Below are 72,089 nucleotides of genomic sequence, written 5' to 3'. Positions count from 1 at the left end.
TGTACCTGTTTCACTGAACAGGTGTACAATATTTATCTCTGCCGGTCATATATCTTTTTCATGTACTGACTTTCAATTCATACTTTCTATTCATAAGTCTTACGTATTTTATGACTGGTTTCTCAGTAACTCTAAAATAGCGAGAGTAACTTTGTATAAGATATTTATTATTCTATTACAAATTTTGGCGAACAAATTAACAGTCCTCTTTCCTATTATTAAATTAAAATTTCTTTTTAATGACATCTAAGGCTCAGTTTCCATGTATCAAATCAAGTTGATGGTATAATTCTAGCCAATCAGTATAACGAGCAGTGTAGCCAATCAGTATAGCGAGCAGTATAGCCAATCAGTATAGCGAGTCATACAGTCGAATAGTGAGCGTAGAGTTGAACAGTAGCATTGAGCGAGTGACGATTACGACTGGCATACAGTATGTCTGTACTTGTACTCAAAGTGGTTTTAATATACATTGACTATTACAATTTTATCACTCGTTTCTTTAATAAACCAATCAACACGTTTAACAATAATATCCACTTCGCAATTTTTACTAGAAAACATTAATATGTACTATATGTACAATATTTACTACTGTGTTAATCAAATCATTAGTTACTCCGTAACTAAGTAAAGTTAGATTAACGAACATTATGTCTCATTTATTAGGCCACACAATAAGACGAAATTAACAAAAAGAAATAAAATTTGAATTAATGTTTTCGACATGATTATTAGTATCAGAATATCGTTAATTATTAAGGTTCTCTCTATTCTCTAGAATATATTATTATCACATGACAGAACAATTGAGCAATTTTAGATTGGCCTCCTATATTTTAATACTAACAAAGAATCGATTATTCGCTAATTTCGAAATACCTTAATGATTACACACATGCCTATCATCGTACACAATATTATAATTACTTGCGAATCTTATAAACGCGAAAGCATTTACCAAAGGGACCAAAACCGAGATGTTGCAATCATTTACTCTCAAAGAATCTCACCTTTATAAATACTACCATAATCACCAAAAAACGAGCAGCCATTGCACCTCCACCTATCGCTACTTACACTCATACACACTCATAATGCATGATTTATCCAACTACCTCAATATCCTCATCCTTATCCACGTCTCTTCCTTCATCTCGCATCAAGTTCCGAGATTCCGCTAGGAAGGACAATAAGGAGGAGCGTCGCTCCTACGCTCGATTCTTCGCTCGTTTCTCCGCGATCTTTCACATTATTTTCTACTCGAGACACGTAGGTCGAACAAAAGACGAAGAGAGCGTGCGGCGAGGGTGGCGCTCGAGAGAAACACCATACAGAGAAAGACGAAGAGCAAGGAGAGGCGGAGAATCGTAGGCAAGATCTCGCTGCTGTGTGAAAAGAGTGAAAGTCAGCGGGCGCGTTTCTTTGAAACGGGTATTAACGGGCCGATTCTATCGAATTTACCGCGTGGCGCGTTGCGCTCTCTTTCTTTCTCTCTCTCTCTCTCTCTCTCTCCCTCTCTTTCTTGCGAGTTCGATCATGGAATGTGATAGCTTGTATATTTGTAGAAGTAATAACGGGCGCAGAGAAGCGGAGAGTGGTCGTAGGAAGAGACCGTGGCTACGAAGCACGCGGGGCTGGGTTGTCGCGAGGAGGTAAAGGAGGTGGAGGGTAGCTTGGCGACACTCAAGACCTCTCTCTGCAAGCCGGTCCCACTTCCTCCTACGCTCATTCCATCTTGCTCGCTTGCTCTCGTGCTTGCCGAGCTGTACAAGGGTCCATCTCATAGCAACGCCCACGGAAACCCGAATCGATACGACGCACTGTTCTGGAAATTCGCTGGATTTTCGTGCTCGTTTTCGAATTTTCCCCGCGAAAAAATCTCGAATCACTTCGATGGCACTCTGCGCGTACAGAAAGACGTGGCTTCGGGGTTGATCGTGTCGCGCCGACTCGCTACGCCGCACTGTGCGTTAAAATAGTTGCCCGACCCAGAAAAAGTTATCAGTCTCTACTACCTAATTTTCAGTTTTGTTTTCTTGATTTTCTAAATTCGTAAGGATCTTTTAAATGGAACAGAATAAGGTACGGTTATTTGAACCAGAAGGACGTTTGTGATTTGCCCTGTAATTCGATAAAATTGGTGTTATTCAGTGTACCGACATCGACAGTTCGACAACCAAAGTTCTCCACGAAGATGTAACTTTCACCAGAAGGAAGGGCTAATGGTGTCTCGTGATATGCAAGTTTGATTAAATTTAAAAATATCGAAGCTTAGATGATTTAAACGATACTATCTTGGTCGAATTGTCGACGTATGTACACGCTATGTTTCACTAATAGTCTGTTTTCAAATGTAGATTAGAAATTATTCGTAACCGAATTTGTCGAATAACAAGGCAAATTACTTAACTTGATTCGAATATTTTTCCAACTCAAATAATCCTTGCTCTATTCGCAACGACCCATCGTAGTAGGGTCAACCGACTATAAATTCGAGAATCACGCTGCTGAAGGGGCAGGACTTGGACCGAAAATTTCAGCCCTGCTTTGACTACCTTGCAGCAAGGAAAACAGCGGTTGGAAGGAAGGGATTTTTGATAAAGGTATCCCTTATCAGCGGCGGACACACGGTACTCTCTCTGGTCTCTCTGGTTCTTGAAAAACTGCACGGAGAGATTGCCTGCCCTCCTAATGCGCGCGAATCCGCCACCACAAGTTTGCATCCCTCTGCGCCTTCGATTACCACCTCTCTTTACGAGAGTCGCTCCTATGGCTCGTTTTTCCTTCTTAAAGTTCGTAGGTGGTAGGAGCAAGAGGTTCCGGCGAGTGGAAAACAGAATTGAGATAAGAATCGTGATATGTCACGCGATATTTATTTCCAAAGAAGGAGGTTTTGTTCACGAGAGGAAGTTTTTATTTAGTTTTGGTGATTCTTGAATTGTTGTGGTTATACACATTTAAGGAGAATTGTTTTAATTATTATTAATCGAAGATTTTAATATGTATACCAATTGTATAATTAATCTACCAAATATTTCTAATTTCTTAATTCTAATAAGAGAAAAGTATATTCATGAAGATGAAGAATCAAGTAACAAGTACTCGAGTAATAATTTGAATATACGTACGACACCTATTGTTGAACAATTATCCATAAGAAACATTCAAAATATATTCAGATTGTTTAATACACAAACATTTAAGGGTTCCAAGAGTTATCTATTTCTTCGGCTCTCAAGAATCGAGTCTTTCAAAGTCCTTCGAATTCAGAATTATCTTGACATCGCGTTAAATCCTTTCCGTTTCTTACTCTTCTCCTTTAACTGGAACCTTCTTTCTTTCCCTCCTCCCCAGAAACTTTTCACGCGGCTATCAAGGATATTGCGCTTTTCATAACAATGGCCGACGTAGATTCTTCAACATCCAACCTTTTTCCATAAAAAAAAAAAGAAACGAAGAAGGAAGAGAAAGAAGATGAAGATCCAAGAGGAAGTCGACGGGGAAGAGAGTCTTGAAATGGCGCGAAAGGAACGAGGCGAGTTTGTATTCTCCGCGTTTTCCTCGTTTTTACTGGCGTGGCCAGTCAGGCGTCTTGTCATGCATGACCGATGTCGATATGTGTACAGCGTGGGATGTACACGCTCAGGAGCAAAGCATCGTTGGAAGAGTCCTCTTGCTTCTCTTCGATCCCCCTTTCCTCCTTCCTATATATCCCTCTTATATCAAGAGGATGGGAGCTAGGCTTCGTTTCACATTCGTTTCCAGATCTGTAGAGGTTCGTGCACGAGAAATCCAGAAAATTGGACAGAGCGATCGGTTCCCGAACCATCGCCAACGAACGTTCTTCAAATGAACGATCAGCTGGAATCCCGCACGACATTTTTCTCCGCGAGAGATCCATAGGACAAACGGTATCAAAATTTGAAAACCGAGCCAGCGAGCGAGCCACGTTTTCGCTGATCTACAGAATTTTCTTCTCTTAATTCAGATTTAAATCTTGCCACTTCGATCCAACAAATGATGTTCAGCACGTACTGGATTTAAATTTACGAAGAAAATATTCGGATATGTGATTTCAATTTTGGCTTCGAATGATCGACAAATCTTTTCAATCGCATAGCTATGAACAATAGGGTTGAAATTTTACTCAGTGCTTCGATCGATTCTTTGACAAAATTCCGAATTTCACTGTATTTAAATGATCCTTCTATACACGGGATGACGCAAAATCGATATAAAAATAGTTTTATTTAGGGCGGTTTAAAATTATCGTCCAATTGAAATTGCCATTAATCAAACAGACTTCCTCTGCGGATTGCCCATCCGTGCTAAAATAATTTCACATATCTAATATTTTATGAATTACGTTTTTTCTTTGCTCAAACTGAACCACGATTTTTTAAAGATAACCACAAGAAACTTCGTTCTTAATTGTAACTCGTCGTTCATACAGTTTTACGAGAAGCGTATTAGCTTTTAGATTTAAGCTATCGCGATGATTGAATATCCTGTTTTTGATTTGTAGAAAATAATCATGCGATAAGTTGTACCATCTGCACCGACGTTTTGTAAACGTTACAGTTCACTTTTTCACGGCAAATTTGAATTAATATAACAAGTAATTGTATTCAGATTAAATAGCCAAACGTATACAAACGAAAATCGAATTAATTAATTCAGTTAACCACTTGAGAAGTAGAAGGGAAAGACTCGTAGAATTAAATGCACGATACTTGGAGTATAGACACATAGAAAATAAATGATACTAAATTAGATGTTGAAAACACTTGTTATATTTTCATTAGTATTTAACAAAATCTATAAATTCAATACATCGTTAAATAAAGCTGACAGAACTTTGCATGTGCTTGATATAAACGCGTGAAGAGCATTTTCCACCCTCGAGTCGTTTCCCGATACTCGACAGAGCCGGCTGCTAAATATTAAAGCGACGCTATTGAATTAGGATGTAACGTCGACGAAACACGGGGGGGTTGATCACCACTGATACGAATTTGTCTACACGGGCGATTGTGGTCAGTCGATGCAGGATTGACAAGACTCGGCTACTCGTTTAGCCAGTTCCTGGTCCGGTTTCTACGGTGAACTTCGACCCCGAAACGGGGCCAGCCCTGTCAACACAGAGGCGCGCGTACAGAATGACAAATGTCGCTGCGACCGCTAATGTTGCTGCACAACAAATTATATTCGAGGTGATAAAATCTACCAGGAAGCTAGATAAACACGGTGCTCGAAAACGAGAGGCTGCTCTAGCGAGTCACGAGTCCAATTCAATTTCTTCTTTGATCTTTATCCCCGTGTTTTTGAAAGCGTCTTGAAAATTTTATACGAAAGAATGATGTTTGGCTTGGAGGATTAAAGCCTGGTTTTAAGAATTTTTGCGTCACGCTTTCAGCATTTTTTAGACGCTTTATTAATGGATGGTATTGTATGAGCTTCTTATTGTTTGTTGCAGGTGCCTCGTGGAAGATGAATCTGTGAATACAGCTACGTGGCGATCTTGGATTTATTTGGAGAATATTGTACAATGTACTTATTATGGTGTTATGGTGTTTTGAACGAAGAGTGTGTAATGTTGTGAAAACGAGTGAATTTAGACTTTAGACGCATTGATTCTGATACACGTTGATAGTCATGTGTGATAAATAGGCTGTGGATGTTTATGCAAATTCCTATTCTCGAGAATACAATTAAACAAAAGTTGTTTTAACTGTTAACAAGTAATATACTTTAGATGTCTTGTATATTTCTGCATATTATGCGCATTTTTGCACTTTGAAATTTCCCATAAGTACATACTTAATCATCCACAGTATAGTAACAAAATTTTATAAAATATATTTCTATATTTAGGGACCACTAATTACTATTACATTATATTGTTACGTAAAAAAAAGGAAAAATTAAAAATTAGCAACGGCAGAATCTAAGATATTCTTTATTGAATTTGTATTCTATAAAATACTGCTCGGTTTGGTTACAAATAAGAAGGCTTTTAATATCGTAAAATTATCTTAGAACAGTACCTTCAAATGACTATAAAACAATGCCCCGTAACTTCACATTTACGGTTCATGGAATTAAAATACACTATGTTCCTCGTACAGCACAAATTTACTTGCACCGTTCAAAATTTTAAAACCACTATGCACCTGCTTATTTTTACGCGAAAAAGTAAGTCGAAAATGTAGACTGATATTTTTTTAATACGAAGTTTAACTTATAGTTTCATTTAACGAACTATTAATTCAACAATTAGGTCAAAATTAGTTAGTAAAGAATATATAGTAGAATACAAACATTTTTCTAAAAGAACTTTTTCTATTAATGCGAAAGTTGCTAGAAAGACAACTACAATTTTGTTCGCTAAATTATTTCTGTTTTGGATATTAGACTTCTACTGTTTTATGTCACACTGTATATGAACGTTTCCGACAATATTCCATTGCCAAAAGATATTCGAATGTAAAGATGTAAGTATAATTTTCAGAGACCCTGAATTTTGTATTTTACATTTTTAACAATTACCAAAAAGTATGTTTCTATTTTTTTCAAAATACTTACGTACATAACTGTTGGCTGCCCAGTTGTTCGTGTTGTCCAACAATTGTGAAACATAAATAGTACAAAAATTGTATTCGAATAAAATTGAATAATTCTAATAAAATAAATCTAATAAATAATTCTATTAAAATTGAATATTAGTGGTCCCAGATAATAATAATCAATGCGTCGAAATCGGTATGTGTAATTATCGAAGTGGTTGGAAAGTGTGTGCGAAGAGAAATCGTAAAGACGAAATAAACGCAACATGGAAATGTCCCGACCCACGGTTCATCACGCTCCTGTCCTGCATTCCTGTCGCGCGTCCACCTTTTCCTCGTGTTCGACCATTAATTTTCTTTATCGGAGCCTCGAGGATACGGCGCATTGTAAGTACGTGCTACGTTATTGGCCAATATCGGGCAGGCACGAGGTTCGAAACGTTCTCGGCTACGCACGACCCCCATTAACCGCGCCATAAACAGATAATCGCGAATTTCCCGGCGATACCGCTCACCCAATCAGATAAATCCGAAGCAGCCGAGATATAGAATTATTGTCTACGTGTTTCTCAGTTCATTCGCGTGCGAGACTACGTAGCTACGAATTAGCAACAGATTCACGTCATTGACGGTAGGTTTGAAATTATCCAGGGAAAATCACGGTGCTGTTCGAAATTTGAAACGTTCCTGGTCACTTTAGTTTTACTAGTGTTAAAGAACAGTATAAAAAAGATTAGGTATAAAGTGGTAAATTAGGATTAGATTATAATCTAATAGTTCAATGATATTTTCACTTTACTTTACCTCCTGTTTTTGCAACATTAAATTGTCAGGATATACAATATACCATTTCTTAAAACATTCATACTACTTTTACGTTGAACTTCTGGATTCACATAGAAACAAAACTCATTTATCCTGCAAATAGTTACGTACAACACCGTATAAAAATACAGAACAACCCGATCACCAAACCAAATCTTTCTTCTTCCTCGTACCACGAATTCAAAGAAAGTATACAAATCCATCTTCTTGTCGCGTCGAAAGTTAACGCGGTACTTTCTCTACAACACGCATCCTCGTATCACAAAAAAAGTCCTTATCAATCGCATCGAAAGAGAAAACACATGGTGCTTTGTCCGAAACACGCGTTAATTCCTCGTAAGCGAAACCTTTGACCAAGAAACGTTTATTCCTTCGTAAGTCTGAAAAGCAGCTCAGCTCATTCGGTATAACACGCGTCTGGGCGATATCAAACGACCGGACTTCGCGTGCAGCGGAATAAAATTTCCGCGATGCTTCGCGTACTTATTACCAAGCGGAGTCAGCCGTGATCCGTGCTCTTTGTTTGTGTTGGCGAGGTGCGCGGAGGGTGAAGGAAACGCGGCTAAGGGTGAGAAAGAGGAGCACTCCGTTAATCATTATCCAAGGGTAAGTCGAGAGGCGAAGGAAGCCTCCTTTGAGGCCGGACCACGGTTGCTCTGCCCGGAATTCCAGGGCCTCGGATTACAATTTGGCGAGTCCAGGGCGAAGGGAGAGTAAAATGGCCGCCGGCGGTAGGGTAGTTTTGCCGGTCGTGGGGTGGCTACGAGGGTGGCTAACTGGGTGGTCGACAAGGACCAGTGGAAGGAGTAGGAAGAGAAGCAGCAGCGTGGAGGTCGGTAAAGGGGATAGCGGTGGTTGAGGACTGGGGCAAAGGGGGGCTGATGCTAGCCACAACCCCTTAAGGGTCGAACGAACCCTTGCACTACCACACGGAGTCCAAGAATTCTCTCTCTGCTCCTCGCTTCCCTTCCTCTCGGGTTTCTCTCTCTTTCAGTTTCTCCACATCTGTGTCCTCCTCTCTTTCCGTTTTGCCCGCAGTTCGCGATGCTTCTCTGTTGCTACCAGCGTCCCTCTTCCGCGTATTATCCGTCTCGTTCCTTTTCCACCGTCTCATCTCCCGCTCACCCCCCTCGTTGAACAACCTTTATATCTACAGCCACTATACCTACCACCACCACAACCACGTACTACCTAGCTACCTATACCTTGGTTACTCGTGTGTTCGAGGGGTAGAGAAGCTGCGAAAGAGCGAGAGAGAACGATCGAGACTAGAGGGTGAGTTCGAGAGTCGAAGAAGGATGGACGAACGTGCTGGTTACCGATAAAGAGAGACAGAATGGGAAAGGGACAAACGGAAACTGGCCATAGAGATGGAGAGAGACGAGGTGAGGGAGGTGGAATAGGGGAGGGAGTACATAGGAGAGAAACACGAAGCAGTATGGACGAGGGACGAGGAGAGTCGGCGCTGAATGAAGGACGGGGCGCAAAGAGGATGGGCGCACACGGGCAAGGGTGGAATTTTAGAGCCAGGGCTAGCCTTAAAATACACGCCACGCGAAATACCAGCCGTGAATTAGAGTCCGCGCGTATACACGCTTACTGCGGTGAGCGGCCAACGAACGGACGAACCTTTGGAATTTTCGTCAGCCGCAAACCGAGCGAAACCATCTTCCGACGTTTCTCTCGTTCCGTTTGCGTCCCAGCTCGCCTTTCGATGGACCTTGCATCGTGCGCGTGACTAACAGAATTCCAACGACACGAGTACCGTTGATTGTGAGACATTCCACGATTCGTCGTTGAGCGACGATTATTATGAGGTGGGTTGAACCGTTGTTGAACCGTCGACGTTTCTTTACCAAAGTAATAAACGTAATTTTTATATGGTTTGGTTAGGAATCTATTAAACGAACGGGAAAAAATTGAAACTTGAAGTTCTTTTTAAGAAATAAGGAGTATTAAGAACTGGAGTTTAGTTGAAACGAAATGCAATATGGTAATTAGTAGAATTAGAAATTGAAGTATGGTTAGGAATAAATGAAATACGATTACAAGGATTCGCTTGTGTCTATTATTTTATTTAGGTGTATGTTATTTAAGAGGTTTAATTAGAGTGTTGCTGCTTTGAATGGATCCTTAGATTGGCTTGATTCTCTAGGATAATCTCCAGCATGCTTCGAGCAGTGAATTAAAGATATCACGTTTTCCAGGAAATGAATTCATACACTTTTACCAGCATGCTTGTTACCTTTTTATCACAATATATAAGGAAACCACTGTTAAATAGCTATTTCATCACGAGATAGTTTGTGATCTTGATGAGACTGTAGAAATTGTAGACGCTATTAAGAGGCAATAAACACGGTCCATGGAAATGTATTAAACATCGGAAAATGTCAGGGTAGGTTCAGGTAGTTCGAAGAAGACGTTTTTAAATTTTTAGCGAAACGCTCGTTGGACATTGAATGGTGAACCCGCGCTAACTATGGAAAAAATAAAAATCGAAGATAGGCTTAGAAAAATGTAAATATTACAAAATATTGCAGCAAGGATGTACGTGATTTTTTCTTTACGTTAATTATGAGAATTGTTAGATTTATCTTGTCGTTAGTCACGTCTAAAATAGCCATGAATAAGTGAGCATAACTGAGAGTGGAAAGTAAAACAACTTCAGAGACAAATGCAAATGCGTGCCTTGAAATGGTCAAACTCGGAGAAAAAGTTAAGAGTAACTGTGCCGCGATGCTAGAAACATTGACTAAACGAGTTTTTAAATGACATTTTTTTTATTCGAATGAAATTCCATTTATTACTGTCCATATTTATATTAGTTTATATCCAAATTTCATAACAACAAGACAATCACCATAAATTCCCAAATCGCCTTTCACAATATTTATCCAATTTTCTTTTTTTTTCACCCATTTCCATTTCACGTTCCATTCTCCAATCAATTTGCGCGATTATCATTCATCATTCCAACATAAAGATCTAAAAATCCCCTATCTATTCTACATAAAACTCAGTTACTCAAACTTCATTTACTTGTTAGGAAACTTAAAAAAATTCTCTACATATACAGACACTTCAGATACTAGATACCCGCATTAATATTTGGATATTTCACAAAATTCGAGCGTTATTTATTTCTCGTCGAGAAAAGGTATGTGCATTAAATAAATGAGATACATGCTTATTTGTATATTTATATTAATACACTAAAAATAGTCAATTAATGAGCTGCTTTAAACAAATGTAGATACAACTGTATACAACAATAATAACACCTACATACCACGGTACCTGAATATTAATGCGAGTCACTGGAACTATTTACATAGTCCTCTCATTTTCCTTCGTACGGTCAAGTTATGCACGCGCTAATTACTCAAAATTAACCGCCAAAAGATCCCCAAAAATTTTGTGTACTACGTACATATGTAATTATTTCCTCAGTTTTCTTATTTTGCTCGACAGAGTCGAGTCGTGCACGCGATCTCGACGGAAGCGGAGGATTTTTTCCTCGTGGCGCGACACGATATAAGTTGGCGACGATACCGCACGGATTTAACTAATAAGAGCAATTAGCGCCGGGGGTAGTAACTAGAGGTGGTTTGCCCGCCATGGCATGTCTCTCGCCTGGCGGTCGCCTCGGTCAATACCCACCGGACAAGATGGCCGACGCCCACTCCAACACAAACTCAAAGTTACATACATTTATGTACTCAAATGTATAACCCACCCCCTCCGGACCGAGTTGCCTTTCTCCTTCCGCCGACTACAACCCTCCCGGTCTCGCCATCCACTCCGACTACACGGACACCGAACTTCATCATTATTATCTCGCTAGCCCGGTATCCAGCTTTCCGGCTGGTGCGTGAATTTTGCAAAAGCAAGGCGCCACTCGGACCCTGTCACGAGACGCTGATATACGCTGGGGGCTGTAGGTTTGATTCTGGAAAATTAAGCGATCGATCGATCGAACCAGAGAACCGGAGGCTCGATCGTCGGGGGAGAACGGAGACGAGATTGAAACGTCGCGTCATGCCGGTCGTAGATAAATGTTTAAACGTTTTATTCTCGCTCTTAGCGAATCTCCTCAATTTGGAAATCTAATCGATCGAATCGAGAGAAAATGGTGTAGTAAGGCGCGTGGTACAAGAAACTTGTGGAATCGGTCAGTAGTTGAAGAATTCGTAATAATTTAAAGTAGGTAATCGCGAAAATAGTACAAGTATACTCTTTAATAAGGATTACTATGATAAGTATAACAATAATAAATACAAGTAAAACAAGTGTAATGAAAGTACAAGCATTCGTTACGTTTTGACGATTTTGGTTTGAATTTTTTACTGTCCCCCTTTAGATTTTTCTGGGTAAGTATAACATTTTCAAAAATGAGGCAAATGTGAGGTATGTATATATATAATATTCGTGTCTATTATATATAGGGAATTTTATTTTGGATTTCCAAGTACTTTTAAGAAATTATAATAATATGTTTCAATATTTATAAACATAAAGGTTTGTTTACTTTCTCAATGTGAAAATCGAGCTTTTTTTTGAATAATAATTAATAAATATTCTTAATTATATATAAAATATTCTTTATTGTTTGTGACTATAAAAGGGAATACAATGTACTTTTCTAAGTAAGTTTACATTTTTAAAACGTTAGTCAGAGGGAGAGAGAGAGAGAGAGAAAGTATCCTCGAGAGTATCTTGGTCTACTTTATGACCTCTATATCTTGGTCCCATAAGATATAGCTTGATATTTAACGTTAGATGGATGGGTTAAGTTTTAGAGGAGGTAATCAATTTTTAATTGTGAATTTCTAATGGCTTATAAATAAATTTTTCGATCGTGATAAATAAAAGAAAAATCCTCCTGAGAAGTGAAATATCTTTCATTTTAGAATTTAGATTGATTTATTAATAAAAGATTGAATTGAGAATTTCGAATTGAATTGAGAACACAATGGGGATCGATTTACCTCAAATTAGAAAAAGAATTGTAACCAAGGCGCGAAGCTTACGAATTTAAAAACCTCTTTCAAATAGATAGAAATCTATTATTTATATTATATATTGTACATATATTGAGCCAGTGTATAAGTGCTTAAATCGGAGAACAATTACCCAATCAATATTTCATTATAAAATCACCTCCTATTTAAAAATGATTGCTTAAACTGCGAATTGGTATACATTTATTGGAAATCTGTAAAACTTATAAATTATCCAAATTATAACACTTGACATAATATTCAGTAAATAAAAGAATTGTCTGTCATAATTGATTTTCCGTAATTATATTCATAAAAATGTGAATTTGCATAAATATTCGCGGTTTGCCGATTATAAAATTACAGCTTGTTACATCCAATCTTAACCCTTATATGTACATGTCATATATCTAGAAATTTTGTTTTTAACAACTTCCACCAAGTAGTCGCTAAAATTTTCGTATCATCGCTAAAAAATTCACGTGTCAAGTGCCAGAAGAAGTATAAATTCGAGCGTATCCCAGGAAATTGCGACAAGTTAGCGGCGTAAAATTTTAACGAACAGCCAGCCGCACTAACCGGGTTCGTTAGGCTTCGGCATATCCCTAAAGGGACCAGTTTAGCCAGGACACGTCAAAACGGTCCTCGATTGGTCAGCAGAAAGGGGTGGCAAGCCCACGCATACGATTGGTCAAAGCTACCCTTGTAGTAAGCGAATACTGACCCTTCGGGGGAGGATTTCTCTCCCTTGAAAAATATCGCCGATCTTTCGCGCCCCTGGCAAACGAGCGGAAAGAAAACGCACAGGGAACTCGATGAAACGTATGCGGATAGTTTAGCGGCTTGCGGTGATTCGTTTCATGTCTTACGATTTCTTTCTCCCCTCCTTTTTTCCTGTACCTTTTTCATATCGTTTTCTGTGGATTTAAGTAGAGATGAAAAAATATTAAAGGGTATATTGATTATTATTGACAATCCTTGATAAGGAAGACTGTCAACAAAATATCTTACAAGTATTTCTAAACAGGCATATTGTTGATCTTATTGAAAAATATTATAATTATATAATACATTAAATCTGTACATCTTGTTCACGAGATATAAATGTAAATCCTGTAGATCACATACCTGCACGCATCACGTTACAGCGGCATTATATGTATTTGTCACTAGAATTCAAACGGCTTCAAGTACGAGCAAAGCATTGGCAAGGCGCTACTTGAATTTAACCCTGCCGCGATTCTCGAATCTTTATATTACGATCTTGCTCTTATCTCTGCAAATAAGAAGATTTGTAATGTCTTAAAAAATGCATCAACTACAATTCTCTCTCAACGTGCTCAAACTTGAGATAATTTTCAATATTAACAAAATGCAATGGGCGAAAAAATCAGCAAAAGAATACGGCAAGGTTACGAAACTTAAAAGTTGATTTGATTCGGAAGTGGCTTCATCCATCGACAGCTAAGGAAAGAAAAAGCGCGATAAGAGCAGCCGGTCTCGCAGTATCGGCCGCAAATTGAAAAATCGAAAAGCAAAGCGTGACATGGTGGCCCGTGCAAAGAAACGTTCCAGTAATTGATTTAGGAGTATCCATTTAATTAGGCGGACGTTGTAAAGGCCGAGAAGAGCTCGAGATCCGACAATACTTTCGCAGTTCTTTATCGGGAAACGGAGAAGGACAGCCGCGGGAACGACGAAGTATCGGCAATAATGAGATTGAAATTAATTCGACGTCGTGCCGGTCGACGAGATATTCGACGATAAGATAATTCAACAAATTTGCCCAACTAAGTCTCGGATTTTCGTTCCACACCGATGTTACTATTATTCGAGAGTATTACCCTCTTGGTCGCTATTTCTATTTTTTTCTTCTTCATCCTCTCGTTCCTTTTCTTTCTACTTTTTGTTGGTGATCCTTAACGCTTCTTCACCGTGAAACGATTCTCGAACGAAGGAGAAGCGAGACCTCTTGCCGCGAAGACAAACGAGCACCGTTTAATCTTTTAACCGGGAACGAGACAGTGGCGCGAACGCAGCCGAACTAATCCAGCGCAATTGTTTTCGTCCGTGTTGACTGCTTATCTGGCTTAACAGCCGACTAATTCCGCGATCTAACAAACTTCGAGGCCCCGGTGCCTCCTCAGCTAGTAGTTAACCTCCGGTTCCCGTAGTTTTTCACGGCGCTCCCTGTAACGCTGCAACTGAATACCGGACATTAAGATATACACGGCGAACAACGTAATCGCTTAAACGGCCGCGAGATCATACGTGTCTCTGACGAGATAGCGAAATGGCGGCCATTTAAAGGGAAATAAACGCGTTCTCGGGAGCAATCGCGAGGAATGAGAGAACGATGCTTGAGTGGTGTGATCGTTTGGTTTAGAAAATTAATTGTGCAATTGATCTTATATATACAGAAGGAAGGTCTAAGGTTTTAGGGTTAACTGTTATAAGCTTGAAAGGTTCATAGCGTGTAAAGAGAGGAATAAGAGGATGATTAATAATAGAATGTAATCGTGTATTATGTTGTAGGGATACTTGACGAGGTTAATTTATTTGTTCGTCGTAGATAATTTAGTTAAATTATAATAATGAAGAATTATATTGTATAGGAGGAACGTGTAATACGTCCGAAATTTTTATTTGAAGCGAAAAGTTTTACGAAAATTAGACTTTCAATTTTAGTTCTTGTTATAATTATTTTTATTAGAATAATAGTTTCTATTAAAATTAGAGTCTTATTAAGATTTTATTTTTTTTGTCAAAGACGTGTCAAAGAACGATATGGCTCTATTGGCATTCTTTAAACACAGCGATCCCTTCCTATGCAGGGTCTCTAACTCACCCTCGGATCGGTTCTGTGAGGGGTTGAAATTTTGTAAGGAAGTGTACCACCTATTAGTAGGCAACCGTGTGTTACGTCGCTGCTGTACTTCAGGTAACTCAGGTGTATGGAACGAAATAGGAAAACACTTCGAATCGATACTCGAATCTTAGTTTCGAAAGTATTCTTCTTGATATTATTTGCAAATTATATGCACAGAAATTTGTGTTAACAATGTAGCTCAAATTTTCGAGCGTTGAGATTATTCGCAGGTGAAAATCGATAGTTTAATTTTAACGGAGATTCGATTGGGCTAAGTTTAGCACGCGCAATTAATGGTTACATTCGTTGGAGAATACCCGAGTCAATATAATTCACGTAATAATCGCAAGACATTGTTACGTAGAATTTGAGAAAATTTCTATTTTGAATCGCGTTTGCTATTATGTTATTATTGTTGCATATTATTTCTGCTTTTAAAAAGCAATTTTTAATACAAGTTGTTATTAATTCGACTGAAACCATCGATATATTTTTTGTAATTATAAACAGGGGAAATCTGAAGTCAATTATTTTTATGAGCTTCGCATCTCTACTTAGAAATAAAGAAAATCCCAATCAGTTGACATGAATCAATTGAATAAGCCATTTACAAATCTTCTTTCCAAATTCATATAAAATGCCTGAAAGACAGAATGAAAATTGGTTGAAGGTAAACGTTGCTATCGACTCTGTTACCTGTCACATGAACGAACGAAAGTATACAAATATATCTCGATAAATCAGCAAGAATACAACTCGTTAACGGCAACGGAGAATCCTAAAATTTAGAAAAAAGAAAAAGACAAATGCGAAGGAAAAAGAAAATTTCTGTTCTTCGTGCTCGGTTGTCGAAACATCGCGATAAAAAAGACCTCGACTCTGTTTCCTAAAACGCATGTGCACCCGAAATCCCTAAAAATTCGACAAAACTAAACGTCAACGACGAACTCGGAATAGTTAACGAAACGTCACGATAAAAGGCTAAAATTATATGCGTCCTTCTCCATTTCTCTGCCTTCCTCTCCACTCTCCTCTTTTTCCCTTTTTTTTCTTTTATCATACTGACTGCTGGTGCGCTGTTTTCTACCCTCGCGACGAACGGATGCGGACGAAACGGCGACGCGACGCCGGAAACGCGGATGGGGTGGGAGTTGAGCGTTTGACATATTTTGTCCGGAAAACCGACAGATCAGGGACGATAGCGGCGTACGAGAAAGGGTTGGTGGTTGGGGTGAGCACAGGGGCACCTCTGCTTCTGACGTGGAGATTAGTGTCCGCCATTGTGGTGACGTCACCATAGTTAACACGCATTCAAACGACCGTGCAAACGGCTGGTGAAATTATTGACCAACGCCTCGCGAGTTTCGTCACCTCGTCCTCATTCGTTCTCTTGTCTTCCTCCTCTCTTCTCGTTTTCTTCTTCCCTTCTTTTCAAAAACTCATCACGAGTCATTTTACGTAAAAATAATCGAATAATGGAAGAGATAGGGTAAAAACTGATTTCATGGTGGACAGTAGGATAGAGGAAGGAGATGATCTACCGTTGAATCGTGTAACGTCGAGTCTGCAGGCAGAAGTCGGTACCGGTTGACAGATGAATTGTGCCCCGAGGAACAATGGGACCGACCAAAAATTAACGGCATTGTCTTAACTTTGAATTCGCATGGCGGCTGGTGTTTGCCTCATGCCGTAGTCGATTACCACGAAACAGGGAGGCGCGGCTGGGCGCGAACGCATTCAGAAGAGAGCTTTCCGGGCTTTCGATTACGCGCCCGACGACGGATTGTCCCTGGCGTTACTGCCGCATTTCGAACTTTATGACGTGTAATTTTGGCTTTGACATCTTCGGGAGATGTACGAGCGAGAAGGAAGGGGAAGTGTGCGTTTATAGCCATCACCTGTTCTATTGCGTAAAAAATCCGCGGAGTTAGCAAAGTAGATGTAAATATGAAATGTTGATCCATGTTGGATAGGATTTACCGTGATTTCTATCTTGAATCCTTTTGCTTTTTCAGGATGTGAATGCGATTATTGAATGTAGGAAAAAATTCGGTGATTTCATATATATTATGGCGAAAGCGTAGACGTTGATGGATGTATACGATAATGAAGTAAAGAGTTTAGGAAATGTTACCCGTGAAATTGAAATATAAAATTCTCCCCATTTCCATTTCCAACTTGACTTTCTTCGAACATTTAATAATTGGTTAAGATAATCGCGATAAGAAAAAGGAAAAATAGTATATATCAGCTTATATCTTTCCCAAAAGTAAACTAAGGACAGTAGAAACGATACGTAAAATTCAGATTAATATGTTTATATAGAACGTTTTATTACAAATTTCTAAACTTTTATGAATATGCATAATTTCTTTTTACATTTGGTAATATGCAAATTTTTTGTGAGAATTTATTATTATTCTGTTCATGTATTAAATGCCAAACTGTAATGCGATTTCATTAACTTTACTGCTACTTTACTATTTACGAATTTATTTCGTAATTTTACTAATTAATTTATTATTACTTAACTATCAGAAATCTATAACATAACGCAATTTTATCTAATTTTACCTGATGTTAAAACTGTGCTCAACCCCCGTGGTACTGCAACCAGATACGCGCAACAGTAGTACTCATGGCTTGACGTGCAGGCGAACTATTCTTACCTGAGCCTCGTCCATCGATACCTCTTTCAAACGTGAGATGGCGTACAGCTCATTTCCAACAAGCGTTCTCCCTCGTACTATGAATTTAACGATCGCTCAGAGAAATCGATTAAAAAGAAAAATAAGAAATAATAGCTCGATTATCTGATTCCGGACAGAGCAGAGGCGATGGGTTCACGCGACGCGGCGGTTTCGCACACGCGAGACACGTTGCGAAATGTATTATGCAATAAACGTAATAAGCGTCCAATAGTAATGGCTCGAGAGGAGTTAAACAATTTATGTAACGAGCTTTCTATAGCCAGCGGAGGTGTATCGAGATCTGGCGTGAGATCGATCAATTATTCTCGCATAAATTCGCTCTTGTAATCGAGGAAGACGATCGTTCGTCAAGATCGTATGAATTGAAATTTATCCTCGGCTGATACCTTTGGGTCGTGGATGACCAAAACACTTTGATTTAGATGTAGCGCCACAGGAATCAAAGGACGATGCGAATCGAAAGCGACTCATGTTGTTGTTTTGCCTCAGGACATTGACACAGCCTTGGCGCATAAAACATAATGATAAATAAACTCCAGGCAAAACAATGTCGCCGCTACATGCAACCGTCGAATAAAGACAAATTTGAATTCTCCGACTCTCCTCCTACCAGTACAAATAAACGGAAGTGATCGCGAGCGAGCAGTTATTGTTCGAGTTATTGTCTAAGTTATTATCTGAGTTACTTTCCGAGTTATCGTATGAGTTATCATCAAGTATTAACGGAGTTAATCTCGACAGTATTTATACTTATATTTATTTAATTTATTTAAATATATTTGACGGGTTGCAACAGCAATTCCTCGTTATTCTATATTATAATCCTCGACACTATCCACCATATAGATTTAAGATTGATTACTCAATCTTAACTTTTAAGATTTTATTTCTAAATTCTATTTAAAGTTTTTGTCATATAAAATAATGTTAAATAGTTTAATAGGTCATTTAACGATTATAAATTGAGGATATTCAAAAATATTTCTTGAATTGTATTGATATCGATTTATATGAATTATATTTGTGACTGTATTTTTGAGTTAAAGATTCTACTTAGTTAAAAAAAATTATTTAAATAAATTTTGTACATTGATATATACTTATCTTTCTCCCTTATCCATTTCAATCAAAAATAGGATTAATCTGGTACAATATCTTCTATTTATCGATCACGTGATATAAATTTAATCGTGAAAATAATTTACCTGAATAAAATAATTTACCTGAAAATAATTTACCTTATGTAAACATATTAAAAATAACATCTTTTTGGAATTGCTATAAGTCAATTAGTGAGTCAACGCCTTGTACTGTTACTGAAATCTTATTTTTTTCTCAACAACAATATACTCTTTTTACAAGGAATATTATTATACCTAGCTTCGTTAACAATCATTATTTGAGCGAGTTACTGTCAAAAATCAATCGATAACAATACCAAATAATTATTATTACGCAATATACATTTTAATGCTGAAAGACAAAAATCTAACCCAAACCAATATGTCAGTAATATTATTGAAACAATTGACGAGACGCAACGTATGCGTCAGTAACAGTGGAAGTCTTAGTGAATCTAATTACTTCAAAAACCAATCTGAAAAACATTAATTTATGGAAGAATTAATAGAGATAGTTTTTAATACAAAAACCAGAATGGGAGTATATTAATATAACACGAATTATTTAAAAACAATGTGGTTTATTTGAATCGCACAAGACATACACCGTATCTGCTATGTTTATAATTACGGACCTCCCCGTGGAAAATCTGGTCAAAGGATTCTGGCGAACTTTGGCCAGTCTTTGCCCGAAGACGCCTTGTTTTCTCGTATTGCCTTAATGTCGATCCTCGGTTTTTTCTGATTTTTCATTTTTCTTTATTTTTGTTTAAAGTGTTCGAAAGTGTTGCCAGGTCTTGAAAACCCAGTCGTACCGTGTCTAGAAACCGAGCTTCGGATTATTTTTACCCTGGATCAGAAGATTTCATGCTAAAAATCCAATTTCCCTGCTACCGACTGTTTTTGTTCGCCTCCGTTTCTGCGCATCCTGCCGCGTTCATCTTGCGTGTGGCTCATTTCCCATCCTGTCGCTTACTATATTATAGGAAATACCTCTTCATATTTTTTTTCTTGTTTATTTATTTTATTTAACTGTCTAGATACTTCAATTCGCTATACTTCTGACGTTTTGCTCTTCGCTTTATTTATTTATTTATTTATTTTTTTATTTCGTCTGGGATTATCTTTTACCATTTTACGTGGTTTACCCTGTGTAGAAACGTTAGAAATCGATCGACAGGACACGGCGAGGCGAAATAACACGATTTATTTCATCCACGTGAAAGAAACTTCAGGTTTCGTCGTCTGGAATTCGTTCTGGAAGATTCCACTTTCGCGGCGAATTTACTCATCGTCTCCTGTCGATCGAATCGCCCGCCGCGAGATTTGCGTGTGTGATTGTGTTCTTTTTCTTTTTTTTTTTTTTTCCTATGTTCGCTTCGTGAGGCAGGGAACTTGGTCCTATGTGGGATGAATTCGAATAAGAAAGACGAGAGAAACTTTTGGAAACGAAGCGCGCGTTTCGTCGCATCGTCTCACGGATTAAGGTGATTCTGTGAACTTATAATTCTTTTTCTTTCTTTTTACCGTTCCTTTGATTTAATTCTATCTTGCTGTTTTACAGAATTAAATTTTTCGAAAGCACTCAAGAAGGACGAAACATCCATCTTTTAGATAATTGCCCCATTTGTTTCTCTTTTATTATTCGTATTCTTATAATGTTCACGTGCCAATAAAATGGCCAACAAACATCCTCGAAGATAATGATGAACGAAACGACGCGTTCTCGTGTGCACGAAAAAGATTGATGCAATTAATATTATGATGATTTTTATTTATTTCTCACGTTTGAACGCCGACGATCATGTTCGTCTGCCTTATTCTCCGCCCGGTTCTCCACCTCCCTGTATTCGTTTCCCATTTTTGCTACGGGCAGTGCCATATATTTACAATATATCGTATAAACGGAGCCTGGCATGTACGTATTTCAGAATCAATCTAACAAACGCTTTTTTTTCTTTAACTAGATAACGAGATTTTCATTTTTTTATCATTTTGCCTTTTACCTAGGGCCGTACACGTCTAACACCGAGACAACTATCGTGATATGAGTTTTTTTCTCCTTTTATCCCTTTATTACTCACTCGTTATTGACATTCATACAATACACAACGCACGGAAAAATTGAAGAAACTAACGTTCGATCCTTTTTCCTTTAACGCGCAGACGCACAGTTTCAACGAACTCATACATACACAAAAATCGAGAAACGCACACACATACTATACTCCAGTTACTCTTTATCTTATTGCCTAGATCATCTTTTTTTTTTATTTAGGAACAGTCCCCTTCGAAAACGTTTACAACGAGGCGTTTTTCGGGAAAACGAAATGAACGAAGGAAAAATAACGAAAGGGGAAGAAACAGAACTATACAGTACGCAGTATAATGGAACGTAAGAGAAAAGGAAAGATAATTGAACGCTGGATGCATCGTTCGTGCGAATACAATATGTAAGTACCTCAGTCTTCGGTTTCTTCCAACGAAAAAAAACGGAGAAAGTAAAAAGATAATCAGTTAACCAACCATCGCATCGTTTGGACGCGCCACTTGGTGGACACGACGATTTTCGCAGGATCAACGATCCGCGGTCTCGATCCTGCGAAAGCCGCGCGATATCCGATCAGCCGCGACGGTAATAAATATAACCAACGAACAAACGCGCTATAATAATAGCGCCAGCGTGTTTTGCGACCGCAAAATGACCGTCGAAGATTTCTCGAACGCCCTTCACACGAGCCAACCACAAAACTGTCTTTTCAACGTCTATAGATCATACTTTTTCCAAATCATCGCCATTATTTTTCCTGAATTTAGTTTTATCACCTTTTTGTTATTTTTATTTTCTTCGTTATAATTCTTTTATTATCTGCATTAATTTCTTTTCATTTTTATTCGATTTTTTTCTGTGAACGTGAATAGACAAATTTTTATGACTAGCTATCGAACGTTAATTAGACGCGTTTTTTTAAAAAATCCGTTCAACATAGCGCCATCGCGAAAACAACAAAGAGAAGTTTCGATAGAGAGCCTTCGACGAACATCTTCGGCCGACGATCATCGCGCCGATAAACCTAAACAACTTTGGCATCTTCTTAACCATGTAAAACATCATCTTCGATAATAATTTAATAATAGCGGAGATAAAATAATGAAGACAGCGCTTACAGTCGCTTGTAACCGCGTTAATAATGGTGGCAATGAATAATAATAATAATAATAATAATAATAATAATAATAATAATAATCAGTATGACAATAATAATAATATAATAGTAATAATAATAAAGTCAATAATTAATGTTAATAATGACAATAATAATATTAATAATAAGCAATAATAGAAACATATATAATAATATTAGATAATATTAATAGACAATAAAAGTACTATGATATATTTTACATAGGATCGGGGGTGGAGCTTAAAATCTAGAAAAAACGCAGCGCACACTTCCGGTTCACGCTGTATACGATTAATCGTACATCAAATACTCTCTGTATTCCTAATCATCGATAGCTAAACGCTGTTGAATTATTATTTAAGGGTGGATTTGAGGTTTTTCGAATATCGATGTTTCGCGCTTATATACATACACAAAGGATAACTTCGAAATCGCTCACGTGATTATTCTTCTTCCCGATGGAGAAGAATAACCTGCCACTTTTATTTTCTGGCTTTTTTCGAGTTTTCTTTTTTTTTTCTTCTTAGAAAACAAAGAGAGACGCTCGATGTACCGGAGCGACGTCGTCGATGCAATGTACAAAAGGATTATTTTTCCCCCACCTAACCCTCTAAATCACTCCTCTCTCGCCCCCTCTTCACGATCTTTCACCCTAAACGCTATACGCACGAACTGGTTGCAGGTTTTTTCATATTATATAACGTAATGTACATACATATACACGCGAACACAGTTCTCCATTACACATATATACATATATTACGTTATACAGTATTAGTATGCGATAATATTCTCTATCATTATTAAATAAATAATCTTCAAATGCAATAATAAAGTTACTATGTTCATTATCCTATGTATAATATTTATATTTTGTATAATTCATCCTCTCGCGATTTTATATTTATGTATATATTTATACATTTATATATTTTTTTTATACTCTTTATGTATATAATATGTATATTTATATATATTCATATTTATAGTTTCTTTATTTATAATTATTTACTCTTTTAAATAGTTCTGCTGAGACTCGCAAACTGGTAACCATTCGTTCGTTTCTCTAGTTCAATGTTTAAAATCGTCTTCATTCATCGAACCAGTTTGAATTTTTCTTTATATTCGGTTTCCTCCAATTCGGAAACCTTTCTTTGTCATCTTGAAGTCCTCAAACGTGGCTTTTTCACTTTCGAGGCTGACATTTGTCGTTGTTCTTCGTTTATACAATGATATACATTCCTTGTGTTGCCGGGACCGTTTCCAGGTCATATCGATCGGCTGTTTCCTCGTTCACCGACCTACCGCCTCCCCCAACACTGAGAGGCGATCCTGGACATTTGACCAGAGAAGATTATTCGGAGTACACTGCAACCGTGTCTTCGTCTGAACATTTTAAGGTTCCTTGTCTTCGTCCAGGATTCGCCATTTTGCCCTCTGTTTCACTTCCAAGGAAGAAGATCCCCTCTTCAGTACACCGGGTATGGTGGTCTGTGTGGCCACAGTGGCGGGATCGGCGGTAGGCTTCCGTTCCAAGATCAAGTGTCCTTGGTACTCAACGAGGAGTCCTCGTCTTGGCTACCAGGATATGGCATGCCTAGTTTTGGACCTTGTTGCACCACAACCACGCACTTTCTCATGTGCTTCTCCAACGTGCTTGGCACCGAGAATGGCATCTCGCAGAAGCGACATTTGTACGTGTCTTTCCCGTGTCTACCGTGCGTCTTCATGTGCCTGGTCAGTTTCGAGCTCTGTGCACACGCGTACGAGCACAACTCGCACTTGTAAGGTTTTTCTCCCGTGTGAGATCGCCTGTGTACCGTTAGGTTCGAGCAATTCTTAAATACTTTGCCGCAATACTCGCACGTGTCGTTCCTGCCACTTCGTTCCTTTTTCAATAAGGGACTTGGTAAACCTTGAAGGGCTAAACTGGACGTGGTAGCCTTCGTTGCTTTTCGGAATTCATTGTTTTCTAGGTAATGAGGGCTCGGTAGCCAGAGGCCACCGAAGTCCGGCCCCGAAGATCTGGGAAAACCCTGACCAGAGAATATATTAGGTGTGGTTGAGGAATTGAAGTTCGTGGGCGATAACGCGCTGTCTTTCTCCTTGTTGTTGTTCAGAGAGTTGGTCATGTTAGACGGCGATTCTGTTTTAATGAAACCGCCCCGGTGGTTCTCCTGCAGAGCCTGCCTATAAGCCTCCGAGTACTGTGCGATGTTACTTAATCCGAACTTTTCCATCAAATCACCGACTAAACTGGCTGGTTTCTGCTCTATTCTACCACTACTTTCTTCTCCGCTTTGACCTTGAGTAGTACTCAAATCCTCTGGTGTATTCTCTTCGGTATCTTCCCTTTCTCCTTTCTGTTCGTTCTCGTCCGCTTCATCGAGATCCATATTCTCGTCGCAACTGGAACCATCGTCCGGAACAGTTTCGACGCTCCCTTGAGGACTAGCCGCGTTCAGATTCTCCTGGTGTTCTTTTCTCATATGTTTCCTCAACTCGGCAAAGCTTGGAATCTCAATTTCGCAAACTTCACACCTCGTCGGCGTCGTTTGTCCATCCTGCGTTCCATCCTGTCCATACTGTCTCTCCTTGTCCCTGTGACTTCTTCGATGCACGATGAGATTCGACTGGAAACGGAACTTCTTGTCACAGACCTCGCACGAGTAAATCGTTTCTGATACGGAGTCTGCGATGATGGGCGTCGAGGCGACAGGTGGACTGGTCTTTTCGCTATCGGTTGAATTATTATTGTTATGATGACCAACCGGGCTCTGACTGTAGCAGGGCGGCGAATTCTCCTTTTGGTGATTGTTATGTGTCAGTATTGTAGCGTTGTTCGACGCTGGACTGGGAGGTTCGACAGGTTGACTGTGGTTTTGTGCTGCTGGCGGCTGTTGTTGTTGCTGCTGGACGGTGCTCGGTACAGGTACAGGCGGTACCGGGGCAGGTGGGTTCGAATTCGTCGTCGAATTACCGCTACTAGGTGGAGCCGCGCCTAAGGACGGATTAGCGAGGCTCCTTAGGCGCGCCGAGTAAAAATCCAGATTGGCCTCGAGTGGAGGAGGATGCGCTTGTCCGGCGAGGCCACGGCCGTGCGACAGTTCGGCCAGGTTCGCCAGATTCCGGGCATTGTTCAAGGAGTCCAATGAACTACGGACCAAGGGATCTCCCAAATTTAAACCATCCATACCTCGAAGCGGATCGCCAAGATTTTGGAGGTTTCTCGTGGCAGTCTGTAGCTCCTGAAGGCCTCTATACCCGGCCAGAGGATTCAAGGCCAAAAAGTCTGGCCTAAACATGGGTGGGAAGCTTCGTTCGAGGTGCTGAGGTAACCTTAGAAAACTGTGAAGCGGATCGCCAACAAGGGACGCTGAGGATTGAAGTTGTTGTCGTCCACTGCTACTACCGCTGGAGCTGGTGCCGCCGGATGAGTTTCCCGTGGATGAGCTTCCGGTGGATTTACTGCTTAGGTTCAGGTGGTTGGGTGGGCTCAGGTGATGCGTGTGAGTGGGTGTGGGCGTTGGTGGACTTGGCGCGGGTGTATTCGACGAGGAGTTCGTCGATGACGACGGGGAAGTGTAAAGACGGGCGCCGTGGACGCTTTGTACGTGCTGGAGCAGCTCCCACGCTGAGGATAGTCTTCTGGAACACTGCGAGCACTGCAGCCATCGTGGTTCTGAAACAAGATAATGTAGATAGTCTCGGTTAAATACTTGAAAGTATAGATTTTTGGAAAAGAACTCATTGAAGGAAGATATATCGTTACTTTACAGTAAATTGACAAATCGAGTATTTTAGGAATATGTGGGGCTATGTTGGTACGAACAGCTACAAGGTACAAAGGTTTTTTAATTTTAAGGAATTAATTTTCTCGTCAGAAACAGTGCAACGGTACACGAATCTCCGAAAATTTCTACATTTCGAAGCTTGTGGACTGCTTTTATTTTATAAAACGAGAATATTTAATACTTAATGCGGAGGGGAACGACTTCGGTAAATTTTAGATTAAATTAAAATATAACATGTTCAGAGGGTCGTTGATGATTCTCCGGCAGTAATACGAAATGGGTCCCGAGCATTCCAGCTGAGCGTCGGGCGGTCCACCGTGGGGTTTTAGTCGGTATAGTCCGACACTACCCCGACGCTTTCAAGGGGAGAGGGGTGTCCATGAGGATTTCCCCACGTATAAAAAAAGAAAAAAGAACAGAGGTCGTTGATGATTAGTCTGTATGAATTCACTTGCACATATAAAGATACAGAAATGCATCAGCGATCGTCTATGTACAAGAAAACTGATTATTACCGTGACGTAAAAGATATGGTATTTACATTTCGAATAACGAAAAATGGTATAAAACCGAAAACTGTTCAAAAAGCCTTGATCACGCCTAAGATAAGAAAGGATCGAAAATCGCATAAAATATTTCACCCCCGAAGCAACACTCCTGCGAGCGATCACGCATGCGATAAGTTGCAACCGCATCAAACCAGTCCAGAAGATTACCGTGAACCACGATGATATATGGAAACACGGGGAAAAAATCTCTCGTCAAAATTGTAGAGGGGCAAGGCGACACCACCGCGAGAACATGTGTGTCTAACGTGTGTCCGACCCACGTATATAGCAAGTTCAACCGGCTATCAATTTTCGAGGCACCCTTAATTTCGCGGAATCGGGATAGAAATCGGGTCCGCCGATTGAATTCGGAATTCAAACGGCGCGGCTGTGTCAAATTGCGGCCACGCGGGGGCTTAAAAATAATATCCCCGACAACGATGCTCCATAGTCAGGGGGGTTGAAAAGGCTGGCTCGAGGCGAATAGGGATCGGTTCAGACTGAAACTGACCCTTAACGACTTCTCGACCCTGCCTCTCGCTCCGTCGACGACCACGGGAGGAACTGGTTTTGAATTTCAATGTTTTTAATCCGGAATATCAGATTTTCGGCCATTTTTCACGCTCCGGAGACGACGCTCTACGCGGTGCTAGGGTGTCCGTAAGATTTTATTAATTCGTGGCCACCCTCTCGTAAAAGAGGATGAAAGAATACGAGGAAAAAATGGAAGGAAAGCGGAACAGACGTTGTGATGGTCCCTTGTTTCGTACCGCGGAAATGCCATTGAACGGAGGATCAGGGACATATTCGGAGAACTCGTGATCCCGGACGTTAGGGTGACCGTGAATTAAATTTGTTTGGAAGAAACGTGGAGAGGCGATGTGGAGTTTGTAAGCAGAGGGATTTTTCGTTTGAGGTGTAACGATAGTTGAGATTACGAACGAGGAAAAATGCAATTTAAGTTATATGATCGAAGATTGTAAATAATTCATAATGTGTCTCAAGATACATGAAATTCAAGTTTATATTTGTGTTCCGTGACTTTGAATATTTGACGATTGTTTTAAATAATGACACGTGTTTTTAGCAAATTGTACTCCTTTCAAAGTATATTTTATGTCTTCAATATGCCACTTGCTTTCGTCTCATATGTTATAGAATCGTGAACTCATGCTTATCAGGAGTTAATATATTTATGAATTTCAATAAAATATCGGGGGAAAAGTTCTGTGATTAGTATAAACGAGTTAGTGTTAGAATACAATATAAGCAAAAAATTACACAGTTAGATCGAACGTGGAAGAGAAGCGTGTTAGAAAATTAAAAAGTTGAGGATCGGTTCACCTATTATACCGTTTCAGACTGATTTAACATCGGGAAGAAAAGTCAACCGGGGAGACAAAAGATCTGGGAAAAATAAAAGCGGTCCTAATTAAATGGCTGTTCGAGATAGGGGAAGATCTTTGTCGTCGAAGGAAGTCTGGAAGCGAGAGTCTTAAAGCCGAACCTCCTCTAAATAAGACCTTACATTTTACTTAAGTTTCTTATTCCATTCGAATTGAGTCGTTTGTTACACCAAACGGAACGTTCTCGTCGATCGTTTACTCTTCTGAATTCTCTTTAAATCGTATAAAAGCAGTACGACTTGCAACTAAAATGATCAGGTTCTATAGTTCCTGTACATTCTTCTATTTTCAGTGTTAGTTATACCTTGCGATGTTTCATATTGCTCTATCGTAAATATCTTTTAAATTAACTGTGAATTAATGGAAAAGAAAATCATGGATTATTTATAAAAAGAACAATAAAGAAACTAACTACTAGCAAGCATTTAGTGCCAAATACATATGAGCTTTTTCGAACTTAAATTGATCAATTCCGCTTTTTATAAAGTTATGAATGTCGCATTATCCAGATACGTAATTAGTACTCGACATCTCAACAAAGAAACCATATTTTCATAAATTTATTGATCACAGGAGAATGGCGCAAATAACTGTAAATTTCAAAAAAAGTTCTCACAAAGTAATGTTTGTTTAATTTATAAAGTCGATCCGCATAACTTCTGAACGATTCACATAGCCCGTCCAATCCATCAAAAAGTGTTGAAACCACGACGAATGCGTAGAATATTAAAAAAAAAGAAGAGATAAAAATTCCGAATACCAATGGAACAGGAAAACAACGAATTATACGATTTTTGGTCACACCTCGGTCTCGTTACTGAAATTATTCAAGAGAAACTGCTTGAGAGCCGCGTGGAACTCACAGAAGCGTGTATCAACGATGTCCAATAAATGAATCACGCTGGCGCGGATCCCGGCGACAATGGGACACGTAAACAATGAATCCTAAATTAAATTAGAAACAACTCGAGGGACGTCAGCTTCATAAGCGATAGGATATACCCCGCGACAATACACAATAGAACACATATCGCCGCGTGTAACAAGGTGCTAAGTAGAATAACGAGGCTGCCGGGTGGGCGACAGATTTTTCTTCCCCGCCTCGCTGACCTTTCACCACGATTACGTTTGCGTTTACGCGTCGTGGTAAGAAACGCTCGCGGAATGGAAGAGGGAAAATACCGTGATTCCTCGCAGATAACCTCGTTCCAACGTCTACCAACGTTGCGTCGGCTTCGAGGCTGAAGTCTGAAGTTCAAACGTGATCGTATATGCAGTCTACAGGGGAAAATGACGATAGATAGATTGGGAATTTTTATACAAATTTATATTGTATTTTTATGGACACAACTAAAGAAATAGTAATTAAATAGAGATTCGTTCTATCTATTACAAATTATTATAGTTACCTGTTATACATTTTTACCTGCAATATACTTAGAAACGCTTAAAAATGCTCCTGTTAATAATTACAAGTTCGTTACCTTGGACAATTTAAATATTCTCTTAAATACATAAACATCACGTTTCATTTATCGCAGAACGTATAATATTTAATATACTAATATCTCACACAGCTTACTACAAGATGTAGCTTATTTCATGATGCAATTTATATCTTCGATTTGTAGAAATCATTAAACGAACTCGTAATATACGATCCTGACAAATAGAACATCTCGACGAACATAGTAAAACTTTTCGAATTTGACCGCTTCGACTGCTCAACAGAATTTCCAAACAAAACTGAAACGGCTACACGGTTATCTCGACAAGCGGTAAAACAAAGGAACGCGATACCGCAGAAACAGGAAGAAAAACCACTTAATTTTCACCGCGTCATCGATTCGACGAACCTTTTCGAGTGCGAACTTGGCTGACCCCGGCGAGGAGAAAATTAGAAAGCGAAGAAAGGGACGAGTCACGTCACAAATGAGGGGTCATCGAGTGGCAAACCGTGAAAATTTGGCATATTGTTTCACGCGTCTGACCCTCGGGCGAGCTTTCGTCGACCGGAAGTCGATGATATTACCGAGTTCCCTCGAACTCGTTGAAGAGGGGACCCGACACCGAGGAAGATAAGCAAGTGCTCGAGCATAATAAAGGTGTATCGATTCACAGGCGGACGCTTTTCATATGCAAACGTCGCGGCCGGCCATCCGTTAGGATTATTTCTTTAGATTTTCCACCATCTTCTCTCTCCATGGATGCTTCTGCCCTTACTGAAGATGCGGCCGATAGAGAAGCGCATCGATCACGATTTATAGAGTTCCACTTTACAACGTGAATGGTGTTGTGAAAAAAGTACTGCGGCAATGGAAATCATTGGAAATTTGAAAGTTCTGTATGAAGCTGGCGTATAAAAATTATTAACAAAAAGAAAATGAGAATATTATCTATATATTAAAATTATAGTTAGCCCATCTTAGGTATTATTAAGTTTGCCAGAATTACATTTTCACATTATTACATAGAATGGATGATATATAACATACTAGAAAATGTTAAATATTTCTGCGATCACCTATGAGTCGATAACCTCAATTGAAAGTTAATTTTAAGAAGAATTTAATACAATTTAATTATTCAATTTACATATCGTATTGTGAGAACGTAAATGACCGAATCATCTAGTTCTAGACTAATTCTCTCTTTCTATTGTTAGTGTGTATGCCCTCGTGCGTGTATGCCGAGCCAATACACGTGACTTTGTCGAGCCGCCGAGCCGCCGCGGCTTTTCCGAAAAGGCCCGGCTTTTTCTTTTGTCTTTCAACCGTCGATGTCGATCACCGAGGCCGATCAAAGTGTGACGAACAGTTTATAACGAGCCGGTCGCCGGTGAAGATCTAATAACGAGCTTCTACATTCTATTGAGAAACAATTCTCCGTAACTTCAAAATTACAATGAATTAATATAAAAATTTAGTACAATATGTACATTTTAAGCTTTTTATTAAATTTTCTACATAAATAAGTATAAAGAACCGTTTTACAAAAAAACAGATAAACTGATTTATTATTATACTTGTCTGTCTATCATACAATAATCGTATCTTCGAACGAGAACTTGGTCAAGCAATATGCAACTAAATTTCTACTAAAGAATTTTGTTAATATATTAAATACTAAATATATGTGACATACGACTTGATGGCAAAAGCTAAATTCGTCAGGGGTATCGTAGGATCAAATAACGAACAATGTGGTCGCATACTAATACATGGTCTTCCGGTACTCGCGATAGTGACCGAACGATTTTCCTCAGAAATTGCCCGACAAATTGGCCCACGCGACGTTTACGGGCAAATCGTTCGGAATGCCATTGTTTAACGACCATCCAAACCCTGGTCATCCTACGAATACTTCCTTTCAACCCTTTCACGGAAGATTTCACACGAAACCTAGCTACCCTCAATCGGTGGGTATAGTTCCCGCGAAATAATTTTCCAAATATTCTTCGTCTCCTCAATACGATTTTTCAAACGCATTTCTCATAGACTTCTAACGTGTTCATTTTACAAACTTTTGGAAAAATTATGAAACTGGAAGTTATTCTTTCATAATATAATATTTTATATATTTTACTGTATGTGCTACATACTATATGAAGACAATAAGATGGAAATACAATAAGTTCATTTTTATTGATTTCGTAATTTTAGTATTCTTAATATACCATAGCTGAAAAATCGATTCACAAATCCAGAAAGTTTTTTAAAGGAAAATATTCACTGCATAATGAATAATATTCGATAATCACAAATGTTACGTTTATCGTAAGTCAGGGTCTATCGTAAATAGAGATTTGTCTGCTGAATATTTCAAAATCATATTTTCTACTTTGAATATTTCATATATTTTTACAGATGACACGAATTCTGCATATTCTCGGCTCTTTAAATCTTTCATAAGTGTATAAAAATTCTCAACCTGTTTACGATTAAAGGTCAACTACAACGTCAAGGAGTATGTTCAATTTGACACTTTGCACAAACTTGGCACGAAAGAAAGAAAATTAGACAATTCTACTTTCTATTAATTTCTTAATTTCATTGCATAAGTACACGAGGAATATTGAATTCTCAAGAAACGAATGATTCACTTTTGGAAGTTTATCCATCGCAAAAAGATGACGTAAATTTAAAAACCACTGTTTGTAACGTCATTATGTTCCTATGCTTTGTGCATGCGAAAGATTCTCACAAGAAGAATGTTACGAATGAAGAAAACTGCATACAGAAAGTGGAAAATATGAAACTATTAAATAAATTCATTTGATGTTCATATGAAACACCGTGAGGCAAAGTTTCAATCGGTCAATCTCTGTTGAACAAGCATAATCTGATCCCTGATTGCGATGCGACGCGCGTTGTCCCTTTTAAGTGCAACCCTTGTACGTAGGACAAAGTGCATACGCCGCATACGTTGGCTAATCGATATTTTAATATTGTCACACGCCATTCTGGATTAAAGGGCTTTCGGCGTATGCGTGTACACACACGTATCCACGCGTGTGCACGCGTGGTGACGTGACGAACAGCAGATGTGCCCGGTTTGAAAAGCGAGAAGATTTCCTCCGACGAAACTGTATCGTTTTAATAAATTTTCGTGCCGTCCACGGGACGTTCGTCGACCGAAAATTCCGAAAACAATCGCCTCTGGACGATCAATAGTCGTTGCCAGTAATTATCGTTTCATAATTAATAAATTCTGGAAATAGTTATCGCTCGATGATCACGACTGTTGTTAACGTACCTCTATTTGAGAATAGCTTTGGTAGAATTCGAAACGAACTGCTTTTTGGATCTATAGAGATCAGACTGAGATGCAAAGAAACTTGATTTTTGGAGACACGTAAAATTGAATGGGTCCTGCCGAGTCTTGCGTCTCGCCTGTCACGTTCAACCTCTCCCAGAGTTAATGTACGTGAGCGTAGTATTATTTGAAATATAGCGTTTGATCTGCGATTCTTCGTTTAGCATTCTGTTAATCGAGAGACCGATAGTTCTATCTTTTATTTTTTTTTATTTAAAGTTTCAGAAGTGTATTAACATTTTGGTACTTGTATGCGTTTGGTTATTTTCTTTGCTGAACTGTATTGTAATTTTATGGAAATATTTGTTGAATGAAATGTTCGATCAATGTTTGCATGTCTTATTTTCATATTTTTTGGATTAATCTCTTTTGCGAAATAAATTTCTGTTAGTGGATCTAAACAAGATGAGATATGTAGGTCATAAGAGAAAAAATTGATAAGCCACATTATGTGCCATGAGTTTTTGGATGAAATTTGCTATTGTATCCTACGGCTAAATATAATGCGAAAATGTTGCTCAAAGAAAACACTTTAAAAGCTTTATCAAAATGTTACAACAGAAATATGGAAATAATAGTGGCGTTATTTGCAATGCAATGCAAAGCATGTGCAGAATATTATAATTAGATAATTATAAAAACCTTCCATTTCTCGTATTAAGTACACGACAGTTATTATATCAAAATTAGTAAAATCGATAGAGTCTTATTATTTTTGACTAATGTGCTTCATCGAATAAAGTGATATACATATATTTTCTTTCGCATAAAGGCTTCTCTAAAATATATGATGAACCGATTTTTTTTTGAAATGCAACATATTCCAAGCACAATTTTATTAAAACATTAAATACGATCTATTGTCAAATGCGCTATATGTTATAAACGTCGCTGAAACTTTCGTGAATCGAAGCTCTCTCGCTTTAAATAAACCCACATACTGTTCGAAGCTTCCCGCGACTGTATTTCTCGTGGTCACTACAATGTTGCAACGCGACTGGCTAGCGTTTTCTCCGAGACTTTATGTCCCTTGTTCCCCTGTCCAACCGCAAACGTCAAGAATGGACCACGGTGCCCATTAACTCTCTCGTCTGGCAAACAAACGAAAGAAAAGAATCTCGAAGCGAGAACGTTGTGTTCTTCTGTTTGAAATAACAACATTTCCAAAGAGCGCGCGTGCCAAAAATATTGCTCTTCTTCGAATGTTTGCGCGTTATTGCGTTCAGCTTCATCTGCCAAACATGGTGCAGTTCAAGAAAGAAACGAAAAGAAAAGGCAAAGTGAGTACGCGTTTATCTTAGCAGTCTGAAACGTTGCTGCTGTTACTTTCTCGTCTTCGACTGTGACACTTTAATTGTCTTCGTTGAACCTTCGCCGCCAGGAAGAAGACAAATGAAGTTTGTAGTGAGCTTTTTAACGTGTCTTTGTTAAAGAAGATTGGCAAGGGCATGAGGATAAAGGGTTGAGAAAAAATTGAAAACCGAAAGAAGGTCGTGTAAAATGGAAACTTACTAACCCTTTATACTTTGATAACTCACGTGACAAGACCAACGATTTAAGTAGATTCTTCCAATCAAATTTTTTGCGACCAAGGATTTATTTCAAAACGAGAAAGATTACAAGTTAGTAGCCTTCTTCATTTTTCTGCTTCATATAGGTTGAAGCAATACGATACCGTACAGTGTAATGCGAAGGATTAGACAAACGTGACTTTGTAAAAATGTTCAGGGAGGTTTCTTCGAAAAATTGATGACCTTTTTACTGCAAGGAATAAAGACAATGTTTCTAAGATTCGCATGTTATGTAGAATATTAATTAACAACTTAACAACAACGACTACGATAACTTGATCAAATACGAGTTAATTTAATTTCGATCAACCAGTTAAAATTGTCATCTAATTAAGATTCAATCGAAAACCATCGCGCTATATCGATTGTTACCGTCAAAAAGATTCGAACACCTCGAAACTAAACGTTCGAGGAAGAAATCGTCGCGAACAACGATGATGAAAAGTAGAGGAAAAATTCCTAAAAAATCTGGTAGAAAAACACGAAGAGAGGGTAAAAAGTGAAGACTGTCGCGCGTATTGGCACTGCCGCTACAGTGTATCACTTTTATGTCGTCCTCGTTGACTTCCTTCCTTGCGGGGGTGAGAAAGCAGGGAAGAAAGAAGGGAACGGAAGGGCTGCAGGAGCTCGAAACCCTGAGATACAACCAATTCGCAAGCAATTCTCGTCGCGCCTCGGGCGGTCCACGAAGACGAGCTAGCACGAGGATAACAGAGAAAGAGAAACGAGTATAAAGCGAAATAGAAGGAGATGGAAGAGGTTCAAAAAGGGGACGCGCGAAGGAAGCATAAAGAACCACCGTTGGAAAAAGCTCGGCCACGAACGAGAATTAATATTCCAGACAAACGTGACAGATAGATCAAATCTGCATCTCACCGGGAACACCAGTGTCAATTTCGACGGATTATCGCTGCTTGTCTCGGTTCCTCCTCTTCATCCCCCATGCCAAACTTTCGTTTTTCCTTGTAACGTCAATCTCGATCTCCTTACGTCTTTGTTTCTCAAGAGACAATCGCGAGAAGATTTTTTTTTCGTTCTCTGTATTGGTTTCAAAGTCGCTGATCTTCTTCGTCGATAAAAAGTTTGTATTTATGAACATAATTTTATAATATATTTTTGTCAAGTTCGTGAAAGTGAATGAAAGTCCTTTAAAAAAAGTAGCTTTTGATAGCTTCTATCGTGAAGTTTGAACGATAAACGACGTAAATGCCATAAATGATGACAAATAGTATATGTTTGTTAGATTTTGTTATATTTCTTGCGTATCGCCAATTATCAGCATGAAATTGGCCAATTTTTTATTTTTTTCGTTAGAAGATCAGCGTTAAGCGAAAGTCTACAAGTTTTAAAACTCTCCGAGGTTTCATATTATAAAACACGTTTCCAAGATCATTCAAAGCTTCGATAAACGAAAAATTCAAAAATTCCTCATCTATATAATATTCTATAACACTATTAAATCATCATACCTACTTATACCGAGTTAACCAACCTCAACATCTTACTGCTTCGAGAACCAGACTACGTTAAACCCTTTCACCGCGAAGGGTTCAACACATATTCCACTTATTCCAGCTAAAATATTATGTCAAAAGACACAGTTGCCATTTTCACTCATGAACGAACTTCATCAAAAAACTAGATAAAAGGCAGATGATCTAGAGTGTAAAGTCTAGAGGGCTCCATTTCCGCTTCACTTCGTTTCTGTCGATCGTCTCCGATTCAGGTTACTTTACCTAGAGACAAACTACAAACTAGATATACCGTGATGTCGCAGATCAACCGGTTCGCTCACATTCACGCATATTATCCCACGAATTCACACATACGTATTCGCGTGCGTGCTCGTGCAGCATTGGCTCGTGCGGACCACGTGGCCAAACAATAGGACGATTCTAATTGGGCTTTTGGACGTGGCCGGTCGATGACAAAAAAACTGGGCAAAAAAGGCGACGAAAGGGGCTTATCCAGGAGAACAAGTCCAACGTGGACGCGGTGTTGGGGGATGAGCACCAGGATGGGGTTAACGCTCTTTCTCCGCGTACCTAGCAGAAAAGGGGGACCGGGGATGCTTCAGCGAGTTTCACGGACCGTGATGAAATTTTAAAGAGACACACCGGTGCGCTCGCGCCGGATCAACAAGCTGTTGCGTAATTATTATCGTTTGCATTAATCAAGCGGTGGCCGCGGTTTGCCCGCGATGGAGGATCAACCCTTCGAGTGTGAAAAATCTTCGAATATGAAGGGATGACAGCGAAACGGGGGTAAACACATATTTGGACGGCTGGGTTGAGATCTTCCAATGAGGTTTCATGATGTTCGGGCGAGTTTGATGATGTTTGATGATGTTTAATCACGTATTACTGCGGTTTGTATCAATTGGTTTAACGTGTAGCGAATGTTTAACTCTAGAAGAGCTAGTTGAGTCACTTTGGATTGCTATCAAATATAATTATTTCTAAATGTTTAATTTTTGAAAAAAAATAAGAGCGCTTTTATGTTTCGTTAGAAATTATAGCACATTATTATTATTTGTGATTATAGCGATTATTTTTGAAGTATAGCGAAATATATTGAAGATAAATATTGGGATAAAGAAACTGGTATTTCTATTTAAATATGTATACAGGTAGGATGAAAGTAATTTAATGTGGAATTGTGTTTGCATGAGTTAATTAGAATTATGTATCACTGGAATCTGAGTCTGAGGTAATAACGTATAATGTATTATACATCTGACTGTGAGTAGCTAATAACTGTTATATATTAATGATAATTAATAACGTTTTGCATTTTAATAAGCATAGATATGAAGGTATAGAAAGGATTCCTGAATGCAGTTAGCATTATTTGTTATTAGCTTTTTCGAACAAGTAAACTATTATAGGGTTACATTATTGATAACGCACATTGCTATTCATTTATTCTGTTATTCATATCATGGAAAAATAATCATTCGTTTTTAATTGGTATCGTTGGGTCATAGGTTACGATAATAATTTATGCTAGGTTCGTGTTAAATTACTTAATCTTACAGTATAAAGATTACTAATGATATTTATCGTGTAAAATGTGAAATTATATAAAGTAACCTATAAAATCTAAACCTATCATAAATTAAATTGTTTTAATTATTTGTAATAATTAATAATTTATAATTCAACGATGCTACTTCAAAAACGCAAAAGATCTAATTGTGATTCTTTCTATTAAATACAATACAGTCTATTGCACGAAACAGCAATCACATAAAAGCTTATCTCATTTTAAATAACTCGACTTCAGGCGTTTATATTGAATTAATTCCTTGCTTAATGATATTTTAATTGCTATAGAAACATGTCAGACGACAAATTATTCATCATTACTAATTAACAATTCTCAATTTGAAGAATGGAAACAGTGTTAGCGTTCGAATTAAATTGCACAATTTATATCACAAGTGACATTTGATCTTATTAAATCAGGGGTTAAATATTTCAATAAAGTACTTGGTTCGGAAAAGTGTAATAAGGTCAAAAATAATATAACAGATCTGTTTCTGCAACTTTTCGTAGCTTTAATGGAACGCCTAGTGATCTAAAACTTTTAATCAGTAGTGTACATATAAATCAACGTTGTTTCATCGATGGTAATCGTTCCAATCGAACGATTATTCCGCCAATATCCTCTCATCCACGACTTTCCTATAATCGTCGCTTTTCGAACGGGACACAATTAAGATGGAACGATTCTTAAGTCTTAAGGAATGGCCGGATCATTCCGGAGCGAGCGTGATAATATTTGCAAAAGCGAAAACACGCTAATTGTAAGAAAGAGAGCAGAGGAACGACCAGCGATTCTCATTGAATACCATTACCGGGATCCGTCTTTTCTCTCTTTCGTTTCCACCCTCTCTGTCTTTATTTCTGCGATGCAAAACAGCCGGCCGCGGCAATTTGCACAGGTAAGCACCGAGTTAAGAATCTCAAAGGCTGTGCTTTCAATTCATCAGGGGCGTCGGGCCGCATGAATTTCGTTCGAGGTCGTCGCCGTGTCTTTGAAGTTAATCGGAGTAAACCGTCGCGATCCTGGTGTCGATTCGTCCCTACGAGTGGGTGCGAAATTGAAACCCTCCCTTTCGTATCGTTGTCATTCAGTCATCGAACGTGCCTATTTTTGAAGCAAATTTCGAAGAAACTGACGGATCAAGATATTATGAATGGAAACTTGAAAATTGGCGAGATTGACTGGTAGCAAGAAAATCCTTGAGAATTATTAAATTACACAACATAATGACGATACTGTGGTAATAATAATCCTATGGAACGCTATGTAAGATGACGCTGAACTTTATGAAAATTGAACACAGTGGGGATATTTTTTATTCATCCTGTGAATATTTCAACTTTTACTCTCATGATTTATACAAAGTTTCACGAGAAATATTTATATTCCGTTTCTCAGATAAAATTATAGTTCACAACTATTCGTTAATATTTCTATCCTAAATACCAGTAATTCTGAATCGAATAAAAAATGAGATGAATTTACAAACACTGTATCTATATATAGAAACATGCTACGAAATTTTATTTCTTTATGTTCTAAACTTTTATACTACAACTTTTATAACCACGAGTGTTATTTGCATCGATTCGATAAAAGTTGCGTGGACTGTCGACCATCGAATAGTCGATCTGTCATCTGCGCAGTGAAATTCTGGTTTTGGATTCGCTGGTCGAGGGGGCGAGAAAGAAAGAAAGAGAAAAAGGGAGTTTTAAAGTACAGTTACGGGCTGCCATGTGATGTCGATCGTGGTTCAACGAGCATGGACAATACCGCGGTAGATTCGATTTTTGAATTTAAAGAGCCCGCTCGGGGATTGGGGTGAACCTGCCCCCATAGCCTCTCCCCTGCCCCTCATGGCCCTCTTTTTTATCGGTGGCCGCATTGTCGAAAAGTTCAACGTGCGAATGTCCACGCTGGTTTTCAATCATGGTCCACGATGAAAAGTCGTAATTAATTTTATTTTCGAAACTTGCCTAGTCTGATTTCGGTTTCGAGTGCCGTCAAGGGAATCATAGAACCGTCACGCTGCAGGGTAGGGCAAAGTTTGTAGACATCCATCTGGATGATCGACAAATCTCAATGGTTTATTAGATATTAAAGAATAAAGGACAGGAATCGTACGTAGTATCTTAGGATAGTTTCAAAAATTTATGACTTCACTCTTTTTTTTTAAGGACGAGCAGTTATGGAAATAGGTTTGTAATTAAAAACATGATAGAGAAGAGTCAGTAACTTATTGTTATCGAGTTAGCTATTGAATTGTTTGCAAATTAAATCATCAAAATTGCAAATTCGAGAAATGAAATTTCCAAGAATATCGATATCGTTTTTTAAATCGGAAAATAAGTAATAAATCGGAATTTTATTGTGTTGTTATATTAAACAGATTTCTGAATCGAATTTAACGTAATTTGTTACTTATTCTATCGGAAATGTCGGCTCGGGAGCTGTATAGAGTACGAAAAGCATTTGTTGCCGGAACACTCGCGTTTTATTTATAGAGGCTACCTTGACTCGGAAGACCCAACGCAGAACTGAAAGCGGAATATGTGAAAACATCGTGAGGCATCTTTAGTAACGCGTATATCGTTGAGATCTACTTGATACTGCGAGTTCAATATCGGCTCCACTTTTGTTCGAAGAATATTCCTGATAACTTTTATCGGGGTAGCATAAAGGTTTAAAGATCGTAAAAACGTCAGTATATACCTACGTATGATAAAAGTACTATTTAAAAATAACGTGCTTTATATATACAACCTTAAAACTCTTAAAATCTACCAATATATTCTTTCAATCCTACATTGCTCCAGGATACTATTCCGAATATAACTTTTCATTTTATCTCGTTTCATCCCCATTTCTTGGAACCTGCCTGGAACCTGCTTGGAATCTGGAACCTGTATTTCTATCTTTCTGAGCGAAATAATCAATCAAAAACCACTTTCTAATCATAACTTAACAATTTTCCGACGAATACTCCCTTTCCAATCTTCAATACTTTCTAATACGTCTTATTCTTACGTATTTTAAATTAGTATTTCAACTTTCTGTGTTAAAAGCACCCGATTCTCCTCATAATTCACCTAATACCGAACAAATGAGCAAATTCCAGGGACTGGAATTGACCGTATTATCTACTCACCAGAATTGACCGTATTGGTGTCCGCGTCCACAGATTCCGTCTTCGGTTTCTTCGGTAGATCCTCCTTATCTTCGTCGGAAACTTCTGTCCGTCTTTTAGGTGTCGAGCTAGCGCTTGCCTTCAGCTCGATCGGACTTCCAGCGTCCGGACCGGGCCCTTGAAGCGTCGGAGGACTCTCCAACCTTCCTCCGCCTCTTTTGTTGATGGGCGCCGAAATGCTGGGCACCGAGTTCAACTTCGAGTCCTGGTCGACCGTCTTCAAGGCGAGCGCATCCTCCGGATCGGAGTCTTCCGGCGCCGCAGTCGCCGGTGGACTGTGACAACCTTGAAGAGTGCTGCGACAGTGATTCACCTTGTGTTCGATGAACCGCACTATCTCGCCAAGGGGGTAGGACGCCCTGCATGCCCCACATTGGACGGTGTCTGGGGATGTGGTGCCTTGCGAGGTTTCCGCTGGAAAATTAAAAAATTAAACTTTCTTAATTTGTTTGTCGTCGGTTTCCAAAGCATATAGAGCAGTTAAAAATAGCGGTATAAGTTGTTAAGTGTTCGTAGATTTTTACTCTTCTTAATGAATAGTATAGAAATTTTAGAAAGTTATTTTTAAACCTGCAATGTTAGAGACAATAAAATTCGAAGTGTAATAATGAATGTATCGCCAGTTATTTTCATAATAAATGTCTTTGTATGGCATTGTTTATATGAATATGTAAAACAAAATTGTGATAAAATTGTCGAATAAAAAGCTTAGGTATTACGTAATGCGCGAAATAATTCTTCAAGATCTCAGTATTTTATTTTAAGTTGATTTTTCAAAGTTCGTGTTCCGTGTTTGACAACATTCTGTCCAGTTTTACGCGTCTTACAGAAAGTCGTTCACATGTTCCTATGAAACTAAACAGAAGACCCTCTTAAGAATTCGCCCAAAGCTGCAGACACTTTAGATAAAAGGATACTTCAAGTCCTTTCTCTTGAACCTGTGTTTCAGACCACCCAAGAAAATTTCACCATCTCGCAATATTTTATCGTGACGCTTTCACCGTCCACGTTCTGGATGAAAACTTCATTAAATTTGTTCCGTTACGTTTCCCTTAAAATACGGCTTCTAATCTCTCTCGAACATATTAAAGCGTGAAGAAATATTCTGATTGCGTTTTAGAATTAGAACTACGAAATGAGGTATCATCGATTACCAATCAAGTTAAAAAATCAATGAAAGTGTATATTTTATGACATATTTCCATATTTTATGACAATAATTGGATTGTAGGAAATATTCTTTTTTTTTTATATGTTATTATCTACAATACTTCGTTATCAAATTTTTACAACCGTTTTGAAAAATTGCTCTTTTTAGGATAGAACATATTAATTTTACGGCAACGAAAATTAATTTTACGATAATAAAAATAGCCTTATTACAATATGCATGAAGATTTTTAATACTCCTGAAAAATGTTAAAAAAGAAAAAAATCTCCTACACGATAGTTCAACCAATCGTTACCACAAAATCTCACGAAATTCCCACAATTACCGCATGCTTATGCATATAATTGAAGCGCGTTCAATTACAGCGCCAGTTACGCAGGCATCGCGAGCTCAATTTTCATGTAAGGGGTTGAGGGTTGAAATTTGGTTAGCTGAAGGAAAACGCGCGCCGCTGATATAGAGATCTAATTTCCTTCTGTGCGAGTCTTATAATTCACCGTGGTTCGAGGGGCTAAGGTCCCGGGGTCAGCCGCAGACGTAACAATTCACTTTTAAGTGTCCTCCAGCAGACCTCCTGGCAGCATTCCTCGCGGCTCTTCCCCTTGCCCACTGCTTATGCCGCGCTCCATTAACATAGAGATTGGCAGGAGTTTCATGCATCGATCTCTCCCTCGTCGGAGTCAAGTATCCATATCCATCCGAATGGGGCTGCCAGTACCGCGTAAAAATAAGAAAACCCTCTATCATTGTCTTTCTGACCATTTGTTCTTCTACTCTTTCTTCAAATTTAATAGGTGTTTTAATAGAGAAAACATTATAACATATAGTTTGATTTGGCTGTGTTGTACAAATATTTCGGATGAGCTTCTTAGCAAACTTCTTTTTATGGTAGGGATGAAAGTCCATATTTGGATAGCCTGTGGCTATTTGCCCGCTTTCGTAGGTGCGCGGACACCGTTCGATTCTTTCGGGGCGGAGCTCTGATTGACCACTGGCCAACGCGCAAACGCAGTTCGGATGACCCTGCGTATGTAAATCACCTTTCGTTTGATTGGGATTGTTAGGTAGTTGCATGGAAAGGTTTCAGCGATGCATTTGTATCACTTTTGCAGTATCTTGGTCAAAATTTATCACGCGGCACTCATTAATCATTTGGGCATCATGTAACTTCGTACTCAGTGGCATTGTTGGTCCTGATGGAAGTACTCGCATATCGATCTGTGTTTTAAATATTGAAATACTTACAGCGGGGGAATTTCTTAAATTGCACTTGTTCAGATCGTTTTTTATAATTTTCATTTCACGATTTCATTATTCTTGCCTGGCTTTAATCAATTCATCCTTGAAAATACTAATTTATATACTTACTTATTATAAAAGATAGAGGATATAAACAGATGAATTATTACTCACGAAGAGAACAAGGGAAAACAACGTCAGAATTCGAACAAGTAAATTTACTTCTAGGTCTTATCATATCTTGTACAGTAACACTATCGAGTTTTTCCTCTGGAGAGAAACGTTTTCAACACCCCTATATCCGGAAGAATCCATATCTGTTGCCAACAACTATATCCAAATCTTAACCAACATAACTGAATCTATACCCGCACACTTTCTACGAGGATACAATATTTTAACCATTCCTTCAACATCGCCGGCAAAAAGACGCGTCCTTAGAACCAACAAACCTAACTATCCACTCAAAAAGATACACCATATACACTTCGACACAGCAATTATTATGTATGAGGATGAAAAAAATGTTCAACGGTATGAAGCAGGCACAGGCTGAAGCAGAAAACACGATTCAACGAAGAGAGACAGAGAGAGAATCTTAAAAGAAACTTCGCGAGCAGGACGAGGAGGGCTGAGAGAGGTCCAGGATCGAAGGCAGAGAACACAGAGACAGAAGAAGAGAAACGGGACATAGAGAAAACGGGGCCTTGAATGGACTCGGTTCTGGGTCCGTTATTCGCCTACGATTGAAAAGCGCTCGCTTAGAAACAAGAGACGCGCGACCGGTCGTTAACGACAATGGGCTTTTGTTTTTTCGGGGGCAGATGTTGGACCGAAGCTCGGGAGCTGCGGCCGACGGGTAAACTCATGGTTGAAGAGGAAAAGAGAGGAAGAGACTCGTGGTTATGTTACCTACCCCTCTGTGGCGTTCCGACGAAGGTGATCGCGAAGGAGGACTTGGACGACACGTGTCCGCTCCGTCATTCTCTGGTGAATCTCCCTTCGTGCATACACGCACGCGTCACCCTTCTAACCTGTCCGCTAAACCGGTCCAAGAGATACAGCGTACGATACGTATGACGTACATACGCTGTCGTTGTGTATTTATTCATTTGACGGCACGACCCACGGAAATAAAAAATGAGAAATTACGCGAATGAGTGAAGTACTTGAGATTTTGAAGAGTTTATGGACGAGATAAAGAAGAGTCCTGTTGAGGATATATAAACACTGGAGATATCGCAGTTTCCTATTTCTAGAACTTCTTTCTAGTAAACTTTCCTTTTTAAAAGTATCGATGAATAGTAATTATTGTTTTAAACAAAACACGGAGTAATATTTGTGTTTAATTAAAAGCGAAAAGATTGGTGAGTAATTGTTCTTGTTAGTGGAGATGATAATTTTTGTTGATTAATTGCTCAATGGCTGAAAATGACCAGGCTGATTTTTCTCTTAAAGAATAATATTAAGTATAAATTAAAATAAAATCTTCTAAGTGCCAAACTAGTGTGATCGTTTGAACAAATTTTGGGAGTAAAGTATACATATACATACGTACATTACTAACATAAGGGATGTTTGGAGAATGTGGTGTGAAAAGATGGAGTCAGAATGGTTGACGCGTCGTCTTTCAATTCATATATATGCAAAGTACAACTCGACGTGTATATGTATATTTTATCGCTAATATAAAGAGATATCATAGTAAGGAGCAGCACTCTATTTCCTCTCTTGTAAAAATTTCGATTCTTCTTTCAATTTGTATACGTTTCATATATATAAATCATTGAATTAACATAGACATATTTTGTTATATTATTTAATATATATATATACAGTAAGACGAAATTTACTGTATCGTGGGAGTTATCAAGTATTTCCATAAAAAAGATACAAAATCACATTTAGATTTTTAAAAAATTGTTCAGAGCTTGATAAGCGTAAAATTAGGTTTCGAGATGGTAAGATTGGCGGATGGGAGATGAAAGTTTGGTTAACGGATGGAAGTAGGTGATTTCTCTTTTCCGTAAGATTGTAAGGGGAGGAAAAGAGTTTAAATTGATTTTGTGGGTAGCTTAATAAAAATATAGTCTGAATGTTTCCTGATCTTCAGCGGAATTTATTAAAACGGATAACGTTTAAAGTTACCGTAAACGATAAAAGCAATGTAAACGTTGAATTAACTTTGTTTGCTACATTTAATAAGAATCTCGGTCGAGTAATCCTCGATGTTATATAGAATTTATTAAAACATCGTGTTTCCTGTATTTCATTTCTCTTAATTATGACAAAATCTTTGTACAATATCTTTCGTATAAATTGTTGGCATAAAAATATTTCGATCGTCTTGTTAACAAATAACATTTATCTGTTAACATTCTGTCATCGTTCAATTTGCCAATTTTTTGAACTTTCATAACTTTCTATTGCAGACATACCAAATTAAACGCGTTTCTAAATAAAACTTTAACTACACACAGGTTTTTCAAAATATAATATCTTTCGTTATGTAAAACTAATTCTCACGTCGGTAATTAGCTAGATTCATTATTCCAAATCTATTGCAGTTATCAATTCTAAATTTAAAAAATTCCTGGAACGAAGTTTTTACACTTTCTATTAAAATATTTATAAATTCACGAATTAAAAAGATGCCCAGATGGAATAGACTTATTTCAATTCTTATTGATTCGAAAGTTATTTTGCCTCCAATATAGAGAAAAGCTTTTGTTTAAGTTCTTGATTCTCGATTCGATTCGATTCTTCCCGATGGCTGACATAAATACGCTAAGAGAAAGCAAGCTTACTGGCCACAAGAGTAAAAGTAACATCCTCCAATAAAAGGATGCCGCGAATTGCTAGGAAAAGATAACATAAAAATGCAATATTGCCCCGCGAATGTAAGTTGGATTGCTTACAAATTGGTCCATACATCCGTAATGCCTCGATCACTGTACCGCGTGTCTCCCTTATTGCGAAGAGACTTCGTAATTTCCATCGACGAATGGAGGGGCAAATGCGTATGGGAATCGCTGCAGGAAACGTCCTGGAGCTTATTAGTCCTTCACATTAATTTTCTTTCGTTTGCCGTTCGAGTTAGATGAAACGCTCGACCAAGGGAATCGACTCTACGCGTCGATTAGTCACGGCTATCTCCGATATTAAATTCTGAATCGTTTCCTTCGAATAATCTTTTTCCTTCTCGAAAAGTTAATCGCTCGATCAAATGTCTATCTTTTACGTTCGCTGATAGTTGAATTTTATGTGAATTTCAGATAAATAATAATGCCCGAGTGATATTAAATTTCACTATTTTTTGAACTGTTAATTGTTTCGCATTGAAAAATTAACATTAATGTTAGTTTTAATTATCAGGTTGATTCAAATATTCATTTCTCGATTCTTGGAACATTTTCTTTTATTTTAATAATATTATAAGTTCTCTTCATTCGCATTTCTCAAAATCGATCTCGATAAATGAAACAAGATGTGGAATAATAAACATTTTAATTAGAACATTTGATCCCCTTTTTCTCTACAAAAAAAAAGGGAGGAACGACAGCATTTTCCAATGAGCTTCATAAATGGACGCAGAAAATTTTAGAAACTTTAAGTTCTTTCCAGATCTGAAAGTATTGCTCGTATTACAGTCATATAATCAAGTAGACACAAGATCGTTCTTCATAAAACATTAAGAAACTTCTAATTCAAAACACAATCACAGGTCCCAACGCACTCAAAACTGCCCTTAACTATCTTCGAACATATCTATTCGTAACTATCGAGTGACGTTCCTTTATGAGCAATTTCCTGCAAGTTTAATTTCATAAAGAATTACTACACCAGTTCAATTATCTCCGTATTACACTTTCAAGGAACCAAAAACGGACAACATCCCATGTAAGAACATAAACTATTAATTCAATCTTCAATCAGTAAAACTGATGTTGATATAAGCACGATACAAGTACATACAAGATATAACACTCATGGAACTTACAAACTTATTCGCATATAACTAACATTTAATTGAACATCCTCCAACCTAACTCAATAACTATAAAAATGTGATTAATTGCGATCAACTATAAATTTAATAAAAATGTTCAAAATCTTAATATCAACACTAACAAGCTTGTCGACAAAACAAAACGTGCAAGGAGTTGTTCCTGCAATTCTTCTAATTCCAATAGTAAAAGTAGATTTCTGATGTAGTAGTATTCTAAATAAATACTAATCCAAAATCCTCCAAATCTTCAAAACCATTCGTTTCAACGTCAATAATACGACATCATTAATACTTACAGCCAATTTATTCCCAATGTATACACAATAGACATACACTTGACTAAATACTAATCCAAAAACCCACAACTCATTCAAATATCAACAGAACCTTCAAAAAACGCCACTTGGCCAATTAAAAACCAGCAGTCATCGCGACTGACCTCCACTCCACCAGTCGCGTATCAGAAATACCACGCGACATGTATACTCATCCAGACTTTCCAAAACTAATTCCGTCGTCACCGAATTTCAAGAACCAGACGGCTGCAGGTTGGAACATCTCGGAACGACGTCGATTTCATCGGGACGCGGTTCCATTATCAGCTATGCCTCGCGTCGTTCCGTGCGTGGCTCGATATTCCTGGCGACGTGTGCCAGGAATCCATCGGTTTCTTGATCCGTCTGTATATTTCGCGTTTCCCGATGGATCCTAGCTGCACACGTACGCGCGTCCGTTACCTCGGTCGTCGAAGGAAATTGCCGCGACCCAATACTAATGGATAATGGAATTATTGGTTACGGTCGGAGCTCGCCCTGGGGATGATCGTAATTCAATTGCTTCGATGTGTCCTGTGGACGTTTTGACAGGACGGATGTCCTAACAAGGAAACCGCCTCGGGATATCCTCGCGTATATATCTCTATTTCTTCATGTGTTGTGTCGACGTCGTTTGTATCCCGACATAACGTGGTGGAAAACCGTGACTGGGGGAAAAGTCGAACAACCGTGTTTCGAATTGGCCGTGGATAATGAGAAACTACAGTTCACCAGATTAAAAATAGAGAATTTTGAACGAGAGGTTGGGGGACGTTCATGAAAGTATTCGAATTTGTAGATACCTTTTACGAATATATTATGCGTGTTATGTGAAACATTCTGAATTCGATCTACATTTTTAGATTCCTTTCAAATTTTACCGATACAGTCATGATTATCTATCAGTCTTATTACAGAGTCTAATTAACCACTCGAATTTACGTACAATATCTTAGGCATCAAAATACCTGTACAATTTATTCAACAAGAGCCTCTTTACTTTCATTATCAACGTTGTTATCTAAATCACAAGCCCATAATTTCATGGTTAACAATCTGTGTCGAAACACTTGTAAATCAACTAAACGATCCTAAGTCTTCGCTCATCAAACATACAACGTGTATTCAGTTTTAATGCAAATTATATTCAACCTTCAATCTTAGACGAACCTTCACAATAAAAACGTTTGCAAATAAAATCCAATCCCAAATTATATCCCTTCAAGTAACAAAATTCTCCCTCAGAAAACCAGAACAATTTCTCCTTGCAAGTTAAGGTTTGTTTACCTTTATGCGCCATTACGCGTCGGTCCATGGCGATAGTTTCCATGGTGCAGCGTACCAATTCCCGAATCATCGTCCACTTAATCAGTAACTCACTCGTAAACTCGGTAACGATCAATGAACCAACTCATCCTCAATTTTACTGCAACCAATTAAATAATTAAGAAACGAATCGCGTTCGGTTAAGGCGGTGGAAGATCTGGTTTCTCGCATGCTCGGATGCTGACTGGAGAATTTGGCAGGGCACAGGGCTGGCCAAGGGCCCCGACAACAGGATATCAAAAGAATAGAAAGGACCTACCAGCGCGTTCTCCGATGGTGGGGGCAATTTTTATACGGAACCCCCACTTTTTCTCTTTTCTCTCTCTCTCTCTGTTGTCTCCCTTTTTCCTTTCTCCACACCCGGAAACCCCTTCGTCCTTTCGACTTTCTTCTAGGGGTGAAGAGTTTTTAACCCTGAACCTGGCATCGAAACGAACTTACCCCACAAAGGACTCAAAATGGCGGTGCCATACGTGTTTTTTTCGTTCTTCCATGTGGAAGACCCTTTCCCTTACGTACGTGGACCAGATGATGATGGGAAAAAAACGCTGGTCCATGGAGATAGAAGAAAAAATCGGACCTGGTTTGCGGATCATGCACGTCGAAGACTATATTCGAAATCTCGTTTTGTGTACCTTCGACCCGCCTATTTTTATGGAAGGAGGCTTTTCTTTTTATATCTTACTCGATGATCGTTTTCCCTTTTAAGGCTCCGGTTTTTCTTTAGGATACTCGAAATCGTTGGAAACGGGAGCGAACCTAACGGCCACTTGTTTTCGAATGGAAACGGGGTCATAGGTGTAGCAGAGGATTTATCGTAACACGGGACACAGGAAGTGGGAGGAATTCAGTATTATGCTGTAGGTTCGTGCTTGAAGCGATTTTCGAGTGTTCGTATGTTTGAATACCAAGAAATTGGGATTTAAGGAAAACAGTCACAGTTTTTTGTAAAGTAGATCAAGTTGTCTAGTCACATCGTATCATATTTTCTTCAGCTTAAAAAATATCCAATCTTCATATTATATTCATGTTAGAAATATTCAGAAATATCAAACTTTCAACATTAACATAACATTCGTAGAACGTACATCTTTTTCAAATATGAAATACATTGATGAGAGGATAAGATGACCTTACATTTCATATGCATAATACCCGCATAATATGATCGCGTAATAGTCATACCTATAGTAGTTTTGTAATACAACTCGCTAAACGATGCATATCTCCTTCCGTGTTTAAATAATCAATATCCAAAAAATCGACGTTACCCTCAAACAAGATTCAATTAATCAACATTCTATTCTATATTCGAAATTTCAAAACAGCAAATGCATTATCTCTGGATCAGGAATCCAAAGTGCACAGTATCCTGGCGAAACTTTCCATCTCGGTCCACCCACGCAGGTTCACCGTCTCTTATCGTCAACGTCTGCATTGTCCTCTGCTTGGCACGCTATCTAATCTCAGGGCATCGGCTCGAAAGCTCGAACGAGTCCTCCGGAAACGCGGCGTTTCTCACGTGTCACGGAACCGCTTTTCCTTCTGGCCGACGATCAGATATACGCACAAACGGGAGGTAGGGTTCTTATTCTTCTCACGACTGAGGAATCGCGTTCTAAGCAAGGTGGACCTGACCAAGGACGCGCGCATGAGCGAGAGGGAAAAGAAACGCCGTGTTTCAGAAATTTTAGACGGAACGAAATCCGTGAAAACGGGTTGACCAGTTTGGGAACAACATACGCTAGATTCACAGAAAATATACAGAGAAACAGCTAGAAAACTGCGAGCCACTCTCTGTCCCGCGGTCGGCCAGGCGGTTATGAGAAATATGAAATCTGGTTCTCACGGACTGTGAATGGGTACACCGCGGCGTATCTTTCTCTTTCTCGCCCGGTTTCCCACTCACGCACCGGGTTAGATCCTTCTCTCTGTATCGTCGCTCCACATGCGTATCGTGGGAGGATCTCCAGATCCCGGGGGTCCTTTGTACGCCTGGCCAGCAGGACATTGTCCATTGAGAAACGGCCAAACAGGTCCTAGAGAGCTGACCTGTACACCCGTCCCCTTTTCAACCGACCTCCTTCTTTCAAGAAAAACCCCTTTCCTTATTTTTTCATCAAAATAAATCATGTGAGTACAGTTATCCATGGTCCAGCTGGTCTTTCGAGTAGAGCGAATTGAAGCCATCGGATTAGGACCATATGCAGAAGTTTCATTTTTGTAACTGTCATGTGTTATATTCACTGACACAGTGTGTCAGATATTTTTCTTTTTCTTAAAGCAAATTGTACTTGGCTTTTTAGATTATTACGACGTCGCGGAGAATCATTTTCTTCTTAACTCTTCGCTAGCTCTTCTTTACGAATATTAGGACATTTAGAGAAAAAGGGTGAACCTGAGAAATTATTAGGAAATTATTAAACATTGAACTATAGAGAACGTATGTTTCAATCGTTTTAGTTAATTTTAATATTTGTATTATTAAGTTCTGTATGATATTTATATTAGATATTTTACGATGATATTCATATTAGCAATATTATTTAATACACTTACTGTAAATCATTCCATAAGTCAGATTTAAGTTTTTAACTGTTTAATTCATCCCGAATGTTTGCAATTAATTTTAGATGGTACATTTATGTAAGGATCGACGTATAATATAGCTCGTTCGTTATTTTGCTGTTGAAAAATGAAAAATATCGAAAGTTTCGAATAATTTTAATTCGACGTATTTTCTATCGTCGTATAAAGATCAGAATACACTTGACATATTTCTAAACATGGAATATATCCCAGCATTCTGTCACGTTTCTTCTCTCCCATGGAATCTCTGAATTCGCCCATGCGTGCCCTTTACCGCCAAGTTTTCACCTTTCGTGTGAGAATCGATGGCTTCTCGTCTCGTTTCGACACGGTGGCTCGAGAGTGCAATTACCAGGCTAGAAACAAGGGAAAAACGTGCTATGCAAGAAACGGCTTTCAGAGGAACGAGCTTTGTGCAACGTTTGCATAAAAAGCGTTTACAGTCGTTACCACCCTTTTGTATCGTATTTTTACAGGCAACCGAGGAACAAAAACGGATCGCGTTATTACAGGTGGAAAAAGGGAAACGATACCGAACAGTCGAAACGTGATGTACGATTGTCAGCTCCTTTTAGTGAATAGAAGTAACGAGCTCAGAAATTTTCTAACATTTTTATTACACCCTAAGTCTTTTACGCAATAATTAATCAACATATATATATATATATATTGTAGTATTGGTCAGTTGAAATATTACAGATTGTAGCTTATAAACCTCTCTTTTACAATTTTAGAATTTTAAGTAATATCGAATACTCAATGTGAAAACAGCATTTCTTTTTTAATATCATTTTCTTTGTTTACTATTTTCTAATGGGTAGATAACAGGACAAAAGTCTTGATTATCTTTTTTATTTTATATTTAATTTATAGTAAAACAATTTAAATTTTTCTCGCCTCTCTTATGTATTTACATATGTATCCTACATTCTCATTTACACGACGCGAAAACAGACGGTAAATAAAAAGAGTGTCATTTTTTAACAAACCACAGATAATCTAAAAATTAGTTTTCAATTAAAATGCTTTATCGCCTCTATTCTGTACAACAAGATATAGCATCACTCGTATTAGTATGGTATATTAACACCAGAAGTCTATAAATATTGCTCGAATTAACGAAAAAGCGATCACGAGATTATTCAATAAACAGTAAAACGAAATTTCTGTGCAATACAGTTTTCTTCGCTTAAGAATCATTATTTAAAATTTACTATTGGGAATTGCTATTTCTTCCGATTAAAATTACTACGTAAACTACGTCCTATGTACAACACATTACATTTGGCTGAAGACTTATTGCCAGGGGTAGTAGCAACTGGTTTGCCCGACGTGACGATCAGTTGGGAACAAACGGTGAGAAACGCGAAACGAGGAGATCGCCAACGCGACGAAATACCACGGATAGGTCTTTTGTATTGTCCGGTATCGTGACTGATTTTGCTGTCCCTTTCTTTCCTGGGCTCTGGTCGGTTCTCTTTCTTCGTTCTCCGGTGTTCCCCGGGTTTCTCCGGCTCTCTCGACGCTCCGCGGGGCCAGCGTCGGTTAATTAGAAAGTTCTGTGGTAAAGAGAGGAAAGAGGAGGCGGTCCGGGCGCCGCGGAGGTTTCGTTGTTACATTATTCAAAACGTCCCTCCCGCGAAACTCGCCGGGCGTGTGCCGCAAAACATCCAAATGCAAACTTTTGACAACGCGCGGACGCGGCAAGTGCCGAAGCATGTCACGCGAAATAATTAACGATCGCGCGAGGCGAATTTTCTCGAGCGAGAATTAACCAGCGAAGCTGGGATCGTTGGTTTTGGTGAGCGTGCGAAATGTTACGTTTCCGGGCCTCGTTGTCCTGTTGTTCGCCGAATTCGAACTGGTGGAACCCGAGTTTCCCAAAATGTTATCAGGTACTACATTCCTAACGCGAGTACGTGTATGTGCATGCTGTAACGCTTTCTGGTTGTTAACAGTTTACGTATCCCCTTGTGCTTTTGGGAGTTTAAAATAGTAAATGAGATTCTTGTAAGGATTTTTCGAGATAAAGTTACACAATGATGTACAAAAGTACAGATGAAACTTTGAACACGAGATTTTTTAATCAATTTGTAATTTGTAAATTATAACTTTCGAATTTTTGGAGTTTCAATATATACGTATATACAAACAACGGTAGAAAATTGTTCGTTGTTTTTAGATTTTTATAGGGAGTGAGGTAATTTTCTCTGTAAATTTTGTATTTAACCCTTGTGTAGATAGCCAAGATATAGCTCTTCCATAGTATTTCAAATTTTTCCATAAATTTCGTAAGAATAATTAATGAATGGTTATCCATGGTGGTTTTTGTGATATTTTTAAAAAATACAGTAGAAAAGTAAATAAAGAAATTAGTAAAAGAAACACAAAAGAACACATAGCAAAATATTATAGAAAATATCAAAAATGGTTGCTCGAGGTATAACGAAAGTATACTGAAGAGAAACGTTAGAGAAATTCTGATACTTTAGAATTAGAAATACGCTTGGTAGTCAGAACAGCGCGCAACAGCGAGGCCAGAGTTGAACTCGCCAGTGGTACAAAAAACCTGACCCCAGATTTCTTTTTTTCTCTACATCATCAGATCCAGTCTCTAACCCCCCGCGGATCGACCACGCAATTGGTCCAGCCCGGCGGCGGTCGATGAATTATCTCGAACCCGATCCCACTCTACCGGTTTGAACAGCGGGTTCGATTTTTTCGCGAGAAAAAAACCATCCCGCTGAGCAATTTTGTCGTGGCCGGCCAATTGGAAAGCAGCACGCGAAAACGGCCACGCCACTGGCGGATACCGGCCGACCGTTCCTCGTCTTCTTATTCGACTTCCGGATCGGCCGATGCAATGGCCGGACATGACTTCCAATGTCTGGTTCTTTAGCTCGTGTTGTTCCATTGTAAAGGGACGTTTCGTTTTGTCGTTTTCTAACTCTGCTACGGAACATTGAGTTTTTATGTCTAAGTTTTATTCTTCTTTCGAAATTCTTTAACTTGGAGTCAATTGTTACGATAAGAATTTTAATGTTTTGTAAAAAAAAAAATTTGTTGCAAAGTTGAAACGAGAAATTACCTACAGCAACACAACGATATTTTTATAATTTTTCTTCAGCTTAAGAATGTTTTTAGCGTGGAGAAACACGGTGATGATGATGACGACGAGGATATGATCTGGACGAAGATAATTCAAAGAACGTAATAGGATTAATGCTCCGTGCTTCGTAATAAAATTGACCGCAGAGATCTTTCAGCGCCTTCCAGGGCGTTCTTGACCTTTAAAATCCAAGTTTTCGTCCCTGGTCTGTGAACTATTTGCAAACAGTTCAATCAGATAAAATACTTTCTTCGTAAATACCACGTATCTACTCCGTTTACTATTCCCGTAGTATTTTTTCTTTCACTTTCTACAAATACCAAAAATATCGAATATTAAAAATTCACTTTATCCTAAAAATATTATAAATTCCGGAAAAATTAACTAATAATGAGGCAACTTTTTCCAAAAGGTACGTAAAAATTTGATTTTCTGAAATATTTATGTACCTATATTGTGACCAAAATATAATTTTTTAAACTCTGGTACATCCAAAATGTAACTTTCCAAACTGTATTATATACAAAATATATGCTTTCAACATATTCAAACACAATCTGCATCAATTTTCTCAATAATACAATGAATTCCAATAAACAAAAGGCGTATTACTCATTCTACGAATATAAGAACGTCCAGTTCTTGTAGAAAATTCCTTTACGGTCAGTCGTGTTTCGTTGAAGCAAATATCCTGCTATCCGGCCGAAAACAGCGTCTCGAATCGCCGTTTCCTCTTCCGGTGGACGCGCGACGAAGGACGTGAAATCGAGAGGTAAGATTTGCGTAAGCGGATGGGCGATCGTTAAGTGTTTCATCAGAATTCGGTTTAGACGTTTTTTGTACGGTTAATGGGTTGAATAGACGAGTTTACGTGTTTCAACATGGTCCATTTCTGGAGAGAAACATAATGAAGAAGAAAAGACTTATATAATAAAGCTATAATAGTCAGATTAGAGTATTGTTAAATTTTGAATAATTTTATTTTCTCTAATATTTACTTTGTTCAAGAATATAGAAAAGAATATCTTCATTCGATGACTCTTTTATTTTAGCAGACTATTATAGTTCTCTATATATTACTAACTTATGAAGTATGCAACATGTTAATTAAATCCAGTGACATTTTGAGTGAGCAGAAAAATTTCCCGAGGAAATTCACGATAAATTGTCAATGAAGAATATAATTACTATTTTTAAAAACTAAATTTGTTTCCAAATTATTTTAGATTGAAAGAAATCGAATTATGTTAAATATATTTTGAGGAAAATTTGTGTATTATAAAGATATCAAATAATGATTATAGAGTCGCATAATAAGTATATAATAGCCGGGATGTTTACAGCCATTACATATCAATAGCTAAGAATAAACGTTTAAATTGGGAACCGTTAGTTTCCCGAGTAAAATATTTATTACTCGGTCACTCGATAAGGGTTGAAACGTGTGTCTATCTTGATCTTCAACATCCACGTTGAACCTTCGAAATATATTGATATCCTAGAGTAATGTAGTCTCCCCGAAATAGGAAAGCTTATTACCTCGACAAGCCTATTTATAACAATAGATTTATTTTGGAAACAAAGCATTAATAGATTTATTTTCAATCCTCTTGAAATAACTGCCCTACACCGCGGAGATATTCGCACTCTCATAAGCGTTTCGGCAAATGTTTCTATACGTAAAGTATATTTAGAATATAAAATAGAATCAAATATTCGAACATTAAATATCCTAGCTCGAACTGTTCCACTCACTAACAAAACATTAATTCACAAATGAGCTTTATCTTATGCTTTATGAAGACTATTAATTATTTCTATCAGTAATATATAGAATTTAAAAATAATATCAATAATTGATTAAAACTTTTAAAAAAGAACTCATTTTATCGTCTACCTGTTTAATCAAAATATGCATTGCACTGTATATACATCGTAACGATTTCATGTATACCCAGTAAATGATACTGTATGATTCAATGACTTTATATCTCTAATGACGCAATGCATCTGATCGTACGATCCATCTGTTAGAAATATTACATAAACCTACTTTGTAAATTGTCACGTGAGATCGATCCCTCGTCTGCACCAAGCCTAACACAGCTCTCATTGTTGTCTATTTAATCACACGCTGTCAGGCTTTCAGTAAAGCGGCAGTCAAGTTATGTCCAAGTCTCGAAACGAGTAACTGACTCGCGACGTTCCAACCTTCTGACGATTCGAGTCATAACCGGCGGAAAATCTAAAAACGAGACTCCACTCTGTTCCCCTGAACTTGGCGTGTTCCTATTTATAGAAAGGCCCAGTCAGCGTGTGTACGCGCCACGTGGTTTACATACGCGTGCGTTCTTCTGGGATATTGGACTATAACGGGTGACCGACACTGGGGAAAACAGAAAATCGCCGCGGAAATGACTGGACTTTAATGCCGCCTGATTAGGTGATCCAAATCCTAATTAAAAACTTGGCTCTTTATTTTTCTCACTTTAAAGCATTCGATTCGTATAATAGATGGACATCGTCGTGATTGTCGGTTACAAGCTGATGGATAGTTGATTTACTGACGAGAAAATTCCTGGAGGAAAGCTGATCCCGAGAAACACTTTCTAAACATGAAAGTAATTATCTCGAGGACACGCATGATTAGTCAATCAAGCCCATCACCGCTTAATCTTCTCTTCCACAAGGTCAAGTATAGGAAAAAACAGAACTACTTGATCTTTAATATCTGTCGACGTTGTACCTATGAATTGGAAGGTTGCGTTTTGATCGTAAGAAGACAGATTGACCTTCGTTGCTCCCTGACAATTAAGTTGACACGGTCCAGGATGGTCCACGAGGGGTGAAACGCACCTTACTAGGTAAGGCGCTTCGAAGTGACCCTTGGTCAGGTAGGCGATCTTTCCCCCTTTTGGACAAGTGAACTAGCCGACAAAGCATGTAATAATACGAGTGGATTATCGCCCTGAAGGGTGTTCGCACCTTGGAAGGAGGGACTCGGACAATGCCGGACAATGGAGCAGGAAACCGACACCGCAAACAACATAAATTTTCTTTGGGCACCTCGCCATTATGCTCCACTCGGACATCTCCGTGTTCCATGGGTCAGACTGTCTTATTCTTTCCTGGATTCTCCCTTCTCTTTTTTACTGATGTGTACCGAAGGGACAAATAACAGGGTGATTTCTTCGAGAAGTAAGCAGGTTTTGAAAAAGCCTATTTCCAAGTGCTTGTAAGTCCATTATTGAAAGTCGAGCTGGATACCTCGGTATCCGTTACTCCGGTGTATAGGATGTTTAGGTACAGTGTAATGTATTGTGATTTGTTGTTGTGAGATGTACGTTTTCTTTTTGGAAGGTAAATGAGATTGATTTAGGAAATTATTTGTACAAATAAATACACTTGAATAATGAGAAATTCCCTAATAAAGAAATGTCAGACTTTACAAGTCAGTTTCACAAGCAAAGTGTTATTTCATTATCCTACTTGACAAAAATTTATGATATTACAAAAGGATAACTTATATAATATATAAATTATGAAATTTGTAAATTAATAAGTTGTTAGTTATATTATTAGCTAGTAAATTATCGTGCAAAGGAACCCTGGCTATTTAACTTTACTTTTATTACTACTAACTCTATAACCGTACTTTACTACTTACTAATTGTACTTTTCACCTCTTTTAAACAGCATCTGTATTCTTCATTATTGCACGAAAACTATTTGACAACACATCAAATATCCATGTATATACAACCGACCGACTCTCCAAATTGCCATTCTACTTCGTGTCAAAAGAAGACGAAGACACACGTTGCTCGAAACTCATCAAATAAAAATCATACATCCAATAAACTTTCCAATCTACACGACCGACCCAGTCATCTATCAATATTGCCCCAAACACTTCTTTCTTGAAACTTCACTCTGAAAAATCGATCGATAATTCAGACTCGATCAGAGCGACGAGGACGCGAAGCGATCTGTACACGGCTTCGCGGTCTTAACCCCGTTTTGAGGGATCCAGAGGCGGGGAGGCCAATAACCCAGGTCGTCGAGCTTCGCGAACGAACCCGACGACATCGTATTTCAGCCGAAATTGCCGAACGGCAGATTGGACGGACGATATACAGCCACGTTTCGGGAAAGATAGCGAGAAGTGGTATCGGCGTCGTTCTGTCCTGCTCCAGGAGGACAAGGATTTAAGGAAAGGATGGTTAATTAATTTCTTACTTCTTTTACTGGCCATTTCTTTCTCGTAGTCGATCTGATTAAAAATTACGGGAGAAAAACATAGTAAGTGACATTCTTCAAGTTTAATGGAGAGACAATTTCTTCGTCGATATGTTATCGATACAATTTTGTACTATCATTTCTGCTGTCTTTGTTCGATTTTACAATTAAATATATGTACGTATATCTGTTTTCCATTTTCTTGAATATGCTGAAAAATATTAAAAGTAATATAACATTGTGCTATTGGTTTATTACGTTAGTGGATTTATCAGATATTTCTAAAAGGCTTGTATTTTGGGATTTAACAAGTCTTCCTACCAACTATGTAAGTGAATTAAAATACTTCGTTTTAGCCATTAAGCTGGCCATCAAAATATGAAAATCAACATGGATAGACTTGTCACGTGTTTTCGTTGCGTTCGTCTCTTCAATTACATACATATTCTTCGAAGTAGTTTCACAGGATTGTCTTCAGGATGTACAAAAACCGTGAGCAGTGTTTAAACAATCGTGCGATCTGCAGTCGCTGTTAAGTGTATTTAGAAGTAAGAGTAACCGCGGGACGTTAATGTTCTGAGCTGTTATCTTATCAGTTGAACGTTTTCAGAAGACATCAGATACCTACTGGAAGCTTTTGATCGCTTAAGTGACTGTGATGTTATTTGTCCCATTCTTTCACGTTTCTTTTTGTTAAATTATGTGAAATAATTTGATTGTGACAGACTTGTACAACAGAGTTTTCCCTTGACGAACTTTAAATATACCTCGAACAAATTGTTATAGATAAAATTTTGGAAGAATGTTGTTGAAGTATTTCTGCAGTCTTCGTGTCTAAAGGGTTAATAATTCAGAGATAACAAAGCATAGTTGCACCTTGTCCAATAAAGATACGTAACCATCCTATTCACGTCCTCGATTCCAATTCGAAGATCTTTCCTCGAGGAACCAAGTTAACAGTTAACCAGACCATAGTCCCTCTCGACTATTACCTTAGGATTAAAACTTTCCGTGTAACGACGAGAACTCATTGACAACGAGAACCTTTGCTATCTAGTAGCGGACGTCAATGCGACATCGGACAGCGTCAGGTGGCGCCATCTATTCCACCCGCGTCTCTGATCGATTCCTCCATAAATATTCCACGAATTAAAACATATGAAAAAATCTCTCCACAATTAGCAAAAAGCTACTATACTACATTTATCCGTAGAAGCATCTAAAAACCTTGATTTACTGTCAATCGCCGTTATTTGTTATTCGCATTTGTTATAGCATTTATACACTAATTAATTAAGTTCAAATATATTAAGTTTCATATCATTTGTCGGTTACTTTCGTACAAAGAGAAAAATTTGACACTATGGAAACGGAACGTGGAAGCTAAAAGAAGAACTCTTCATTGGAAAAAAGATTATGCGCAAATACTTCTCGTAGCTGGTGTATAGTAAAAATTGAAAATTCTTGTGACAAGTTAACTTATCCTCTCCACTTAACAGATTTAAAATTCTCGTCTGAAACTTGCACGAGAAACGAACTCTTCTCTCGCAGCTGGAGCGGGATAGCGCGCGACAACTTTTCCTCACGGTCCATAAAAGATATCGCCATTAGCGAGACTCGTGTTACGGAGACTTTTTGCGTAGCTCGCGTGCTTCTGGGATCAAAAGTCGGGTTCCGCGTGGTCCCTGGCTGCACGACCGCGCGAGAGACTTCTTACCTGGCCACGTGCTGGGGCTCGGTGAGTAGATAGCGGTTCGTAGAACGACAAAGAGGGAACGTGAAGAAGAGAAACGGTAGGAGAGTCTCGACGAGGGAAAGGGTTCGCCACGCGCCCAAAGCACGAAAGGTTAATCTGAGAAATCAAATCAAAGTAGTTTTTTGTCGAGGCTCGAGGCGGTTGTTAGAAGAAGAAAGAAGGAGAAAGCGGCAGATTAGATTGGTTGATTTCTCGTGTTGAAGAAGGATAGGTGAAAGAAGCGATGTTGAAGGAAGAAGATCGAAGAAAGGGAAGGAGAAGGGCTTCCGACGGGCTGCATCAAAGACAATATTTAACGCGCTCGGCATAGAAAACGCCGCATATGCCGTGCACGTGCCGACAGGGGCGCGTAAAACTCACTTTGTTTGCTAAATAACATCCTCGAGAGTGCTTCGGACCCGATATCAAACTGAAACGACGCCCCAGCTTCGCAGGACGCCGCGCACCGAAGAGGTGTCCTGCTATGCGGGCGTAATTGCGTCAATTAGCGAGTCACGCTTTCCAACTACTGATAAAATTGCTTTCGCCGAGCGAAACGTCATTTCCTACCTGCGTCGTGATCAGTTTTTGCTCGCCGCGCCGAGTGAATTACTTTCGTATACTCAAGACGATAAGATATGAATGTATTTTATGGGCACATACGTGTGTGCCAATGATCAGAAATTTAATATCATTTTTGTATCTAACTAATTAGTACTGTACTTTTATATTCTTAATAATGTTAAGAACATAGCGATAAAAAGTCATTGAGCATAAAAATCTGAAAACTAAAAGTGCAAAATGGCGACAAGAAAGTAAGCAAATTGTAAAAGTGACCACGTCCATCATCTTAGTTTCAATGCTGATACAGCCTTCGAATTATTTACAATCTTGTTGCGCCTGCCATTCGTTAAAACGTTAAATTTCTCAACTTTGAGAAAAATACGGGAAGACTATCACATACTTCTTGCTCCTTTTAATTTCATACGAGAAATATTAATTTTCCTCGTAGTCAGGTTTTTTCCTAAACTTTAATGTGAATGGATTTAATAGGATTGATGAATTAACGATCGAATACGAGATTGAATTAAAAGAGTTTCGAAAATTGTTGCAAGGTTAAATCGTAAATTTGTTTATTAGTTGACTATTCTATTAACTTCTTCTTTTATTTGCAACTTCATTGTGGTTTCTGGAGAAAATATAATATTCGTATAATATAACACTAATATCACAGGTTTTAAGATGAGCAAACTAGAGAGGCATTTAATGTTGCCATCTAAGAACGCTAGATTCATTAAGCGTTATGTGTTAGAGCGTAGCTCGTTACTGTTTGTGCAGGTTTGTTAACAAGCAAGTTGCGTTGTAAGTACATACGGGATTATTGAATATATTTGTTGAGATCATAACTTAGAGATGATTAGAAGATTAGTTGGAACAATCTCAACTTCTACTCGTTTAGCTTCTACGTAGGAAACTTTATCCAAAAATTTAACTTGTGAATATAATTATTTATTTGACCTGTACCAAGAAATCAAATCCAAGCAAAATAGAACCGAAAATTTTCCTACTCAATTGTGGTATTAATTTTCCTATTAAATACATTGACCCTACGAAATCTACTTCCAATTCTACGTGTAAAGTTATATTGTCAAAAATGAATTCCTCTTAACATCTCTGCTCTCGCATCGATTATTTTTAAACTTCTGCTTAATATATTTCTTATCAAAGAAACCATTTACCCCGCCATGTACAAACTAAGAAGCTACGTTATCAGAAAATAATAAAACGAATATCTAAAACATTGACAACCTTTTCCTTTCTTTTTTTTATCGACTACCTGCACACGTAAGGCGATACAGTCCACAGGGAAGTGATAATTTACTGGCAATGCTGGCGATTCGTTCGTTACACGATTTTCCCCTGACTGTCGCCGATATTTCGCTCGATTCGACGTTGTTTTGTATTCAAACAACAGCTGCCTGTGCTCCTGTTCTTCGAACAGAAGCGTCACGGTCCCGTACAACGCCCGATATACGATTCCTATCTTAATTGGGAATTTGCTTATTCCGATAACGGGTCGCGCCATCGCGTTCACTTTAATCGTTGATCGCCGACCTGTGAAGAAATTTGTTCGAGGAAAGAAGAAAGAGAGAAAACGACCAGCGATTTCGAAAAACGATTTCCGTTCCCGAGATCGCAGCTGACAATTCCGCACGGCCGCTCCTGTTCGAAAATTTCCACTCGTCGCGTCGGGTACCGATAGTTGCGCAATTATTCATTTCAAGCATAAATCATACTGCATAAGCATAAATCATATTGACGCTTGAGAAAGAAACTTTTTAAGGAATCATAGTTTTAATTGACTGTGACTATAGTTGGGCAGCGAATAAGTAACTGTGAAGGTTCTTTTATTTAAAAAAAAGGAAAGAGAAAAAAGATCAGTCCGAATTTGAAGTTAAAATGTATTTTCGTAATGTTAACAAGTATCTGAAGATTTAGCAAAGCATAAAAGAATTGTCAGTCGATGAGAGATTACTTCTTTCTTGTTAAAATATTAAGAGGCTTCTTACTTATCGAAATAAAAATAGAACCGAGGCATAAAATTGGAAAAATTACAGCGGAGTTAAGACAGAAAATTCTCAACATTTTTCTCTTCTTCGCATCAAGAAAAATACGCGTACTTTAATCTCGCTACGTTCTTCCTTAATAATATTTTCCTACTAATAAATTTCCTTCAAGGAAAATATGACAGAATCGTTCTTCGGACGTGTGATTTCTTATTTCAATCCCTATGCTTTAATGCTTTCTTAAAACAAGAAAACATTCATGAAAACCTGTAGCAGAGTAAAAATAATCGAAAATTTATTTGTCAAGATTCGTAAAATACAAAATTATCGAAGCCGCTGTGGTAAATTGCAAAATAATTGTACAAGACGTTTACCGATCGAGGGCTGGGCGATCGCGTGATCTATTTACTTGATTACTCGTATGTAGGACAAGTTGGAAGGCGGATAATCGCGATGTAAACAGGAGTCGTAGATTCAAGCGCCGACAGGATAATCCGCATTTGCAAACAGAAATTTAAAGGTTGACCTCGCGATCGTCAAATCGAGCCCTCTCGAATCATCAGTCTCTAAGCTCTAAGACCGTTCGATCCTAAATTTCAATAACGCGAATTCACAAAATCAAGGTAGAAATTAAAAGAAACGTCGAGTGACGCGCGTTGAGACGAAATAGAACGGAAATTATCGCAATGGAAAGCGATCAGAGAAATTTTGACATTTCGACCAAGCAAACTGTCACGAAAGAAAATTATTTCGAGGTCTAATCGATCGGACTCACCTCTTGAAACGCACGCGATGCCGAAATCGTGTCGACCAATTCGCGAATTTCCTCGGATTCGGCATCACGCGACGCGTGCGTGTCCACGATCGACCACACACGTTATCGTCACCTTCGACAAACTCGTATCTCGCATAAAAGATATAGCGGATTCATTTCTCGAATAAAAACATGGTCGAGAACTGATCGAAAGCTTGTCATCCTCGTGCAGCTATTTCACAATTCCGATTCCATACATTCCAGACATGCGTACGTAGCTGATTTGCGAGCCATCCTCGCTCCACCTCTCACGCGCATATGTATACGTAGCGACCACTTTTCGACACTGACAGAAGCCCAGGTCACCGATGAAGGCACCAATCACGCTGACATTCTTCCTCCCCTCGAGAACTTAACATCTTCAACAGTATCAAACAACAAAACCACGATTCTACCTATAATACAAATGAATAAAACACACGGCGGCAGGTGTCCATGTCCAGCCATCCGTCTATCGTGACGATCCTGACTGACCGATCGAATTAGATACTCGATCGATCGATACTTTATAAGGTGGAACGAACGATTTCATAAGATGGAGCCGCGGGGTTAATCAGTGGAGAAATATTCCGGTATCTTTTCGCGGCGGCGTCATCGCGCGAACTAAAGAATATCGCAGTTGTAATTAAGAAAACGGAGCCGCCGCCGCCGCCACCGCCGCCGCTGCTGCTGCTCTCTCCGTGGGGGCGAGGGGGTGCAGAGAGCCGGTTCGAGGCGACGCGGGGTAGGGTGCGTTACCAACGGGGGTGCCGGCAGTGACGGGGGTGGAAAAGTCTGTGAAAAACGCGCGCATGACAATGCCGCCCCTCCTTATCCATCCCACCCCCTCGACTTGTTCTTTCTCCACCTCCGCCTTGGCCGACTCCTTCTTCTCCTCTCTTTCTCTGCAGCTCTTCTTTTTCCACCCTTGAAACTTACGAGGGTGGGGGTGTCGGGGACTAATTAAAAATTCAACCGGCGACGAGTTCTCCGAAGACGTTGGCCTGCTACCCCGCTTTTCCCGCCACCACCCCCGCCCGGTCTTCTCTCCATTCATTCATTCCTTCCCTTCCCTTTCTCCTTCTTTCGTCACGTTTCTTCGTAACGTCTCTCACTCTCTCTCTCTCTCTCTCTCTCTCTCGCGTCTTTCTAGACGTCCACGCCGCGCGTCTTTTATTTTTCTTAACCGTGGCCACGCGACCGCCACCGATTCTTCTTCCTTTTTCATCCCCCGTTGCTTCTTTTTTCTCTCCTCTTCTCGCAGCTGCTTTTAGTTTGCCCTTGCTACGAGAGGCGACAGGTTGCCCTTCTACCAGAGAGAGACGAGGAAGCAAATTGGACGAGATTCGAATAATTTCATGACTTTGAGTTTAGGAAATGTTTATAAAGATCGCGTCCCTAGCAGAAAGATGAAATCGGAATTATTTGGTGAATTCGAGATTGGAGAAGTGTGGATCGATTCAAGTGTTTGGGTTAAGGTTATCGTTAAGAATTAGGACAGCGGATTCGAGTTACACGATCGAGAACGATTTATGACCTCTCGGTCGGCAGGATTTCGAACACGTTTGGTTACATTGAGTCCTACAAACCGAGGATTTGTCGGCAAGAGGTTGTGACGGTGACAAGATCGCTTTTAAATTTCTTTTTCAATTTACTGGAAGGTGGAATGAACAGCCGAGCGATCTTTCAGTAATTCTATGAATCAGTTCAGAAATTGTTCGACTGTTTCGTCAATATTATCATTTAAAATTGATAATAGGAACCTTAAAATAGATTTCATAATACGTAGCTTTCAATGTAATTCTATAATAAGAGAAAAGACAGAACGTAAAAGCAAACTTAAACGCTACGGTTTATTCTAAATTACTTTAGGTTTAAAGATTTGCGAAATTGTATAAGACCGAATAGTGTTAGAGAACATAAACTTTTATACACTGTATTACCCTTTTCTACTTGCCAAATATAAAACACGAAGAATAAAGTAAAATATGTCAAATACAAAATAACTAAAGTTTTGATTTACTTTTACCGAATAGATACATTTTGCATATTTCGGTGCATGTTTTCGTCAAATTAAAGAAACGTCAATTTCTTGTAATTCACAAAGACAAGTTATATTCGCAAATTTTCCAGTAGCGAGCCAGCTATACACGTATCGAACACTAAACAGATGACAAATAGAGCATCTTCGATTTATAAGATTACGAGATCGACACCGAAAATCGCCAGAAAATTCAAACATTCTGCAATTAGAAATTAGAACGAATCTCACAAATGAAACTATTTAAAACTTTTAATTAGAGGAATCATGAATCATTGGAAAACCAATCATTCTTCTATTATTACAAATTAAAGGAAATTTCACATACGCGACACGGACAAATCGCAAATTATCGGAAACCCCAAATATTCTCCTGCGATCAAAGATTAAAACGAATCTCGCGAATCAAACCATATTGAATTCTCCGTTGACAAAACTACAAATCTTTTTTAAACGAAACTTCCAAATAAAGCTGGAAACGAAGCATGAAGGAGCGAAGAAGGTTCGTGGCAACGAGGAAAACTTCACACCAGGCTTTCAAGTTCAGGCGCGCGTCTTCGTCGCGCCGCGCAAAATCCAAAAATAATAACACGTTCGAAACGGAAACAATTACGGTTTCTGATCAAGCGACGGACGCTGACGAGTCTCGGCTTTCTAAATACAAATTGAATTTTGTTATTTTATTTCAAATCTACTCACCTTGCGCGATCCTGACCGCGGGCATTTTGATCCTCATGGTGACGTTCGTCGATTTTCGTGGCGCGTCGCACGATTTATGCCTCCGATCAACGGGTTTCCTTCGAACGTCCAGGACGGAAGGTAGTTCCGCGATCGAAATGCTCGTCCTTCGATCGTCTTGGCCGATATTCTACGCGATTCCAACGAATCTTCCACACACTTCTTATTTTCAAATTTGCTTGGTATTTTTTTTTTTTTTTAACTGTGAGTTGTTGAAGAAAAGGGGGAGGTGAGGACTACGCTGGAAGGAAGACGGTTCCTTCGAGCAGAATCAAAGTAAATTCGTCAACACCTTCTGTCCTCCTCCCCCTCACCTCCGCCCCGCGGTGTTGCTTCGTTGAAACGAGTCCATCCGACGTTTCACCTGTTTCCACCTTGAACAACTTTTCACTTCCTTCCTCTGTTCCTCGAGTCTTTCGATCCTGGTCGATCGACCCTCGCGATAAACCCCCCTTTTGAATCACTCTTTCTTTTTTTCCTCTTTTCCTCTCCGTTAAATTTATTCTCGATTATCTCGAATATATTCTCGTTGAAGATTTTCTGTTCTATTTACCGTCCGATCGTCTGGTGCACCTGGCCGCGACGACGACGGAACTGACAGTCGGCCGGGACGCACTTCTTCGTCAACTAATGTTCGTCCTCATCGTGTTCCTCGGCTGGCGTTCAGCGCGGCGCGTTCGCGAGAAACGACACACGTCGCGGCGCACATATATGCGATCACACAGACGTGGAACGAACAGAGCACGAACCAAGGTGTTTAATCGCGATCGACACTTCGGGGAAAACAGAAGCAAAAACCTGGAGACTTTCTGTCGCGCACAGGTGCTTCGCCGGCACCGTCGCGATTCACTGTCGATTCCAGTCAGCCGAATTTTTCCCAGAAAACTGGCACCGTCGCAGGAATTTCACCTCGTGGAAGTTATATCTCTGGTAAACAGAGTCACCGCAACAGTGTCGCGGCCAGCTGTGGCCCGTCGCGCGTTGTCCAATAGTCACACGCTATCACTAATTATACCAACAATCCCATCCTTCTTCTGTTGTCATTCACCTCTCTTTTCCTCTTCACCTTTCCTCTCACCGAAATATTATAAGAGTATCGGAACAATCAGAAGCAAAACCGATATGAAACAAACAAAACAAGTGCGCCTTAAGATCAACGTAACTGTCGCTCCTTCGACTGACGTAACACGCTTCACACACATTGGTCCTCCTCCTTCTCGGTCTCTTCTTTCTTATTCTTACAATGGGCTCTAAAAAGCGCGCCAGACGACACACGCGTATTTCAACTGAATTTTCATCGGCTTCGGTAACATCTTCCTGTAACTATCACGAAGATCGTAATACAAAACACTCTGCTGTTGCTGGTCTCACGTCCTTCCGGTTTGAAACATGTACAAGACGAACAACAACGTGCTATTCCTTTCTGGACGGTTCGTCAAACGCGTGTCCTTCTGGTCGGCGTACTTTTGGACGTTCTCGACGAGGTTCTTGCCGACGAGGTTGTCTCGGCGTGTGGGCTGACGCGCGGATGTCGAATGCCTGATGCCGGCGTGGACCAGAGCGACGATGGTCCAGCATGGGTCGTATCTCTGAGTGGACTGTGCCGGACGGTGCGCCTAGTCGTGCCGTGCGGGACCTGATGTCTCGGGCACTGTGCTCACTTCGGACGCGCTCGGTTCGCCTCGGCGCCGAGACCGGACACCCCACGCGCTCTCGGGGTAGTTTTCACCCCCGTGGTGGGGGTAACACGGCTCCCCCTCTTTGTCGTTCCTCACTGGCCGTGCACGAGGCTCTCGCTCGCCCGATCACTCTCTCTGTCTGGCGACCGGCATCTGTTCTCTCTCCACTCTGTACACTCTCTCGTGTGTTCTCCCTTCTCTCGCAAGCGTGCAAGTTACACGCGCGCGGACTAGACTGGTGTGTATACTCGTGCGCGTACCATAGCCTCGTCTCTGTCCGCTACGCGTCGCTCCTTCTCCAAGCTGCCGTTCCCCGTGTCCGCCTCGAAATCGTTCGTCTCTGTCCCGATCGAGACGACTGACTCGCGCGCGACCCGACTCGACAGTCTCGCGACGGGACGCGGGATCGCGCGGATACGCATCGTTTCGCAGGGTTGACTTTCTTTCTTTGTTTTTTTGCCCATTGGAACGTTGATTCTTAAAATACATTATTGACGGAAGATGTGTATCGATGTTTTAAATTTTTTATACGTTGACGACAGAACACGTGGATCGACGTTCTCCAGTTTATTTGATATGACATACGTATTTGCCAAAAATGTACGGGAACCGGGTTAACATTTACGTTGCGATATACCGTTAACAATATGTTGGAAGCTTTGCTTTCATTGGCCCTTTCTATTGGAAGTTTGGTTTGAGGTGAAAATTGCAAAAGCAAGTTGGAGGGTTTGCAGCAATAAGGACGTGCTTTTAATATGAAGATCATGGACAATAAACGTGATTGGCTCGTTTTTCTAGATTTTCATTGTTTTAGTACCGTTTAATTTTAATCGACCTCGAGTTGGTTTTTAGTTATTAACACGATTTACTGTCAAATGCAGCTGCTTCGTTATTGCAACCTGCTTTTTCAATTGATTTCAGACGTTTCTTCGCTAGCCACTAAACTATGGTTACCGTGGATGTGTGAACACTGTCGTACTGTCATTTTGAGAGATTGAAAACATTTGAACATGCAATGTAACGACCCTCGTAAAAATCTATATGAACAGAAAAATAACTTATAGAGAAGCAGTTCGGAAATTCAGTACATTGGCAACAATGTACTGAATGTTTTGAAGCTAAACGCGCGCTTCTTTCATAGTCTTCAAAATTCTCAGTATATTTGTCACAATGAAATTTTAAAATTTACAAAATTGTAGTTGATCGATTTGGCCTCTGAGAAACTCGTGTTTAAGCGTTTCAGAAACCGTATTGATTAACTCCATAGATTAAAAAATACAAAAAAGTAGAGATGTTGCAAATACTATTTTTTATATTTATCTTAGAATCGTTCACCATCATTATACCGTGATTTATTTCGTCCTGCTGCGACAAACGAACTTGTGCAGCTAAGTCGTTTTTTCCTTCGGAATTAAATATTAATTATATATGTACTTCTAATGAAATTAACTAAATGATAAAAATGTAGTTGATCAGAGTCTGGCTTCAGAAAAGCTCCTTTGATTGTTGCGACATATTCATTAAAATTTTAGTTCGTCAGAAAACGCGTGCACAGTGACCAAAGATTTAGTCGGTAAGAAACGATGCGATTAACACTGGCCAGGCGTTTAAATTACCAGAGTAATTTCCACGCGTGTTAATGCCGGCCTGGAGAGGTGCCAGGCTTTTGTTGACGGTTGGTGTCACATTTGTTATGCTCACGTTACCTGCGCTAAATTTCACAGCCACATTTTCACAGTAGGTATCCTTCTAACAGCATCCTTACCCTTAAGTTGTATCTTTTTGTTCAAGTTCCTCATTTTTCTTTTTTCCGTCTCTTTCTTTTAAGGTGGATGAAACGATTCGTTGACACGATTCAATCGCCGGCATTGTGCAACAGTTGGAGTTTGTAAGTTCGATACGACACGGAATACCAAACTGATTTCCACGCATGCATTATAAAGTGGGTAATAAAAGTTTCGAGGCGCGGTTGGTTTCGTTGGTTCGTCCGCAACTAGACGTTAAATACGAACGCGGTAACATGATTCTTCATATTTGATCGTTTCCACGGATAAGATACTTCTATCGATGGAAATTATCGAATAACAAATATACTGTTTTTGTATGTTGTTCAATTTGTAGAATATGATCTTGTATTCTGGGATATTTACATTCGTTTTAATATTATGTGATCAAATTAGTCGATGTGGTTATGGAAGTTAAAGAAACCTATTGGCTAAAACTCTATATAAAGACAATATGACGAGGAAAAACGTAATAGGTCCATTTTTATTACATTTCTGATTTCGAGATTATTTACCACCCGTTATCATCAATGATCTAAAAAATGAATTTCACAAGGGGCAAGTAATAAATATACATGATGCTTTATAAAAACACTAAGACACAAGAGGTAAGTAACATATAACGGTTATGACAATTGATATACTCAAGTAGGAGAATGGAATAGCTATATACATCATTTCAAACCTAAACAGACAAATGTCATATTTATAATATGAGTGTAGGAAAATATAGCGTTAGTAAGTTTGGTAACGGTATGATTTGTTTCAATATTGTTCACGTCAACACAAAATCAAGTAGGATGCTCCGTCAGTCTATATGCATACAGTCATCATTCGTCACTCGCTACTCTCGTTATAACGGTACGCTCTTTTTCACGCTGACCACGCTCCTTGACAATGCTGACAATACTCACCCCTCAACGCCTCACTGACGGCTACCGCTCATATCATGACTCCGGTATACCTGGCACGCCCATGTTCCACAGACCCGTGGTCGCACATATTCCAAAGACGTGGATGACCCATGGTCAACTGGACCTTAATTACCCAGGGTTAGCCACCTACCTCAGCAAGTAAGATGTTTTACAAATGTATTTAAGACATCTCAATGATCTTCTATTGTGGTCAAAATATCAACACTTTTATTTTGGTCATTTGAAATCCATAAAATTTATTACTCATATACTGACTAAATATCCGCAAAAATATCGAAAATACCATGCTCCGTTCGAATTGTAAAAATTCTTCCAGAATCCTGGAAGAAATTTAACGATCGGGCAATCGCTTCTACAGGCAATCGCGGGAACAATGTTCGAGTCGTATCCATCAGTCAGCCGCGAACGTTACAGATCCGCGTCGCGATTACCGATGCACGTTGGTCCCCTTCGAACTTCCCGTAAACACGTATACACAGCTTCAAGTCGCAGAGAAAGTGGAGTAGACGAGTGTACGCAAGGAGGTACCTGCTCTCTCACATTAATTATTCCGTGACTAAACCCTTCATCCGCGGTGGGATCGATACCAGCGACGCGGATCTTTCGACGGGATTATTCGTCCAAGGATCGAGATCCTTGCGATGGAAAGACAGTCTGGAAAAGGATAGAGTAACGGAACGATATTAAAGATAGAAGCAGATAGAACGAGATTGTCTGGATTTTAATGCTGAATTGATAATTGAAATGGGAAGATGTCCGATGAAATTGCGATTAACGTTATGATTTTATAGTTGCTCGCATATTAATATTAGAGGGATACGTTGTTATTATGAGTATGAAAGATTTGATCGAATGGGCTTTTTTCTTTTTAATTACGTTTAATTAGAAAAGCCTGAAACATCCATTTGCAAAAGGATACGTTCATCGCTTCGAATCAGTACCTATGGGTTATACTTTGGTGGCGCCCTTTAATTTGAAGCGGACGCTTTTTCTGCTTTCCTTCGGGTTAGAAACGAGGAAAGGGCAAGGAAATGTGCGTCGAAAATATTTCCCAGGCTTAGGGGCTGTCCTGGTCGGCGGAGGATCTGAAGTGACTTTTAACTAACCCGAGAAATTATCTGTTGCGGGCTTCTGCGACAGACTCCCGGGGTCCTGGACAGTGTCCCGGG

The 72,089-nt window shown here is 39.0% G+C and overlaps 1 protein-coding gene and 1 long non-coding RNA gene across 2 annotated transcripts; both read right to left on the bottom strand.

Moving 5' to 3' along the window:
* Positions 1 to 20,436: 20,436 nt before the first annotated feature.
* Positions 20,437 to 68,246, bottom strand: LOC126927032 (B-cell lymphoma/leukemia 11A). The gene is made up of 3 exons (XM_050743342.1): positions 66,484 to 68,246; positions 40,614 to 41,066; positions 20,437 to 25,965 (listed from the first exon to the last, which is right to left on the bottom strand). Exons 1-3 carry the CDS (start codon positions 66,518 to 66,520, stop codon positions 23,822 to 23,824), a joined length of 2,634 nt encoding a protein of 877 aa, XP_050599299.1. The 5' UTR covers positions 66,521 to 68,246; the 3' UTR covers positions 20,437 to 23,821.
* Positions 49,033 to 54,818, bottom strand: LOC126927372 (uncharacterized). Its single transcript, XR_007715425.1, has 2 exons — positions 51,271 to 54,818; positions 49,033 to 51,109 (listed from the first exon to the last, which is right to left on the bottom strand). It is a non-coding gene; the product is annotated as an uncharacterized LOC126927372 (long non-coding RNA).
* Positions 68,247 to 72,089: the final 3,843 nt, after the last annotated feature.

This window comes from Bombus affinis, chromosome 2 (assembly GCF_024516045.1).
Source record: "Bombus affinis isolate iyBomAffi1 chromosome 2, iyBomAffi1.2, whole genome shotgun sequence".
Classification (NCBI taxonomy): Eukaryota; Metazoa; Arthropoda; class Insecta; order Hymenoptera; family Apidae; genus Bombus; species Bombus affinis.
This window is presented reverse-complemented; position numbering and strand designations above follow the sequence as displayed.

Coding starts and splice junctions, on each gene's coding strand:
- LOC126927032 (XM_050743342.1), bottom strand. CDS start 66,520: ATGAGGATCAAAATGCCCGCGGTCAGGATCGCGCAAG. Junction 41,067..66,483: donor CGCGGTCAGGATCGCGCAAG/GTGAGTAGATTT, acceptor TTAATTTTCCAG/CGGAAACCTCGCAAGGCACC. Junction 25,966..40,613: donor CACCAATACGGTCAATTCTG/GTGAGTAGATAA, acceptor ATCTTGTTTCAG/AACCACGATGGCTGCAGTGC.